The 71,658-nt window shown below is 38.6% G+C and overlaps 4 protein-coding genes across 6 annotated transcripts; 3 read left to right on the forward strand and 1 right to left on the reverse strand.

Moving 5' to 3' along the window:
- Positions 1–21,790: 21,790 nt before the first annotated feature.
- Positions 21,791–27,490, reverse strand: LOC141793227 (alcohol dehydrogenase class-3-like). Its single transcript, XM_074673735.1, has 9 exons — positions 26,368–27,490; positions 26,035–26,136; positions 25,365–25,515; positions 25,183–25,270; positions 24,863–25,082; positions 23,695–23,955; positions 23,437–23,569; positions 23,134–23,272; positions 21,791–22,144 (listed from the first exon to the last, which is right to left on the reverse strand). The coding sequence occupies exons 1-9, from the start codon at positions 26,383–26,385 to the stop codon at positions 22,120–22,122; spliced, it is 1,137 nt and encodes a 378-aa protein (XP_074529836.1). The 5' UTR covers positions 26,386–27,490; the 3' UTR covers positions 21,791–22,119.
- A 53-nt stretch (positions 27,491–27,543) lies between these two features.
- Positions 27,544–30,665, forward strand: gar1 (GAR1 homolog, ribonucleoprotein). 3 transcript variants are annotated; one of them, XM_074673739.1, is made up of 7 exons: positions 27,544–27,720; positions 28,017–28,240; positions 29,192–29,346; positions 29,494–29,553; positions 29,653–29,767; positions 29,857–29,991; positions 30,074–30,665. In XM_074673739.1, the coding sequence occupies exons 2-7, from the start codon at positions 28,033–28,035 to the stop codon at positions 30,082–30,084; spliced, it is 684 nt and encodes a 227-aa protein (XP_074529840.1). In that variant the 5' UTR covers positions 27,544–27,720; positions 28,017–28,032; the 3' UTR covers positions 30,085–30,665. The 3 variants fall into 3 exon arrangements, with proteins under 3 accessions (XP_074529840.1, XP_074529838.1, XP_074529841.1); XM_074673737.1 differs by having other exon boundaries at positions 27,545–27,707; XM_074673740.1 differs by lacking the exon at positions 27,544–27,720 and adding an exon at positions 27,798–27,875.
- Positions 30,666–31,169: 504 nt separating this feature from the next.
- LOC141793228 (alcohol dehydrogenase class-3) lies at positions 31,170–37,386 on the forward strand. Its single transcript, XM_074673736.1, has 9 exons — positions 31,170–31,227; positions 31,764–31,865; positions 32,551–32,692; positions 32,794–32,881; positions 33,119–33,338; positions 34,041–34,301; positions 34,535–34,670; positions 36,939–37,077; positions 37,172–37,386. The coding sequence occupies exons 1-9, from the start codon at positions 31,210–31,212 to the stop codon at positions 37,194–37,196; spliced, it is 1,131 nt and encodes a 376-aa protein (XP_074529837.1). The 5' UTR covers positions 31,170–31,209; the 3' UTR covers positions 37,197–37,386.
- A 1,039-nt stretch (positions 37,387–38,425) lies between these two features.
- LOC141793812 (eukaryotic translation initiation factor 4E-1A-like) lies at positions 38,426–43,042 on the forward strand. The gene is made up of 7 exons (XM_074674684.1): positions 38,426–38,523; positions 39,411–39,514; positions 39,858–39,953; positions 40,231–40,294; positions 41,785–41,898; positions 42,201–42,340; positions 42,821–43,042. Exons 1-7 carry the CDS (start codon positions 38,506–38,508, stop codon positions 42,933–42,935), a joined length of 651 nt encoding a protein of 216 aa, XP_074530785.1. The 5' UTR covers positions 38,426–38,505; the 3' UTR covers positions 42,936–43,042.
- Positions 43,043–71,658: the final 28,616 nt, after the last annotated feature.

The following is a 71,658-nucleotide window of genomic DNA, read 5'->3' on the forward strand; positions in this document are numbered from 1 at the left end:
ATTGATTTGCAAGAACAAGACATTGTAAAAATTTGTGTGCATCCAAATCTATCTGTGGAGTAACTGAAGTGAGAGTGGCTCAGTGCAGAAAGGAAGATGTGTTCGTAGAGATTAGTGTGCCTGTGAAAATTGGTGTGTGTATTTTAAGTGTATATTTGACAAATTGAGTGATCAAGATGAGTGTGTCATTCTTGGAAAATAGGTCTGTGTACCTTGGGAAACAAGCATTAAAATCTTCAAAAGAGTTAAAGTTTAATGTTGAAAAAGAGTTGATACTAAATGATGAAGAAATGTTAGCATCATCAGGTTTAGTCAAGGTCAAAAAGGTGCAAAATTAAGGAAGCAAATTAGTGTATATGTGCAGAAGTTCGGTGCATATCTAAAAAGTAGTGATACTGAGTTAGAGAAAGAAAATGAGAGTGAGTAGAGTGTGTATGTGCGTAGGTAACTGGAATGTGCGTTTGTTTATCCTTCTCCTGGTTGCCAACATACCACATCCACCCCCCATCGCCCCATCCTCCGTCCATGCTGCATCTCACGAGTGGCAACCGAACGACGAACCCCACCTGGCATACTGGTGACTGCGCCATCTGGTCGCGGCCGCGGCTCGCCATCGGGCCCGCAGTCAGTACCCACACTGCCAGAGTGCTGTTGTTTAATGAGCGCATATGAGCAAACATTTGACTGCCAGGTGGCGTTGCCGCCACGCCACGCCGACCAGGCAGGGTTCTGCCATTGCTGTTCAAACCCGGGGGCATCAAAGGGGGGCCTTGGATTTCCAAAGTAACTAAGCCATAATCCACCCCCTTATTGGTCCCATTCATATTGAAATACATGATCAGAGGAGCTGAGGAGGCCTTAATCTTGCCAATGAGCAGTCCGGCACAGCTGCAGGGATAAAGTCAGAGTATGAGACCACCAGTATATTAGAAAAACTCAGGCCTTGCTGATTGGATTAGGCGAGACAGAAAGGAGGGGGTGGCCTCGGGGTGAGGAAATGTCATCTTGCAGCGTTGTGTGTGGCGTGGTGGTCTTGGTGTTAGTGTCCGAGGATCAGGAGGTGGGGCAGACACACTTTGTCCCTGGGTTTGGTGACCCCGCAAAAAAGAAATTGGAGGGGATGAGATGAAGAATGGAGGCAACAAAATGGAAAGCAAAAGCCCCAGAGTGTGAAGTCAGGCCTCGATAGAAGCTCTCAGCCGCTCAGCAGGAGCTCGACTTGTATTAAGTTGTAGCATGGCAGTTTTTGGGAGAAAAGAGAGAGAGTGAGAGAGGGGGAGAGAGACGACTAAACCGGGCATTAGCTGTCGACTTAAAGGTTTGTGCTGGTTCCTCTGGTAGGAAGAGCCGCCCCGTTTAAGTGTGATTGAGCGTGGCTTAGATGGGGATCAATGGTTATCCTCTCGACTGTTTTGTTTTGAGGTTTCTTTTCTGTATTTACTGTGAGGAGAAGAAGAAGCCATTTTGTCTCACAAAGCAGGAGCCAAATATTTCCATAGTTGTGTGTCTGGCTGTTACAAAAGGATTTACACATTTAAAGCAACAAGTACTATTTATTACGAAAACACCTGTGATTCCTAGTCAAGTTTCTTTATAACCAACCACTGTAAAAACACACGTTTAGAGTTCTGTTACATCTGACAGAATCCCTCCTGGTATGATGAATAAATACATGTGCACTATAAAACAATGACATGCTAATGCTGAATAGCTAACCTGAGTGGAAATAAACAGATGTTATTTTTCTTATTTTTTTTCCTAATTTCATGTTAACGTCTGTGTTTTATATAGTGATTGTTCTTCTAATTATATCTCTGTAAATACATAAATTTACCAGTATTAACAATAAAATGCAGTCTATTGTGTGTGAAAAGCTTTTCCTGTGGTGCCAATACAGTTATCAGTTAGACAATGAGACATTTAAATGTTAAAGCAGTGAAATTTAATACCACTGTGATGATTTTTATTTTAACAATCATGAAAAAGAAATTAAAGAAAATTGCTCAGTCTTCCATTTTAAGTTTGTTTCCACTTTGCAGCAAAACCAGAGAACTTTATTTTGCCAATTTATGAAAATTAAATCAATAAAATTGGAATTAAATCTGTAATATCATGTAGCACAAATGTAATGGATACATGTGAAAAACATGAGTGTGATGTAAAATTTCAAACCCCAATTTAGGGGAGGATAAAGCGCCTTGCTTAATGTGTCATATATGAAATAAAACGTACCAAACCTTTATTCACATAAACATATCACAGAACAATATAAAAACAAAACAAAGAAACAAATGAAGTGTACTAATGAATGATTGTCATGCTTTAAGACAACATGGACTTGTTTTCCGTGTGCATTTTTAGCTCTGTTCGTTATTCCTCCTCCATTTCTCCTCCAGACTCTTCAGTGGAGCAGCAGCACAGATCCAAACAGCCTCGGCTGAGCTGGCGATGGATTTTTGGCTCTTGGTACACCTGCCCAAGATGTTTACTCTGGATTGACACTTAGCCTGCTGTTAGGATGCAGTCCTAGACGCAGACGTGAGTCTATTCCACATATCCTCAGTGTAACAGCCTGCTCTCATAGCTACTGAGCTACAACACAACACGTTAATTATATTAATAGCCTTAGTTTGTGTTTATCAATTTCATGTTAATTATGGCCAATTCATTTAGGATATAACTACAAATGTTAGATTAATACTATTTCTTTATATACTTATAAGGATCATGTGCCTATCTCCAAAGTCTCTTCAAAGTCACCATGTGCACATACACCTCTTTACACACAGAAACACACACCCACACACAGGTGGGATTTCTCCTCTCAGACCTCCTTTGAGTTTGTAGACGGCAGACTTTCATAGAATCCATCTTCAAATTCATCTTGCAGCAAAGTAAAAACTCCTCCATCCTTGCATTTGACTGCTCTGCCAAGCCCAGTTCTCTGTAATGTGTTGAAGGTAAACTCTAAATCCAGAAAAACAACACTTAAATCTGACAGTCTCTGTACAAATAGAAACTTTAATTCCAGACGAATATTTATACATTGTATAGGATTCAGCTGAAACTATTGCAGGATCAAAATAAACAAAGATGGAACTTTCATCCTCAAAGGTAAGATTAATTAATGGTTGTATTAACTGACCTTAACCTCTGCCATCAGTTGAAGATGACGGTTACAGGACAAACAAGGACTAAATTTACAACAATTCTCTTTGGGGACAAAATGCATTCATAGAAAAATGTAAATACAAAAAAATAAATGAAAGTTTAATGCAACTATGTTTGCATGTAAATAACTTTAATACATATAGAAATTCTTGTCTCACGACACAGTGCACAACAAAAATTTAAGGACAAATTTGTACTACCAGAAGGCAATATGAAGCTGTTTTTTGTGCACATTCATACAAAATAATCTCCTAAATATAGTGTGTAAGACTTTAATTATGTGGGCTAAGACTTAAACTGGTGCTACTAAAATACTAGTATGAAACCATTTTTTTTTTTTTTTTTTTTTTTTTTTACCCAGACGATGATAGTGACACTGCTGCCATAGTTTTGTCTCTAACGTGCCATCATGACCTTCCGTGCAGGCGGCACTACTGCATACTGCACACAACAGGGTGCACTTTATATTTCCCCCCCAATGCAAAATACCAGTTTATGGGATAATGCATGCTTAATACCTAATAACTACTGTCCCAGAGCTGCACAGCTGCACTGATGCTGCACATTTCGGAATACACTGAATACAGTGGGAATCATCTCACAGGAACACAGTTTAAAACTTTTTTTCTCTCCTGGAATTCCCAAAGAACAGACTGTGTCTTGTGTCCAAGTGCACCTCTCCCTGATTCCTGAATTTTGGGGAAACAAAAGAAATATTAATTTAGTATGAAATGGTTTTGGTAGTGAACAATATCGCAGCCTCACTCACTTAAATGTTTACACCAAAATAATTATGTACTGTCCTTGAAAATGACATCTTTAAAAGGATACACACCTGTAAAATCCATCATGTCACACTACCTCTCCAAGTGTGCAGAGGGGGTCACTTCAGTCCAAAACAAATGTCAGCTCTGGTCCCTGAGGGCTAACAGAGCTAGCTCAACAATGCTATTGTCCCTCAGAGGGATCTACAGTTGATTAAGTGGCCTGTTGAGAGAATGGAGCAGTTGCCAAACAAATACTGAAAAGTCCAGAGGAACAATGGTTGGTGAAGTGCCAGAGCTCATTATCTGCAGTGCATTGCTTTTACAATCTGAAAAATTAGAACTCAGAGAGGGAATGTTAATAGCTAGCAGGATGGTGGCCAGGCTGCTGGAGGTTCAAGAAGCGCATGATACAGGCAAGAGCTGGTCCATTTTGACAAACATCAGATTTAACAATCAATTATTTGGCTGAATATTTAAGCATTGTTTTAAAAATTGGTATTTAATTGAGATTTTGAGGTTTCTCCTTCACAGAAGTTCAAATATGATTTTTTTTTCTTGCAAACACACAATAAACCCATCTATATTATCTGTCACTGAGAAAATAAATGCGTGCTTATCAGTAGATACATGTATATGAGGAAACCTTTCATGTAAAATAACTGAATTGCTCTTGCCCAAGGCACTTAGGCCTCTCATGACATAAATTTGGCTAGGCATAGAGCGCCCCTCAAGATTAATCCTCATAGCTAACAGTGTGAAGAACATGTTGATAGGCATTACTTTCCAAGGATGAAATTATTCTAGCCACACATATTTCCCATCTCAGCATTGCAGAGGTTTTGGTCCGTGTCTGTTCTACCTCACAGCTTGTGCCAACATAGCCAACTGTGCAAGCCCCAGAGCGCCCTGGGAGATGAGTGTCAGCTGATCCATTTACCTTTCGTCAAGGAGCAGGGACCATCATTCTTACTCTTACCTCTTACACTGAGAAGGAAGATGGGTTTGTTTTTGGTCTCCAGACTTGTACCACAAGCTCCTCACTGGGTGACATTCCTCAGTAACGCTGAGGAGCCCCACAGCTATTTATCTCCATCTCTGCACCTTTTGGAACTGGCAACATCCCATTTGGCTGGTGATCCCTCAATCAACAGCTGAGTGCCCAGCTCTCTGGCTGTGGCTGTGACATTTGTATATTCTTACATGCTGAAATAGCAGTGAGGGGAGTGAGTAGGTGAGGGAGTGAGTGTTGAATTTGTCAGGGTACCACCATGTTTAGTCAGTGGTGAGGCCTTAAGGGTTACAAAATGGCAAGCAGAAGTGTTATACCGCAGATGCCTCAGGTTTCTTAACCAACAACTGATCATATGAAAGTAGATGCCCACAAATTTAACTCACTGTGAGCTTTATGTCAAGACAACTTAAAGATCTGATAAGTATATTCAAATAAACTGCCAAAGTATAAAATATCAGTACCTGTATGAAAATTAACAATAACAACGTGATGGATTTCCCGCAGTAGCCAGTGGAAGCAAGTTATCTCTTCTCTTCTTATAACCCCTAGCAGCTAGGTCCAAAAAGCTAACATAAACATTCAGCCAACAACCAGCAATCATTATATCTAGCATATATCGTGTTAGAAAGATAAAACCACATTAAGCTAAGAATGTATGCATTAAAGTTTTATACTTTGTATCAGTGTCATACTTAAGTCAACGTAAAAGTGAGCTGTTAAAGATGCTATGAGGAGGATCTGTTTTAATTGCACTCCCTCGCCACCTTGTGGCCTGAAGTCTCTTCACACTGTTGTAAATTACTTTTAGTGAGGCGTGTTTGTTTTGGAATTAAATGGAGATTGGATTGAAATAAATTTTCTTTGTTCAAGACAAAGTTTTACTGGATACAATACACTGATAAGGTATATCTATTAGTTCAGTTACCTAGCACTATGGTTCGAAACATGACATAAAAAAAATATAGCAGCCAGCTATACATAGCTAAAGGCTAATTAGCCTTCAGCTTGGGCTGTATCACTCTTCCTTTTATCTTTCTTCTGCTTTTCTGTCCTTTTTCTGTCAGACAGTTAGGCTCCTGTGTCCACCAACACTACAAAATTAGTCACAGAAATCCTTTTTAGCAGAGAAAAACACAGATCTTTGTGTTTTATCTCTTCTCACTACTAAACTTTGTCTGCCAGTTGGTGTTGTCATAGAGACCTAGACTTGCCGTAAATCAATCCAGCCCTGGTTGACCCAAACTGGCAGCTAAGAAGTAGCAATTTAAAATAACCTGTAACCAGCAATATTGGCACTGATAACCTCATTTTCAAGTGTGGATTATGATCAGGCATATATCTAGAAAGGAGCCTTTTTCAAGATTACTTTCAAACTCCTTACAGCTCCTTTAAAGAAATGTACCATAGACCAACCTTGGCGGAGTCAGAAGAGCTAGTTTTCAACTGGTACTTAGCTTTGTAAAATTTAGCCAACATTGCTGTTTGCCTAACATCCCTAAACCTTACCTTGTTATATGATGTCACGGAGTTGCATATAAATGACAATGTAGAAAGGATTAGTTGAAGATTCTAGCTAATACCATACTGAATATATTGTTTTACCACAATAGATGGGCCCACACCCTTCTAGCTCTGTGCTATCAATTTAGTTTTAGAATGTTGATTGACTAAAATATGAATTAAAGAATAATCAGTAACATATGCTATGTTTCTGAAAATCAAAATATGAAATACTGCAGTAGGGGATTATTATCTGTAATGCACACTGCAAAACGGCCGCTACGGTTGAATACATGACTGTCTTATCATATGCACTGTAATATTGAAGTGTGCACAAAATGTTGAAGTATTGCTGACAAAGGGTTTGTTGTGCTATCTTAGTTCATCATGTGATCAAGTGTTTACCTAGCTCACACAACAATTAAAACCACCCCTTGTTTTATGAGATGATAATGGTTTAAAATGTTATCAGTTTAGTCATCTTAAGGTCTATTAAACTTCCATTTTGCACTCTTAAAAACAGAATGTCTTGTTTTGTTTCAAGTTAAACAAACACATGAGAAAATACTCATGAAACATGGGGAAAAAGTCTAATTGCTTGAAATTGCTTTGTAACTGGTGATCATCTGTGGACTGAGAAACCATTTCTGTATCACATCTTAAACACTAAAAAGTCCCAAATTTAACCCTAACCCCTCAGATTATCATACTTATACACAATTACAGACTGATTCATTTGAAGGTAAGTCCTCTCTTACCTTCCATGTTACCACATGCACTGGTGAAGGATCACTGGAAACCCCCTGGAATAGTGACAACAAGAGTATAATGTGCAGTACAGTAAACATGACAACCCTCGCTAACATGAATGCTGTGAAGTTCCCTTCCTCTGTCTCTACGTGTTCATTACAAAGACAGGCAAAGGGGTATTAAAATCTGGGTAGTGAAACTGAGTTTTGGGCGAAGTCTTGATATTTTGAGCATTCAGCGCACAATACAATGAGCACAATTCCTTTAAAACCAACTAAATAAAGATTTGTGTATATTTTGTTTATCCAAGATCTGTTCAGATTTGTCACCTGCCGGCTTGTTGTTGCTTGCTGAGGACTCAGAAATTTTCAGCTCAGTGCTTATGTGATTTTGCCGGCAATTTTTTCAGGCCTGTCTTGTAAATGAGAAAGACAATAAGGTAATCTCTCAGGGTTTACCTGAAGTAAAGTTGAAACATGCACGCACACTCTTGAATATGTGAGCTCCTCACTGCTGCAAATGAGGCTTCAGTCTCCTGATTCCAGACTCTGCAGGATCTGAAGTGACACACATAAATGTTCATGGCTTCAACTCAGAATAATAAAGAATTACTTAACAAATATTTTACCGTAGATAACCTGACATGTTTACAGTGTTTTCACACACCTGCTGAGAGGTCAGAGACCTTTATCCAGACCTCCTCCACCTGACTGAGAACCATGTGGTGAGCGAATGGTTCCTGAGGAGGAGAGCAGAGAGATTTATGATGCCCTCCTTGTACTCTTGCCTTGATGTCATAAAATTTTATGATGTGTTTTCCACTGACTACTTTTTAAGCACATATTTACCATACAGCACAGCCATTCATCACTTGTGGTCGTAATTTAGGCACGACAGATCTTCAAGCTCGGTATAAACCTGCTTTGAGTTAAAGCAAGCACATGTACAAAAGCATGAATTTCGTTCTGTGAAGTGTTTTAAGGTTAAATCTGGTGTTAAACTAGATTAAGTCAGCTGCAAAAGTGTCAAGTTTACATCTTTTAGCTTCCTCTTGGTATATATGACATACACTGTCTTGGTCAGTCAATATGGAGTCTGTTTATTGTTCAGAGTTACATGTCTGCTGCATTAGTGTAACATGGGAGTTGCACATAATGTCTTTACATGTTTCAATCATCTATAGACTGTGATGACAAATGTAATTTTTAGTATAGTTCAGGTGTAGCGGGTGGTGACCTGAACTTCCTTGAAATTTGTCTGGCCACCCCAATATCCAAAACCATAATTGGTTAGGAGCTGTGACAGAGGTGGGAAAGTCAATAATTTTGGCAGAACAAGCTGCTATGAGCTTTCTATGCACATCTTTGTTGGTGCTATAAACTTTTATTTTTGGAAAAAAAAAGATCCAGAAAAGTCCATTCTCAGCATTACCACTAAGTGTCACACTGTAATTCTACAGTACATTATAATACTGTGACTTTGAAATAGGATATTATTACTCTTGCTCCAAGAGACTTGTAAAGCACATTTTGCTAACTACAGCAGCAGGACACTTTGTGTTTTTGTTTATGTTATCTAGAATCTTGAAAAAGATGATTTTTTCTGGACCTGTCACATGTACTTACATGAAAAAACACATAACTAAGGAGATATTTTCATACATTTTCTGAGTCCTTAAAATTCTAAGCTTTAAATATTTTCTCTTTCTTTTTTAAATTTAAGTTAAAACTATACACCAAGAAATATAGAACATGAGATAAATAATTGCTTGGACACACCCTTGGTTAGGCCCTATATTTGCAGTGTTGGCTTTTAGTGTTGTAATGTATGATAATGATATTTTAATCAGCTCAGTTGTTAGAGTATATCATTTCTAGTCTTAGAACTTAAATACATCAAAAAGTGCAGGTAATTCTTTCCCACTACTGGTTTATTTGTTGTCATTTTCTGGACTTTCAATATTGTGCAGTTCTAAAAGTCACAAATAGAACTTTCTGTCTAACTGTAACTTATCGTAACAGAAATTATAACATAATTCTGACAAAGGCATTTGAACAATGACTGAATGAATCATAGACGTTCCGCAAAAACTGTACTACAACACTGAAATTATTTTGTGACCCTACCTCTTGAACTACTGTCCATTAAATCACATTTTTATTATAGTCTCAACACTGTTTTAGAGACAGCCTGAAATGAAACTGATTTGAAGCTAAAATAGTAACTTTCTGTATGAATACTGGCCAATTTAAAAAAAAAAAAAAAAAGATTGAATATTGGCTCAACTCTCAGATTAAACTTTCATACAGTAAAAAAAGCTGAAACTGTTGATCAAAGCCTTATGCATATAAAAAAAAGTGTAGCAGTGTTAAAACCTTGTAACAATAGGAAAACACCCTGACCAGTCCTTTTATTCCCAAATCACAGAGCTCACACCTTTGATGCAGACACACATATTTATGCAGCATTTAGCTTTCTAAAAAAATGTTGCCATCAGGATTTTGGCAGTGAGGGTGTTTTCATTAGTCTTTTATGTTTTGGTTCCCAGTTTGAACATACTCGTTTTTATTTGGATCTGAGCTGATAGGGTTCGAACTTGTCCTCTGAGTGATTCAAGGACACCAAATCCTCGTTCTGTTAATTAACGCTCAAAGAAATGAAATGGATGAGAAGAAAATTTCTTGGCAAAAAGCATCCCTGAGTGATGCTCTTGGGAAATTATTGTTTTTAAGTTAATAAGTTGTTTTACTCTTAGCAGAGTGAAGGGGGATTTTAGGGATTCAAATCAAAACAAACAAAATGTCCAAATGAACTTTGGAGCGAGGGAAGAATCTTTGAAAGGAAATCAATTTCACGCATGGCATGAATAAAACAAAGCCAGCTCAAACTCGGCTTCAACAGTGTTTGTGCACATCTTTTAACTTTCACACACACATACAAACACATGAGAGCCTGTAAAAGATAAAACACCATGAAGGAGCCGACAGTCTCTCCACGTTGATCGAGATAAATGACATCCACTGTAAATACTTCAACAGACGCCATAAAATGTTACTTTAATTTTCATATCTTATCTGAACATTAAAACAAATGATGAACATGGAAGTTTGGATATTATTTAAAGGCTTGGCTGTGGACACATGATTAATGTGGTCATAGTCTGCAGATAAGAATAAGGCTAATGGATTTGAGGGGATGATGCCTCTGTGGCACAGTCAAGTAACAGTGTTTTGATTTTTTTTTATATCTATTTTATGTATTTATTTATTTTTTTGAATCATGTTTTATTCATTTTTTTTTCATTATTTTGTTATCATATAGACAGTATCTAAAAAATACATGAAAAAATCAGTACTGATAGACACTTGCACAAAAACAGGGAAATTCATCGTCTTTCGAAAACTTTTTAAACTTAATCAAATAAAGGGATATGGATTTGTTATTTATCTTTATTTCTTTTCTTTTTTTTTTCTTTTTTTTTTTACATTTAATTTGACTAAGAAACATCAAACTTTAGAAGTCACAAAAAATACCCTTGATAAAGTTTAAATTTCTTTTAATTATTAAGTTAGCAGTTTTGGTTGTGAATATTTGGCACAAAGTTAAATATATAAAACATATTTATAACACTTTTTTGGGTATGTAATGTATTTCCTTTGTGTTGAGGTATTCTATTGGAAGAAGATGGGCATAGCATATTGTGCACATAATAAGGGGGACCAGTTTTCCCTTTATACTGATGGTTGTCTACATTACAACCATCAGTAATGCTACAGACTAAGCTTTACTACCATACAGGAAGCTTGCAGCACAGCACAACTGCTGGTGCGTGGTTACACATCTGCATAGAAACTGCACGTTGCTGAACACAATGATACCAAACTGGCTGTACCTTAAATACCTGTTCAACTATATACTGGGATACTGTTACTGTTAATCAGTGCTTGAATGCAAGGTGAAGTTTTTTTTTTTTAATATTTGGTTTGACCATTCACAGTGCAAAAAACAAGTCGGTACATCTAACACAAGGTGAGAACCGAGTAAGACAAAACATCTACCAAAAACCTCATCATGATTTTAATATTGATTCATACCTTGTTTTTACCTTTGTCTTACCTCTTGTTACTTTGACATATATGTACTGATGCAAACTGGTCTTATATTTTATTTTCAACTCTATATTCTTTATTTTTCATAGTACTCACATTTGTATCATTCTGTTTAATGATGAAACTTATTTCCACTTTTACTTTTCCTGTGGTGAAGAGAAAACAAGAAAAAAAAAAATAAAATAAATAAATCTTGAAATATGCAGATTTACATCATGGCAAGAACTGACAATCAAATATTAAAATGTTTTTCTTTTCTCTTTGTATGACAAACTTTTCAGAATTACTTGGTTCTTTGTCTCAGACACTGCATTTCACAGATTTTGTGCAACACTACTCCCCCTTGTGGAGCTGCACCACCCCTGCAATTACATCAAAACTAAATCATCCTATTTTATGTCAAAATAAATACTGAAATTTTTGCAAATTATTTGTTGTTTCATAATATGCCCCCTTTTTAAATTTGTGTTTTGACAACTCTGCAAAATGTGGTAGATTTGATCTAGGGCAACAAAAGCGCTGTCTCTGTGTCTCCACAGTACAAACTGTGTTATAACTGATCATTAAGCAACATTTTCCAGTTCGAGCTCTCCTTGAAAACAACCCAATTAGCGGTTAGAGAGCTGATCCCTGCGCAGCCGAACTCCACAGCTGTCAAACCTGCTTTCTTAATGAGCCGAGAGGGGAAAAAAATCAATCGGCTCCCCGTTTCTTCATTCAGATTAATGTTTCATTGCCTGATAGCAAGATGTTTTGCTACATAACATCTGTGAATACAAATGTTTGCAGTCACATGCGTTTTTGTTCAGAGATTCCAAATACAACACATGCTTAAATCTGTTGCTTGGCATGCACCATATTTATAAAAATGACAAAAACCTCAAACTTTTTTTTTTCTCTTAATTTTAATAGTTGAAAGCTTTATTCAAGTACTTCAACTCACAGTTTATTTTGAAGTACCTTTAGTTTTTCTTCATCATTGTGAAGAATTTCTTTTTCAAAGCTTTATGGAATTTTTTTTAAGACTTCATTCCACTAAATTTAACTATTGAAAAAGACTGTAAATTGTAAATACATGATTAACCCCAAATTGTGAAATATAACTAATTTAATATCCTTGATGTGTAAAATAAATGTGAACAAAAAACCCTCCCCTTTTCCCTCATGTGAATAACAATGATGCAGAAATTAGTTACTGAGCACAAACTGTGAATATTAAGTGTTTTGCTTAGTTCAGTAAATGTGTACTTTTTACAGTTATCGGTGAGATTACAGATCATAATTTAGAAAAGCAAACACATTATCTGCTTCTTGTTATCGATTTTATGGCCTGTTTATAGATTAAATGACCTGACTAAATTAAATAGTTTCAAAATAATTCCAGTTTTTCTGAAACCAATGACAGTGATCCAAAAGTATGAATTGTATGAAATGTTTTATCATGGTACTCATAAATCTCAAAATATATTATGTAGGCAGTATCTGTAGTTTTCACAAATGTTTCTAGATTGGGGATTTGCTATTTACTTGCACTCTTGCAGATGTATAGTTTAAAGCTCATTCAAGTGGACATTTCTGTTTTGCTGTGTCATTGTTTCATATCCTCTTTGTGAAATTATTCAAACTCTTTATATTTGAGCTAACTGCCCCAAAGTGAACATCAACTAGCTGCTGAAGATGTGGGTGTTCTATGGGCCCTGCAGTACGCTAACTTGTCAGGGCAGGATGGAGCTCTGGGGTGGGTAAATCTGCCTCCAGTGCCCCGGGGATGAGGGATTACCCTGGGCTGTTTGGCTGCTTCCAAACAGGTGAGGAGCCAGGTTAGACATGACAGACTTTGTTGGGGTGTCCGGGGCTTAAATGATATTAGTTTAAAAGCAGCACAGTGGGTGTTCCCGGGGCACTCCGCTCTGTCTTCTCCTTGTTGTTTGTTTGTCAGTCATTAGAGATCAGACATTTTGTGTGGGGAGTCAATCTAAATCCAAATGGAGGTGATTATAGGGTCGCTCAAAGGAAGCTAATTGTGTGCACTGTGGGGTTAATAACACTCACGTGATCAGCAGGATTTTAAATGATGAAGTCATATTGAATGCAAAGCTTTTGTAGGTCCTTTCTCATCTATAAGAAACAACATAAGGCTATCAATGACACTTCATTTTACTGTGAAGAATAACCTTTATTTTGACAGTGCTGGTGATAAAAGTACTCAACTGGCATCTTTACTCCTCCAACGTGAAGCTCATATAGGCCGGGGGACTTTGTGTGCCTTAATAAAATCCTAATCACTGGAAAGCATTGTTTATTTTCTGTTGCACCAGCTCCGGGGCCACACAAATTTAAACCCTCTGGCACTGCAGCTTTCCCTCAAAGCCTCACATATCCGCTAAATACCATCACAGATCCTTCACCGTCCCATTCAACCCATGTTTGTGTTGATGACCTGACTCAGCCTCTCTTGCACCCTTTTGATTCAGACTGACTCAGATGTGCTTTCACTGTGCAAAATGACAGCATTCATTCTACAGGTGCAGGAGCTCTCTGCTACCTGTATTCAAGATGGTGTGGCTCTTTATTGTACTCTTTATTTTGGATTTGTGGCTTGTTTTGCTAGTGCAGACTACTCGCAGAAATTTAAGGCTGAGAAATACAAGAGGAATATCTCCGAAATGTCAATGTAAAGCTAGAATTCTGTCAAAATACAGAGCACATAAGCACTTGAATAATAGACAAAGTATAGTTTTGATTAACGAGCAGAATTCAAGCAAACACAGCAATCTGCTCTTTTTTGTTGCGCTAACTCTTTAAAAAGTCCTGTGTATTTGCAGTGACAAACAAAAGTTTTAAAAAGATTTGATAGTATAAGCTTGGAGTATTTATTATGTGGATGTGTGGATCTTGGTCATTGTGGATATTACACCACCACCTAGTGGATTGTATTGTTCTTACATCCACTGCAGACGTGTCTGCCCCAAATAAAGAGAGGCCAAAAGGTTTCTTGGATGGAAGTGGATTTTAAACATTTTTAGAATGAGTTTAAAGCCATGTTTGTCACCTCATAGGGTGTTAATGCATTGGACATCTTAATAATGAGCAAAAACAACTCGTCTTAATTATCATTGGCTGTCACTGATATTCATATCAAGGCCAGATTTTCCTCGTTTGCTCAGGGAACATCCCATTCAAGCAAATGTGTTTGCTCATACTCTCAAGACATGTGGGCTGAGGAATGAAATATCAAACAGGACAACTGTTAAATGGGATGCATGCACACACACACTGCCAAACACGCACACACACAGACACACACACTCACATACACACATTTATCGATGCATTCAAATACTCGTCACATTTTTTAAACATCAGCTAGTGAATCTGTGAGCACACACTCCACACCTCAGTCCCATAAATGATAATTAGACGTCTGTCGTACCTGCTGAATGATCAATGACAGCACTGTGGGTTTAACATTAATAATTTGTGGCGGGGAGAGAGTGACAAAGAGAGTGAGAGAAGCGGTAGATGTGTCCTGTTGTGTTCAGGGACAGGGGGAAGGCTAGATTACCCATGTGCCAGGGGAATCTAATGCAATTACGAATGTTTGCTTACACCATGTGTCCCCTTCCGTCTGCGCAGCGGCATCGGGACTACAGCCGCCGCCACCCTCCCATTCAGCTCTCTTGTTTGTTTTCAGTATTTACGCCACCCCAAATCCCCCGTCCTTCTCTTCCTCACCACCACCACCCCTCTTCATTTGCCCCTTCCTTCAATATCACTAATTAAAGTAAACCAATAAGGTTGGGGGAGGGACCAGATTGAACTCAAAAGTCAAAGAGACATCGAGGGGGAGTATTGTGTTGTGCTGTGTTGTGTATGTGTGTGTGTGTGTGTGTGTATGCTGAGGTGTTGGGCTTGCTGGCAAAATATACATTATTTATAATGCAAGAAAGAAGGCCACATAGGGAGAGAGAAGGTTTGTTCAAGAGATTAGTGTTGGCCTGCTTATTAGCTTTAGCTCTCATTCCGAGTCATTTGCCTATTCTTCAAGACTCACACGCTGTACAAAGAGAAGTAGTGGTATTATTGATTAAAATCCATTTTGACTTTTTTTCTTCAAACTTTAATCCTATTAGCCTTCTATATAAAGGCATGTGTCATCAGCATAGAGGGTTAGCCGCAAAAAGAAGTCGTCGGATGAACTGAAAGAAAGATAGCATAACTTCAAACATCAATATGTAATTATTTTTGGATTGAAATGACGCCCTTTTCTCTTTTTCTAACAGGGCAGCACTGGTTTGACTCTCTTATTTTGATTTTTATACCCAGGGACACAGATGACATTTCATTTCTGTGTATTTAGTGCCAGCAATGATATTAAGCTAATCTGCCCATGCTCCTGTTTGCTCTCAGGGATTTGGGAAGTAAAGGCAAACACGCAGCACACAGAGAGACTCCAGCTAAGATGAGGGGTGACAGAGAGCGACGTAGCCGAGGTGGTGGCAGCAAACTGTTGGCTCTCTCAGTGTGAGGTTGAGGGAATATTGTCCGAGTCCAAACCTCCCTGGTTGGGATTACATATTTCATGTTAAATCCATCTCAAAAGTTTAAATCTGTGTGTTTTTCAGGGAGATAAGTTGACCTTCTTAAAAACTGAACTCCCAAAGGCATTCAGGTTTCCTGCAGCACGGCTTATAAACGTAAATATTGGTGTAATGGGTTATACTTTTGGGAAGCATTTGGATTAGGAATTGACGACTAACAGATTAAAGCGGCTGGGGGGAATTTTTAACTGGTTATGAAACAGGCTCAAGTTTGCAGGAATGCCTTTTGTGACCTACAAACTCAACTGGGCTGATTGTTTATTGCTACTACAAACCACTTCAAGGTGTAGGTGTCAGGCCAGATGATTTACAGCATGATGAATAATATATATACATATATGTACAGCTGAAATGTTTTCACCAGAAAACAATGTACTGAACAAGAGCATTGAAAAGTCTTTTTCTTTTCAAACCAAACACCTGCATATATGCATAAGTTGTCCTTGAATGCATTTACATATTGAACACTAACACGAGAGCCTGCGGCCTAATCATTGCAGATGTTTGCTCTCAGTCTGATTTCTGTGCTGTTATACCATGTAGGCAACATCTTTTGCTGTCCTTTGCTGTAGTTAGTTCATTCTAGTGGGAAATAAGCTGTAGGTAATGTTGCTTAGTGTTGCCCTTAAAGCTCCTCTAAGTAACTTTTGGTTTGTGTTGAGTTTGGCACGCATGTGAATAAATTGTTACATCTCATTCTTTTTCCGATTTTGTCCAGTTTGCGTGCAGGTTATGAATTCCATTCAGAAAACAATCACTGTGCTTTCTTTCAATAGCCCATCCCTTCAATCATGGCGTTTCATGCTTTGTAGAAAAGGTGTTTTTTTTCCACTGTGCTCACTTTGTCTGACACCTACCACCTGGCAGTGATATTCAAATACTAATCATAATACGTTTTTGTGCTGGTTGTAGGGATTGTTTCTTTTGCTCATAAAAGGGCAGCCAATTCCAGTCATTTTCAAGACCAACTAATATCTTCTTACAGTAGCTTTAATGAAAAGATATATAAAAAAATGTTTTGAAAATTTTAAAGTTCAGATTATCATACCTTTAAAAAAGGAAGCAGTGGGAGAAAACAAACAAAAAAAAATCTGAACATCACTGGGGCTTGGATCTTGAAAAGGTAAGTACAGTACTTTGTGCCAGGTTTGTAAAGGCTGGCGTGAGGTTAAGCTAAAGAAGCAGAGAAACAATCTATAAATCTTTGTCACTTTGTGTACTTTTCTTTGGCCCATTAATCCAGCAATAATACACAAAAATACTTCAATGTAAATTAAACATTACTCGCTGCAATCCTGCCTCCAAATATATAATTGAAAACTGTGGGATGCCGGGGAATGAGTAATGGATCCAAGCACCGATGATGGATCATTCCAGGTTTCTTTTCTTTTTTACCACAATTACCAGCCAAAAAGAAGTGTTTCAACCGTGTTCAGCATGCAGTGTATTTTTTTAGGATTGGCTCAATCCTTTTGTGGCCTGGCAGCGAGCCAATGAACAGTGATTTGGGAGCCTCATCTTTGGACAACAGTGAGCTGTCGGGAGGAGAGGGAGAAAAACAGAATGATGCACTTTGCCGTGGCCGTGTAACTCGGTAAATATGACTCACTATATTCCCCCATTTCTTTTTTTTTTAAGTCCAACCACAACCTTGAGACTCATTTGAAGCAACACTGTGAGATATATTTCACTGGTGGTTACGTGCCAGAGACTTTTCAGGGCCAAGCACAACAAGTGCAAAATGATTCTTTTTCCTGGTGCAAGAGATTTACTATCAATCATTATTATGAGTAAGAAATCATTGCATTTACAGAAATTTCATCCGAAGCAGTTTCAGATAAGCTGCCTGTGCAATGTGTTTTTTTTTATGATTTTAAATGATGGTTAATTGTATCATTAAAGTATCCAAAAAGCGACCTGCTTTCATGTCATGGTTATTGTCATTTTAATGTTCACAGCACTAAGCACAAAGGGACAAATAAACTGATATTGATCATACATATATAAAAAGGCAGATAATTGGATAAAAACTGTAGATAAAACATAATTCTGTTTTCTTTAGACATTTATAACTTAAATCAAAGTCGGATTTTCACTTTCCAGACTGACCTAAATTAGAAGGAGGTAATATTTCTGTCCTGAAAAGTTTATAAGGACTGATTGATTGATTGATTGAAGTTGTCCAATAAAAAAGATTACTTTTGAGTTATAAAGTTGTGATTTGGTGGCATTTTTTCTGCTGCAGTGTCACATTACCATTCATAATCTGCAAATTCTAAAATCTGGTCAATTGTTTCGAGTATGTAAAGTTTAAGTACTATACAAATCCTGACACTAATGTTGAGGAGTGACTTGAAATAGAGAACAGAAGACATTGACATTTTATAAACGCATACCTTTTACATATTCCACATCTTATTGCATTGTGACCGTTATAAAAAGTCTTAATTGAACCACAGCCCATACTTTTCTTGGCAGTGATACATTTATTTTGGCACCATACACCAAAAAAAAGATAATAATACAAAAAATACAAAAAAATTAAGGAAAAAAAAAGAAAGAAAGAAAGAAAGAAAAATCCCCAAGCCATCCATAAACATTCCCAGGAATTACCTGAGCCCCTTGTGTCTGTGGAGAACATGGGAGCAGTAAACTGAGCAGGTTTAGGGGGAAGCTGGGGGAAATCTTCCTGTACTTTCCTCACACTTGTGAACTTCTTCCCAGGGATTTAAAGGTAAACACAAAAGATCTGGGAGAACTGACTCCCCTACCTTGAGCCCAAAACCACATGAAGTGACTGTATTGACTGGGTGTGTTGGATTGGTGCAAAAAGCATTGGGAGATGGGAAAGACCGGGTATACGTTTCCCAATGACAAGTTCAGTAAAGACCTCTATGTCAAATTCCCCAGTAATTAATAATTCGATCATTTCAGGGTTGCACCATCATTGAATTTCATTTAAATTAAAGTGTGTGAGGTATTGACCCAGTTCTATGTACGTACAATAAGATTCTGCTACTCGTTGTGTGCCCCTGCACACTCTTTGCTATGGATACCATGCTGGACAACAACAAAAGGTTTAAAAAAATCCAAATTACGGTAAACTACACTAACTACCTCACTGTATGACTCATTCCCACGCATCCAAGTAATTTTCTGTGTGACCGATAACTGAGACGCCAAACAAAGGAGCGCCATGATAGCACCTTAGAGCTAATCTCTCAATTACTACCTTTCTGCTGCTGTCAGACCAAACACAACAAAAGCTTAAAGCTGTCATGCATGTAACCCTTTATATATGTGTGTCCTTATTTGTGTGTCTCTTCAATGACATCCATGTGTGGTCTTATTGTGTTGAATTTCCTCTGTATTTCAAAGATAAAATCTGACAGTGTGATTAACAGAAAAATACAGAACATAATGGACTACAGTTGGAAGAGTGATACAGTCAATTTCCAGAACAGTGTTAATGTGATAAGATCTGTGAGGTGTCTGGCTATTGACTCTAAAGAGTGCCATAAAAAGAGATTTTGTCATAATTACTTAATCAAATGACAAAATAATAAAATAATTAATTCAGTTTAGTTTAATTTCGGCATGGCAGCTGAAAAACAATTATTTGCAAGTCATGTATTTATTGCACACCTGAGTTAAATACTTAATTCTCATGAGTCTAAACCATATCTGCTGACCGTGTTGGAATCTAATTGCATAACCATTGGCTCCTTATACAGTGTTCTTTATTTTCTATAACACTGATTTTATTAATTTACTTTTACCAAAGGAGCTTGAAAAATTGTCTTATAAAATATATCAATTCACAGTTTTAAACCTTAAAATCCCTTCAAGGCCCTTTGTAATTTTGTCATAAAAAAAGCTAAGAGAGAAAAACAGGCAGTTAATAAAGTTTTAATATTATGACCGTTTTGGGGATGAAAGTGCCAGATTTGTTACAGTACTGTTCACTTTTATGCAGCTGAATGCAACTTACTCATCCAAAACGCTTAGTCTACGGTATTATGCTGTCCCCAGGTGAAGCTGGGTATATTCCACTGCCACAGGAGCTAAAGCTAACGGTGTCACAGAAAGACCAGGGATGTCACAGCCAATGCCTGGCATTAGTCGTATAATGGCCTGGATTTGCTGATAAAACAGGGGCCTCACACTGGCAGTCTTTACTGACTTAAGTGGGCCGTTCTTCCATAGCCGCTGGGGTTAGACTGTATATCCATTGCTCTGTGTCTCTGTGTGTCTGACTATGTCTCTTTCAGACATGTTTTCCCTTCAAGTTTATTCTCATCTACGTTAAAGCAGTCTTTTATGAATGATATACATCAGTTTAGGTTTAAGGATGTTAATAGTTTAGAGACCATCACACCAGCAAGTGCAGAAAAGTTTGTGACAGCATCATTTAGCCATTGTACAAAATAATAAAAGTTCTTGTCGGTATGCATTTGATGCATTTATAATGTGACATAAATATTGTTTACTGTATGGAAAGGGGTACGGGGAATTATTTCCTGTGTTGTCTTCACAATGCAGTCACGTTCTGTTCAAGCAGGGTTTTTCCCACTCGCTCTTTAATGTTCTCATCATATTCAATGTGCCGTCATCTGTCAGTCACACAGGGATACAGCTTAATAAATAAGTGGAAATCTCTAAATCCCAATCCAAATATTGTGAAAGGCGAGGCAGCACTTTATGACATTTTTTTTCTCCACCGCATGCTTTTTATTTGTATGATGGCATTTACCTCATCTGGCATTTCTTTTGTTTGTCAATTATCTTTATGGAGACTCAGGTCTGAGCGAGTAGTTAGGATGACATAAACGCAAAAGAGGTAAAGACAAAAACAACACTGAAATAGAAAGGGTAATGTTATTTGCAAATGTTTTTTTCTTCCTTTTTTATCACTGTTCAGCTTTGGGAAAGTTGAAGCTTCCAGCAGAGTTGTATGTGAAAAATGACAGAATGGACAGGAAAGACTTCCAAAAATGTGAACAATGCACTGGTTGTAATTCAGATCTTATGTATCAGTTGCACAATGATGTGACGATTCCAGAGGTTCTGAAGTTCAAAGACAAACAGAGAAACTTAGGAGACTTATGGTCGTCTCTCTGATTAGTTTTTCCCGTAGACAGGGCAGACATTCAGACACATGTCCCCAAGAAAGCCTTATAAATCTGTGAACACGTCTAACATTTATAGATGAGGGTGCACAGCCACATAACCACCTGTCAGGACTTGTCTCCCTCTTTCTTTTGATCTTCCTCTCCATTTTCTGCATTATTGTGTTTTCTATGTCTCCAAAAGTCTCTTTACTTTAGGGTTCTCTGGGAGGGGGAGGGAATCTAGGCTGTATTAGTTGTAACTGATAGCACACAGGCAAAGGAAGGCTGGCAATTTATTTTCCATTTTAAACAAAGATGGAAAAGCAGACGACCCTGCTGAGCGTATTCATTTGATCTGATGGAACTTCAGGAAAACAAATTCCTCCAGCAGCTATTTCAGCTCTTAACCGAGAAGCATCCCCCCCACAATCTTTTGTCTTCTACCCTGACAGCCCACAACTGTCATGTTAGCCCTCCTTGTCAGGTCCCTGTATATTAAATCAATATATAATATTACCAAGGACGAAATTTGGTAAGCCTGACCACATGAAGCAGATACTTCTCTGGAGCTGTTGACAGATTTAACCGTTTGTTTCCTGTGTCCCTGTGCTGTCTCTCGTACAAGAATTTTCAGTTCAACATACATCTGTACAATGATCTAAGGACCAAAATGACAGGTAATGTTACAAATCATTTATATGGAGAGGCATTGTCTCTCATTTTTCCACCTTACGAAACTACAAAAACATCTTATGCAGTTTTTCCCTTTAGATCAAATTTTATTACAAGAAAAAAAAATACTAATCTTGAATCTGATTACAAGAGCAAAAATATTTGCAGATAAATGTCAAAATCGGATCATAATACTTTTAAAGTTTGGTGGCATGCACTACAAAAAAGCAAAGATTGTTTTACATGACATAAGACTGCCACCTAGTGGCCATTTTGCTCATCAGCTACAAAGTTAAATGCAGATAACCAGGTTGTATAATCAAAACAAAACAAACATTTGAAAAAATATATTGCTGCGTTGCTTATAAAATATAACTACGAAGAAAGATCTTAGTAGGTAGTCATTGGGTGTAGAGCCTTCATCTATCACAGGTTGATCACAGTCCGGATCCTGAAAATAATAACAATGGGGGGAAAAGGTTAAGAGCTTATAAAAATGAAAAATGCTTTCATAACATTGAGACGATTAACTTTAAAGTCTCTTCGCAGAATACTCTTTTTCAAAAATGTTGAAATTTGATTGTCCAAATTGGGCATAACAGTATATTTTGTGACCAAAAAACCAAGTTAAGAATGGATCTTCATATAATTTTCTGGAAAAGTTTAAAATGGGATAAAGAAGAAGTGACTAAATTTTGGAGATGATCCAGATCACCGTCTGGATCCAGGATTTTTTTAAAGGACTTTTAATCATTGTGAGATAGGGCTGTTTTCATTATGTGTATATAACTCCACAATAAATGGTGGGATTGCTTTGCAAAAGAATATAAGACAAGGTCAGGATAAATTCTGACAGATGTAAAAGTACAATCCAGATCCTGGCAACATTCTGGATACTAAGCTCCGGGATATAAAATATGTACTGGGTCATCATAATTTTCAACACTCTCAGGAAACAAATTATCGTACAAATCCTCAACTAACACCAAATTGTAGCCGACAGTCTGCTGAAAGGAAGTATAACATTAAAGTAGGACTAAAGTGTTGCGTGAGAGTCACAACATGCTTGGCGGAGGTCTGCGCTCTCTGAGTGCTTTTCTAGCTGAAAGATTGATCAGTTATTGAAATAGCTGATGCATGCCCTCATAATTAGTACAACAGAGAGAAATGTATCATCTAATATAAAGAGGATTCGATCGATGACTGCCAATGCAGTTTGAACAATAAATTACAGTACTGGCTCAGTATAACCAGGAAATGTTGTTGAGGGAATACTTTTTTGTACAATTAAATAATGATTTATCAAGAGAATGCAACTGTGGATTAATGAAAACAGGTTCAGTCATCACAGAACTCTGATTCTATCACTCATTTAAACACTAACGTAGACTCATTTCATGTAATTTATAATGTATCAGCTATAAATCAATCAAGTCCTACCCGTTTCCACTGCCCAGACAGTCAAAGGCCTGGTTGATTTTAGCCAGTGGGAGGTGATTTGTAATAAACACATCCAGTTTCAGTTTCTTGTTCATGTACTCATCCACCAGTTTAGGAATATCCTGCACGCCTTTCCAACCTTGGAGAGAGGATAATAAAAATTGCAAACATTTATTAATTTACTTTCGTGCTGGGTTTTGGACATTTACCAAAGGTGGTGTAATTCATGTTTCATGTAACCAAATGCAACAGCTGACATGCTTCTGTATGACTTGCATAATAATACACAGAATCTTAAAGCACCTCCGAAATACGTCCCCTTCAAAGTGCGTCCCATCAGGATCTTTTCAACAGCAACATCCATTGTTTCTGTCTCAGTCCCACCAGCAATGACACACAGACCCCATGCCTCTGTTGTAGACTCCAGAGCAGCAGTCTAGGAAAAAAATAAGTTATCAGGTTGTTTAATTGACAGTATTCCTGAAATACATTGAAAAGTCCCAAACTAATATAACACAAAAATGATAAAGCCTCACACTTCAATGAGACACAGTCACACACCATGACAAATGGGCTTCCGACACACTCCACAGCAAAGTCCACTCCTCCGTTTGTCATCTCCAGCACCACCTCCTGGATGGGCTTTTCATGATCTCTGGGGTTGACACATTCAGTTGCTCCAAGCGCTATGGCTTTATCAAACTTCTCAGGGTTGATGTCAATCCCAATGATCCTTCTGGCTCCAGCAACTTTGCAGCCCATGACCGCAGCCAACCCAACAGCACCCAGCCCAAATACAGCACATGTGGAATCTTTTTCAACCTGGATGCAAAAAAAAATTGGGAGTCAGTTAACATGAAGCTTTTAACAGACACCTGATGACAGCAGTTCATTGCCTTAGTGATTATACTGTTTAGTCTTTTTGAGCAATTTTAGTTTTTCATTCCATTTTCATGACTGTTCGCAAGTGTAGAATTGTTGTTTTCAACAGCTACTGAGCTTCTAGCTGCTTATTAGACAGATTGAAATTAATTTTGATTGATCTTTACATCTTACAAAAGTAAATCAAACTATGAACATAAATATTAATTACTTGACAAAGTTCAAGAACTGGTTATTACTTGAATCTACAGAGGATCAGAGCAAGAGAAGCCCTTTTTTACATGTTCCACTGCAAAGTTCAACATGACTTTGGCTACTGCAATCAAAAGCAGGGAAGGATATCCTACATCCTATCCTCCTAAGATGCTTCTAAACATTTATTTAAAAAAACTGTGGTGCCAAAATAAACAAAACTGACAGTTCTTTGCTGTGTAGTGCTTAAATCCAAACTTGAAAAAATAATAAGGCTCTTTCTTAATGTCCCCCAATGAAGGTATTTCACAGACATTGAGTCTTTTCCGACAAAACCTTCCTTATTTTGCTTTTGAATTTTGTTCAGCAAAAGTAGATACGAGAAACAGAAGGGGTTGGAGGTTTTTTTTTTTAACTATCATGCTCACTTCCATAGCCTTAAAACCATCTGCTTCCATCTAGTGGAAAAAATAAATAACTGCAGCATTTGTTCCAGCATATTTGGCTGACTTTTGAGGCTGCATTTTCCTCTGGGTTTACAATTATTATTGGGCTAAAAAATGTAGCAGAGGTCATGTTTCCAAATGCACCCATGTAAATTTGTATCATACACCTTTTTAATGTCAGCCAGGACAGAGCTGCTTATGTCTCTTACCTTGCCTGTTTTAACAGCAGCACCATAACCAGTAGATACACCACAGCCCAGCAAAAACACTTTGTCCAGCGGGGCATCAGACCTTATCTTTGTGAGAGAGGTATCAGGAACCACAGTGTACTGAGAGAAAGAACTGACACCTAGGAACTGGTAAAGCTGCTGACCCTGGAAACTTATCCTGCTTGTACCATCAGCCATTACACCACCTTGCATATTTGCCCTACAAGCCACAGAAATGACAGAATGAAATTACAGCATTAAATTAGTAAAAGCAGTGTGAAAATGACAGTAAATGTGTGTTAACATAGTTATGAAATCACCAGTTCTTCCTGCAGTGATTTGTTTTTGGACTCCGACATCGTTCACACTCCTGACATTCTGGCAGGAAAAGGGGAATAACCTGATCACCTGTGAAATCAGAGAGGAAAAAAACACAGAAAAGCCTCTTTAAACAGGATATTAGTTTGAACTGAGTCCTGTTTCTTGGGGTTTTTAAAATCACCTGGTGAGAACTTGGTCACTCCTGGACCAACACTCTCAACTATTCCAGCTGCTTCGTGGCCGAGAACTAACGGGAATGGTCTGAACTTCATTCCTTTGTTATTCTCATAAAGGTATTCCCAATCTGTGTGGCACACACCTGTGGCGACAACCTGTTCAAACAAGAAAGGCACCGATACATTAGGTGGTTTCAGATAATGATACATCTGATTAGCAATATTTCTAGCAAGCACAGGATGTTAGAGCTGGAGAGTACTTAAAATGACCATTACCTTCAACAAATCTGAACGACAAAGTACTAATGAGACAGAAATGATCAGTAGTAGGCCGGAAATATTTAAGCCAAGATTATTATTATTTTTTTTTTGGTAATAACTATGCTTTTTGTTGTGTCTCAACTTCTTCTTCTTCTTCTTTTTTTACTTTATACATCTTTACTTGTTGTGAATTATATATTTTGGATTTTGGCTTGAAGGACCGTTTGTATGACCAATGTGTAATTTTTAAGAGGACTATGTGAGGGGCACAAAACAGGAAACTAATAGAGGAAGCTGCATATTTTCGATAAGTACTAAGGTTCCAGAAGTAACTCAACACTTAAAACTTTTTTGCATCACTGACTTGGTTAACTCTGCTTTATGTACATACCACCCAAACAGTATGCAACTGACCTTGATTCTGACTTCATGGGCCTTAGGGGGAGCCACCTCGACATCCTCGATGGACAGGGGCTTCCCAGGCTCCCATGCAACAGCTGCCTTGCACTTGATCGCCTAGGGACGAGGAAATAAAATGTTTGTTTATCTGTGTGGGAGTGAGTGAAAGATAGTTTTTTTTTTTTTTTTCTTTTTTTTACTTCATGGGGGTGGTACGTGTGATGGACATAATTTAAACACAGTTTTACAACGGGTTTACTTGAAACGACAGCTTAATTCCAGATACTTAATTCAAAATGCAATATCACATTTGAGATAGAGTATTAAGTTGATCAATACACTTCATACCTGGCCGGCTGTTGACATTGTTGTGCAGGATTTCCGGTAAGACTTCCTTAAATTGTTGTGTAAAAGTTATTATCTCACTGTAAATGTCTAGCATACATTTCGTCGCTCTGAATTATTCGAAACTGAAAACTGTCAAATCACACTGACTAATCTATTTTTTTTCTGAGTATCTAACTACGCGTCTGTCCCTTTAAATATCATGGACACACGTGACCCCAAAACGCTCAACTTAAGTCTGAGCTGCCCTCAGAGGAATTTTCAGACCCGTCTTTCTAACGCGTAGCGTTTCAAACCCGTTACGTCGATATGAGGGCAGATGATGGAGGAGACAAATCGAAGAGGCGATAAGATAAGAGAGCAGCCTCCGGAAGTCTTTTCACTGACAGACACACCCCAGTATTGAATATCACTCAGCGATTGGGCGCTGCAGCTGCTCGAAATGATCTGAAACCTAAAACAAGGGGAAAGGACTAACATGACAACCACAGATAAGAGCCACTAAGAGGTGTCATAAAACAGAATAAATACACAAAACATATTACCCCAGCTTTCACCATTTAACGAAACAATCAGGCTATAACTCTTTACAAACAGTAAAGGGGTCTATGCATGCATAAATTCAGGCTCCAATGCAATGAATAATTCAGTCCCAGTTTGAGGAGTCTAAGTGCTGTGGTTCTGGACCTGGACCAGGTTTTATGTGGTCTAGATGAGCCAAAAATCAGTGGAATGTGCCTTTTTTGCATTTTCACAAATAGAATATAGGTTTCACAAATAAGGGAATTTATGACTGCTTCGGCTCTGATTGAATCAATCCAGATTTGAAGTCTTTTTATTATGTGATTTTATATTAGGAGTTGTTCTTATGTGGTGTTGATCAGAAAAAGACACAGAAATACACAGGAAAACGACTGAATACTGCCATCTTCAGGCGATTTGACATTTTTAAGGTGGACCGGAAAATTCTTATCTGGTGCCAGTTTATTGGATGCCAACTTCAGCCTCGTTGGTGCTCCTCTCATCTTTCCTGATGATTCTCTTCTTTTTATCTTCATGTACATCCAATGTTTCTCGAAACAGATTTCATCCTCTATCCTTTCTCTTATTTCCTGATATCTCTTTATGCATTTCATGTGGGCGGGACTAAAACGCAAAAGAACGTATCAAGTGGACTCCACAGACTCCACCCAATGGCGGCAGGGCTTCGAATTTTGCGACACTTTCCGCCACTGAGTGTGTCTTTGCGACTGTCTACTGCCACACGTGTTGCCATCGCATGGAAGTTGCTTGGAGTAAATAGCCGCATCTATCTGAAAATAACTGTGAGGGATTTATCCTGTGTGAGTAGAGAAGGTGTTACAAGCTTTACACAGTCGTTATATGAATTGAAATCCGTTTATTTTATGTTTGTGTTAAACTTTAAGTAACTGGTGCAGTTTGAATGACCGAAATTAAGTTAGCATGTTAGCTTTAACTGTGCAATGCTTCATAACCCACAGCGTTAACGCGTAATTGCCTTATTTTGATGCAATGACTTAACTTCAGAAAAGTCAAATCCCTCTCATCAGTTCCAACGGGCATTGCCTTTGTTGTTGTTTTTTCTGATGCCCCCCCCCCCCTGTTCTTTTCTTTGTCGGGTTGTTTTACAGAAAAACTTGAAGCAAAATGTCGTTCAGAGGAGGAGGTGGACGAGGAGGAGGCGGTGGAAGAGGTGGAGGATTTAATCGAGGAGGAGGAGGTCGAGGAGGTGGTGGGGGATATGGAGGAGGAAGAGGTGGTGGAGGATTTGGACGAGGTGGAGGATTTGGACGAGGTGGAGGCAGAGGTGGTTTTAACAGGCAGCAAGACTTTGGCCCTCCTGAATATGTTGTTGGTAAGATCATACAGTCACAGACCAACAGGGAATAAACGATGATGCAGACGCTTATCATGGCACCATTACTACATACAGTATGATGCTCTGTAAAGAAGCTGCTGTAAAACATGTGCTCAAAGGAGTAGAATTTGGAATTAAACAAGTATAAGGATGAGCAGTATTGTTGTATTTAATTCCTCAAACTAATACATCTACAAAATCATGCGTGTGCCATCCCACAAGTGAATTCCCTTTGCACATTATATAATCAGACTTTGCACTGTTCATCCATTTTCAAATATAGCCAATGTTATTGCTATTATTGATGGTTTTCAACTCCATATCATTTGTAATACAAGTAATATTTCATAAATTTAGAGGGAGCCTCCTATATGTAGAATTCCACAACTGGTGTAACTGGATTTCCAGTAAACATTTAGAATTTTCCACTGATTATAAATAAGGCCCATTTTAGGTCCAACAATACAGGAGGTGCCTAGGCGTAACACAGTCAAGAAGTATGAAGAGATTAATTTAGTTTCTCTTAATGATGCCATAGGATATGAAAACAGTGTATTCACCGAAATTGCTGCATAATGAACATGTACAGAAGCAGTTTACTTGGAAGATACCATAATCAATACAGCCTAAATGTATATGTTAAATATAGCTTTGGGAGGTAACCAAGGTGATACACAATCGGAGCATAAAACATAAAGAAACTGCTCATAAAAACAATATTATGCATCAGATATTATACATTTTAGATTTTCCTCAGCTTGAAAATTTTCAAACTCCTTTCCTTCTTTTAATGTCTCAGAGTTTGACACCACAGTTTTAATGCCCCAATTGCATAACTTCATGGTTAAATCTGTTGCAGGGTGTACCCTGGAATTCATCATTCCTCCTGATGGGAGTACTACGTTTTAAACAGCTAACTCTTTGGTTTGCTTCATTTCTCCTCCACAGCACTGGGCGAGTTCATGCACCCATGTGAAGATGACATTGTGTGCAAGTGTACAACAGAGGAAAACAAAGTTCCCTACTTCAATGCTCCAGTTTATTTGGAAAACAAGGAGCAGATTGGGAAGGTGGATGAAATATTTGGCCAGCTCAGAGACTTTGTATCCTTTCTTACTTTATTTTGTCCATCTCCAGACTCTCCAAAAATAACCTATGGTTAATACCAAACCCCTAGAGGTGAACTCATTGTGAACTAATACCTATGTGACTGCTAAAAATCCTGTTGATCCCTTAACCTGTCCTTGCAGTACTTTTCAGTTAAACTTTCTGAAAATATGAAGGCATCTTCATTTAAAAAACTGCAAAAGGTATTGTTTATAGTCCAAAATTTCCTTGTCATTTTTCACTATTAAAAGTGTAGAGAGCCTTTGTGTTGCTTTCTGTAACAGTTTCTTTTTTTTTCATAGTTTTACATAGATCCAATGAAGCTCCTCCCACTGCAGAGATTCCTCCCGAGGCCTCCAGGAGAGAAAGGCCCACCAAGAGGAGGCCGGGGTGGAGGAAGAGGTGGTGGTCGGGGTGGTAAGGATGGGACAATGCGGTGGTTCTATTCTCTCCACTCATAGCACAGCTTTGAAAATTGGATTAAATGTTCTTTGTTTTTGTATCAGGTGGTTTTCGGGGTGGCAGGGGTGGTGGTGGACGTGGAGGATTTGGAGGTGGACGAGGTGGAGGATTTGGAGGTGGTCGAGGTGGAGGTGGACGCGGCGGAGGAGGCTTCCGAGGAGGTGGACGTGGATTTAGAGGTGGGTCCTTTTACAAAATTACATCCATTTTCTTTCCTCAGATTAAGTTACTCAATCTTTTTCTACTTATGTTTATTTATAGGTGGAAGATAACCTGACGCCACTGGTCATGTGTGATGGTCTCATCCTCGTCCTCTTTTCTACAAGTGAAAGGCCCAAGCCTGGCCTGTTGGGCTCATAATATGGACTGTGCCTCTTTTTGTAGGACTTGAATGGACTTTTATTTTTGTACCACCTTGAAATGCACGTTTGAGCTTCATGGTTTTTATTTAAAGGTTCAGATGTAAGACTGCGACCTGTGAGGGGGTCATTGTAAACAGGCATGTCATTATCAGTTGTTATTTTTTTTCTTCTAGATGTGTTTAATTTTAGACCACAGCAGACCAAAATTTCTAGTGACACATTCATACACTGTCATGGGTTAAGTTCCTCAGATTAAGTGATGTAATGGAAATTATACTCTGTGTGCTGTGATTTAAAAACATTTTAATATCCATACTTTGTAAAATCTTATGAAGAGAATTGTACATTTTTGAGTTGAAAGCCTTGATTAAAAGGTACTTTGTAACTCTGTCTCTTTTTTCTCTTGTTTCCTTTGGAAATTTGGAACCATTTTTGTGACTTCTGTGGATGTGTTTTTAATTTATGCCTCTGTCTTTTTTGATGAATAATTACCCCCCCCCAAAAAAAAAAAAATAAAAAAAAATAAAAAAATGACAAACTTGAAAACTTAAATTTACCATCCAATGACGTGTCGCCATAATTCTGAGTTCAAAGGCTGACTGTTGTTTGCCATCACAAAGATCACTAGTGTATAAACAGTCGTGTTCTGGTAGATAGTTGCAGTTGAACATGTAAACTGAGCAACATGATACCTACAGTGTAGTCAAGGATAGACTTAATAGACACTAATGATTTATCTAGTTTCCAGTAGTTTTACTGGTTGCCTTATTTCTTGCAATGTGGATTGATGTTGAAATAAGCCTTTTGACGAGAAAAGAAAAATACAGTTTTCTGGCAATAATATTATTAAGAAGACAAAGAGCTGACAGTTATTAAAATGTGTTCAATGTAGTATGCCGTGCTGTGTTTTAAAAGACAGAAAACCTCGACGTGCCTGCGTCACGCGTAGCCTGTAACTCCTCGTTTCTGATTGGTCCAAATCTTGACTCCTTTACGGCCGCGCACCGCCCCCCATCTCGTGCCGAAGAAACGAACATGGAGACAGCTGGGAAAGTAAGTTCTGTTCTCATGAAATATGCTTAAAATACAAAACATGCATTAAAGTATGAGGTGAGTCAAACGGGGTTCGCATTAAATTCACTAGTTGCATAATAACGCTGTTTCAACAAACGTGCACATATTGAGGTCGCTGAATAAACAAGTACAAAGACCCACTTGTCGATGACTTAACGGGAATCTTTGGTCAGTGGTCAGATTTAACTGGTATGCAAGTTGCTGCAAAGCGTGTCCATGGAATTGTTTATCAATATGACGTCAGAAACACTTGAAGTTGTAAATCATAGTGTGGATGTTGCCCCGTTATATTAATTCATTTAGTAAAAGAAGTGGCGATTAAGCGAGGTATGATTCCAATAGTAAATCAGAGAAATCTCTGATTCTTTCGTTATCTTGGATACAGTTCAAAGGGCAAGCCCATGGTGCAACTATTGTCTCACTACTCACTGAAAGTCTCATATTAACCTATCCCTGCAGTGAGTTAACTTCACACGCTTTGTTTGATTAAAACACCATCTGTACTTTGTCCCCAGGTCATCAAGTGCAGGGCAGCTGTTGCCTGGGAAGCAGGGAAGCCTCTATCCATTGAGGAGGTGGAAGTAGCACCACCAAAGGCCCACGAAGTCCGTATCAAGGTAAACCAATCCAAGACATACTACCTTAATTGCAAAAACACTTTGCAAACTCCATGCACATGATAGGACTCTTGCTTGTAACACAGATAATATGGGAAAGTCTTTCTTGATTGCTGTCTTTTCGTAGCATGAGAATCAGGAAAGTAAGGGTATAACTGCAAGAAGTTTAAGCTTTTAAGTTAGATTGGGATGGGCGAGTACCGATACCAGGTATTGGTATCGGGCCAATATAAGGTACAGTTCTCGTGAAGGCTGCCGATACCAGCAGCTAGTACTCAAGTCCTCCTCCCCAGTAGTTGGCGCTACATTGCAGTGGTTTGACACCACGGCAAATGTGCATCAAGTCCTGTTCACACTATATGAATGATTGTTTTATTTTGCTCTTCAGTGCATTTTAAGCTCTGACTGTTGTTCATTTTTTGACCCTTGTTAATTTATTAGAGAAAAAAATGTTGTAAACTCAGAGTTGTTTGTGTTTTATTTTAGACTAAACCGCAGAGTGACTGTGCTGCCTATGTTCAATATGATCCGTCTCTAATAATCAAAACTTTATGTATTAAAACTACTAGTGGTATCAGTCCTTGTATCCGTCAGTACTCAATCAGTGCGTATGATCAGTCAAATCTTTCTCTTGCAATTCTTCCTTCACATTTACCATGAACTTTTAATGACACTGTGCTTTTAGATCTTTGCCACTGGGGTGTGCCATACTGATGCCTACACCCTGAGTGGAAGTGACCCTGAGGGACTTTTCCCTGTTATCCTGGGTCATGAAGGAGCGGGAACAGTTGAGAGTGTTGGTGAGGGTGTCACCAAATTTAAGCCAGGTACAAAGCTTTCAGATAAAATACTGATATTTTCTAATTTTAATGCTGTTGAAAATATGTATGACTAATTTGGTTTGAAATATTATTTTTTCTTCACCAAGGTGATACTGTTGTCCCGTTATATGTGCCACAATGTGGGGAATGCAAATTCTGCAGAAATCCCAAGACCAACCTCTGCCAGAAAATCAGGTAACACCTCCAGACAAAAATGCAACCTTGAGTTAGTGAAGTGTTTTTCTTTGTGTCAGAACTCGCATCCTGGCACTGTTGAACTTGTAGCCTTATATGCCTGAAGGCAAATGAACCAAAGCTGAGTCATCATAAGTTTGAGTTTCCCTCTCTGCCCTGAATTGAAACACTCAGCAACTGAGCTTTACCTCTATCTACATACTTAAAAAGAGGACATCTTTTTATCTCCACCTTCAGGGTAACTCAGGGCCGCGGCCTGCTCCCTGACAACACCTCACGCTTCACATGCAAGGGAAAGCAAGTGTTTCACTTTATGGGGACCAGCACCTTCTCCGAGTACACTGTAGTGGCTGACATCTCTTTGGCCAAAGTGAATGACAAGGCTCCTCTGGATAAAGTTTGCCTTCTTGGATGTGGCATTTCTACTGGTTATGGAGCTGCTCTGAACACTGCCAAGGTGGGTAAAAAAACTTGGGACATGCTTAAGAACAAGGAGCTGCGTAGGAAAAAAAGATAGAGTCCTTTCTTGCTAATAGCCTGAAATCTGAAATCGAGATAAGTTTATTTTTCCCCCAAGCAAACCCAGGCTGGGCTGGTGAAAAATGAAAGTAACATTGAGGAAAGCAACAGAGGAGGTATTCCTCTCTTATGCATGAGTTTCTTTCCCAAGTGAGATTACAGCCATCGGAAAATAGTGACACTATTTGTTGTTTAAAGCTTGTTATGCAGAACAAGTTCACCCAAAGGACACAAAGACGAGGGAGGAATTTTTTTGCCATTGTTTGCAGGTTTCACCCTGAAGTGGGTCACACTTATTAATCATGCAGATTTGATTTGAATGTACAAGTGTTGCCGAGAGGTCTGCCTATAATTGCTGTTATTGTTATTTTCTTAGAGACATTATTTGGGCCAGAAATCACATTTTTACATGTAATTAGTTAGAACTAATTTGAAAATTTACAAAAAAATACATTTTCATGCCATGGCCTACCACTGTTCTGTCTGTTCAGTACATTCTGTATTCCAAGACTCTTGTGGGATATCACTGAGTAATTCTTTGGTGTATGGATTAATTACATAAGAAGTTAATATTTGCTTTTGCTTAAACTATTTCACTATTTTAGCTTAGTCATTGCTCTTCTGATTCTTTCACCATCAGGTCGAGCCTGGCTCCACTTGTGCCGTGTTTGGCCTTGGAGCTGTTGGTTTGGCTGTTATTATGGGCTGCAAGGTTGCTGGGGCAACAAGGATCATTGGTGTAGACATCAACCCTGCAAAGTTTGAGAAAGCGAAGGAATTTGGTGCCACTGAGTTTGTGAACCCGAAGGATCATAGCAAGCCTATCCAGGAGGTGCTGGTGGAGATGACAGATGGAGGAGTGGACTATTCCTTTGAGTGCATTGGAAACGTGCAAATCATGGTGAGATATACTGGCTTTATGAGTATGACTTTATTATGTAATATAAAGAAAAAAACATCAAAAAATGGTAATAGTGGTAGCTGCCTTATTAAATCAATGTATCACCCTGATAGAGTGGTGCATATGCAAAGCAGAGTAATTAACTCTTCCAATAGTACACACTATTTATGATATTCATTCTTAAGATTCAGCTTTTTAAAAACACCCCTTAAAAATGACATTTATTTTTCCAGAGGGCTGCTCTGGAGGCATGCCACAAAGGATGGGGTGAGAGTGTCATCATCGGCGTGGCTGGGGCTGGACAGGAGATCTCCACCAGACCGTTCCAGCTGGTGACAGGCCGAGTGTGGCGAGGCACTGCCTTTGGAGGTGACTTACTGTGTTGGGGAAAAACAAACATTAAGAGCTTGATGTTGTGTGGCAGCTGTTCAAGCTTGCTGCTATTTTATATTTTAATTATGGGTTATTTGGACTGATTAGCATCTATTTAAGAGTTAAGATTAAGCTAGCGCTTCATTAAAAGTGAGCTTCTTTTAAGAGAAAGAAGACTTAGGAGCTGCAGACAGGGCTTGAAGACCTCCGGCATAGTGCCGGAAATCCGGCGTAGACAAACCTGCCAGATTGTGAAATCCTGCAGGTCGGTCTGGCTGCCCTCCGTTGATTTCACTCGATCGAGTTCCGACTGAACCAGTCAGGAAAGAGAGGCGGGAGCTGCAGAGAGCAGCTCCCGCCTCTCTTTCACAAACAAGCAGCAGCGGCCCAAATCCGCTACGTCATACCGTGGCTTGATGCGTATTGGTCTATGATGAGTGTGACTGGCAGAACGATCGTCCAATATGGCACTGTCCGTCTAATTTGTCAGATAAATGTGCTTCGTGAAGAGAGTAATTAATGACGGAGGCGGAGAGCAGAAGCGGAGTAGCAACCCCTTATAATGAATCAGTGATATTGAGAGATGTTTTTGGACAACAAAGAAGATTGGCTTCAGAGAGCAAGTTTACCACGCTACCCGCTCGAAAACTGCGCCGCCGGCGAGTCTGTAATCACGCAATCGGGCGCGCATGGATGTATTTTTCATCCATGCGAATTTCAGTAAAACCGTCACTCCTACTAGCGACTTCGGCGGGTTGAATTATTTAATTGTAGTTTTCTGAAACGGCATCTGAAATACTAAACCCATTGCAGTATGAGACTACGACACCACAACTCCCACGAGCACTGCCTGCACACAGTGTTTGCTCATTGGTCCCTTCGCAAAGTCTTCTACTGAGAGGCGCCCCAGACGCGCTGGTCTTCAGCCTTCGTCTCGGACACTGTGACAGCTCCCGGTGTTTAGCGCCTGATAACGTGTTTTAAAACTTCACTCGCGTCTTATTTGCTCTCTATGGTAAACGGATTCCGGGATTTAAGTCACAATCTAGCGCCAAATATTCCGTAACTTGTTAAAAGTGAGGACATTTATCAGATGGAGCTCATTTAAGCTCACATTGCACCGTTCTTACCAGTAACACTCACCTAGAGCAGGGGAGGAGGAGAAGACAGGAGCACACGTAGAGAAGTGAAACTGATCATAGATATGAGAAGCCGTAGGAACAGTATTTAAACCTCCTAATAAACAAACATTTAAAAAGTTATATGTAAAAAGTTCACTCTGGAAATAGTGTAAACAAACCAAATCATTCTAAATAAATGAAACTTATGGTCCAGTGTGACTTATGTAGGCCTACGTTATTTTCGTCTTCATGACGCATTTTTTTGACTGATACGACCTCAAAAAATGTATGATAGTACTACGAAGTGACTTGTAGTCCAGAAAGTATGGTACTAGTTTATTAGTGAAAAATTACTGTTGTAAATAAATATTAAAGTAGACAGTGTTTCTAGAAAGCTTTTTCAGTTTAGTTTTTATTTTTTCAATTAATCTTCAACCTTCACAACTTTCATTGAATGCAATATTATGCTCCTCCTTTAATTACTTTGTTTCAATAGTCTGCATATTTTTATATTTAAGGAGCACAACCATTTCAGAGCTGAATACCTGATTTAGGTAGTCTTTATTTGAGTGTGCACAGGGGTCATTTATATTTAAAAAGGTTTTAAATCTATTTCAGGTAAACTTTAGCATTTCATCATCGGTCTTGATCATATCAAACATAATTATCCAACAACAAAATTGTGGACCCTACCAGAAGCGATGGCCACAGGTACTTATGCTGTATCGCTGACTGACCGTTTGTGTGAACAAAAAATTAGTGTTACTGTGTTAAATGTTGTTTTTATTATTATTATTATTAATAAAAACAATATTAAACGCAGTAACCCCCCCCCCCCCCCCCCCCCCCCCCCCGCTTTCAGGCACAGGATTTTTTCCTGCTTCAAGCCCTGTGCAGATAGCAATAGGCTTTTTGATAAATAAATACATAAAAAAGGCTTCATGGTGTTAACAGTTACACCATGTCCACTTTTAGCTGATCAAACGTCATCCTTAAAAGACATAACCTGTTATATTCAGGATATAAAAAACTATGTTTACTGGTTGCTTTTAGATGTCCGTCATCTTTTTATTTTCATCAGTTGAGTTTTTCCAAATTTACACTTACAGTTGTCTATCTTGTCTCTATGTTCCTCGAACATTAGGGTGGAAAAGTGTGGAGAGTGTTCCTAAGCTGGTGGAGGACTACATGAATAAGAAACTCAAAGTGGATGAATTTGTGACCCACACTCTGCCTTTTGAGCAGATCAATGAAGGATTTGACCTCATGCATGCCGGAAAGAGGTGGGAAGTCCAATTTTGCAGCACATGCATTACATAAAGTGCCTCACTTCTTAATTTATGAAAGCACATAACCTCTGTTTTTCTCTCATTGCAGTATTCGTGCAGTGCTGACCTTCTGAAGTGCCTGAAACACTGACATCCCTCACATTCAGCCTTTAAACAATCGTCCTTTAAAGTTCCAGCAATTAACACATTTCACTGCACTTGTTTTGATGACGTAGCTGTCAGTTTAGAAACATTATTTTTAAAAGCACAGTATTTGTTGTGGGACTAAAACAGTGTAATTAAAAGTTTTGGGATTGGCATTTAGTCTTTGTTATTCCTTTTTGTGTCTCACTGACTATCTGGTATGAATGAAACTGCACATTTGTTCTTTGAGGCTTTTGGCTGCTGGGCATATAAACATTCAGGCATGAGTAGTTTGAGCACTTTTTAGTCCCCTCTTTATGATTTAATCACATAAAAACTTTAATAACTCAATTACATAAGAATTCCATATTCATGTTATGATTTTATATTATGTAACTCAATATCTGAGAAAAAACAAGCTGTAGGATTTTAAGTTAATCACACTCAGATCACAGAGACAGGAGCAAAAGCAGCATAGAATGAAAATTAATGTTTTGTTAGTTTATTTAATATTCATGTGTTGTCCTTGGGATAAAGTTATCACCCAGATAAGCAAACTTTATGAGTGGAAATGATTAAATAAGCTTTCTAGTCAACATTACAAGCACTACTAGCAGGTCTCCACATATGCAACCCAACCAATGCAAACTTTGTCAAACTGGTGTGCTTCATACATTTGATCTTAATAAAACAGAAGCTGCCTGTTACAGTGATCACGTTAGCTGCTATAAAGGATTTTTTTCTCAATTGTGTGTCTCCTTATGGCTGACTTTGATTTACTCCTGCCTTTGTGTCACATTACTTCTGTGACTCACCAAGCCACTCAGATAATGTAATGTACTGACATCACTATCTGTATGATTAACAAAAGACTGGGATGACTGAGACTTCCAATAGTGCATATGCTCTTCAACAACAACTCTAAAACAGATAGAAACATCTGTCAGACTCACTCAAATTTATTTTCAAAACACGAATGTTCAATTGTTGCCTTACATAGTTATCAAACACATTATAGCAGAAAAATATGAGTGATGGTCACAAGTATGAATAAAAAGTATGAACACCCCGGCATGAATTTTGCACAATGAAAACAAAAGCACCCAAAATACAAATTGTATTACTTGTGGGAAAAGTATGTATCATGAATGTAAGACATAGAAAGGACACAATGTCCCACTCAGATTCAGGACCAAAATGTACTTTTGTCAATCATCCTGCGCATGCGTTACAGAGAACACCAGATGGTCCAATCAGCTATTTCAACACACGCCAAAAACTGGAAGTGATTTCCAGAAGATGGCGACTGCTCTGGTGGTGAGTGTACTCAATATTCAGTTTTCCATAAACTAATACAACCAGCATTGACTGTAACACACAAGGAATGCATCCAACACACAGAAAAAGTCTGCTGAAACCACCGGGTTCAAAATTGACGTCAACTTGTCACCTGTGGTAGGTAACTGAAGTCACTGTGCAAAAGTTAGCAGCACTCTACACGTACGGACGTAAGGTGATATAAATGCAGTATCACATCGAAATCCAACGACTGTTTGGTCAATACTCATCACAGAGACTGCGGGCAAAATGCGGGGAACAAGGAGGTAATGATGCCCGGTGTGCACGTAGTGTTGTCGGAGGGGAAAGCTCAGTGAGTCCGTACCCTAACGTGAACTCTTGAGTGAAGCACGCGCTCCTAACTTAATGTTTACCTATCAACCATTTGACTTTTTCCAACCCAGCGTTTGATTCTGTTGTTATTTACCAAAAACTACGAAGAAATGCTATTATTTTACCATTAGGTCATTTATTCCATCTGTTGTGACAAGAGACAGAGAGGGGAGTGTTTCATCTCACACTCAGTTTGACTTTGAATGAATGTTAATGCGTACCAGACGTCTACCAGGCGAAGTACGCCATAATGGTTGACGTTCGTTTTAAGTCGACGTTATTTTACTTTGGTAAAATATTACTTTACTTTGAGAATGTGAGCACATTTTTGTTAAAATACAAGTCTTGTTTAACTTGGTGGGTGGCCACATTCGGATAAATGGCTTTCAATCTTATTTTGACGTTAACTTGTTGCCTCTCCAAGCCCCTTTAAAGAGAAAACAGGCACAAGGATCAATTTTCAAGTGTCATTGGAAAGAGTCAAAGCTAACTAGTGCGTTTCCTTTTCATTTATCATTTCTCTGTTTTTCTAGGTGTCAACTTCAGTTCCTACAAATCCTGAAAAGGAAACCTGTGCCAAAACCATTCCAAAAGTTGTGAGTCCCGAGGCATACATCAAACATCCTTTGCAAAACAAGTAAGCCAATATCTCGCTTCCTTTTTATTCCTGTTTTTTCCCAACACGAAAGTCAAGGAGTTACAGCAGAAAACTTTCTAAACAAGTGCTTGAGTACACCTCAAATCTTGTCAACTGGAATCAATAAAGAGTGAAATTTTGTCAATTAGTGCTCACTAGCCATATGGCATTTCTGTAATTATCTCATCACCCTTAAAAGTGGGTAGGATGTGTGTAGATGTGTTAAGATTCAGTAGCTTCAAATATGTCCTAAAAAATCCATCGAAACTAGTTATAATGAGCAGCATGATCAAAAGACTGTTGGCATACAGTTGGTCTGTTGTAATTGTGCTTTGATTATCAGGTGGGCTCTTTGGTTTTTCAAGAATGACAAAAGCAAAACATGGCAAGCTAATCTGCGACTCATCTCCAAGTTTGACACAGTGGAGGACTTTTGGGCGTAAGTATATTCCAGCTATGTATGCGACAGCATCAAACCTTTATTTAAACTCAATTACATTTCATATTTTGAATATTGACTTCTTCTTTTTTTAATGCAGTGTTCTTGTAGTTACAATCACTTTTTAAATGTTGAATTGTGGTGGAATTTTATTGCTCTTTTAGTTTCTCCCATTTTAGTTACTAAAACAGGCTGCCAGTTGATGAAGCTGTTTCCATCTGCAGAAATGTTTTCTGTTTGAATCTGTGGCACCTAAAGACTCCCTGATCTCTTGCAGGTTATACAATCACATCCAGCTATCAAGTAACTTGATGTCAGGCTGTGACTACTCCCTGTTTAAGGTGAGTCCTGCCATGTCAGCTATGTATTAAAGTTAAAGTGCTCTGCACAGGGTCACAGTATCAATCTTGAAGGCCTGTATTCATTTTGAAAAGAAAAAAACAACAAGTTTCCATTAGTGCACTTGTATATCAATACACTGAGGACACACTATCACCTCACAAAGAAACCAAGGGGAGACAATCCAAAGACATATGGTCTGATCAGTGACTCAATGATTCAAGCATAGGTGACCTGTGACCCTCCATTACCAGTGACACATGTTCCTTTGAGTCAGGTGGAATTGAAGACACATTTTTCAGTGGTAAGTTTACAACATTTCACTGCACCTTACTTAATCTTTGGTGGCCACAAAGGACTTGTGAAAAAGATAAGTAATGTGGATCAGTCAAGACTGAGATTAAAGCTCATCAGTCATAAATGTTGTACAGTTAAAAATAGAATAGAAGTTTCAAATATGTCGAAGTAAAGTGAGGTGTATGATTGCCAATCAATTAGGGGAGCCAGCTCCTTATTTTAGCTTTATGAGAATAGGATTTGCTGCACTGCAGTGAAGAAAAGTCAATTTATTTACATGCTGAAAAGGTTACTGAATGCATATCTTACGAGTCAGAATGGTTTCTGATTGTTGCCAGATGAATTATTCAATGAATGAATCACTAGTTAGTAAGTGAGGCAATGCATTGATAACACTCATTACAGAAATGAATGCATTGATAACACTCATTAAAGAAATTAAAAGGGGAAGGTGTTTATCTTGGATAGGTCATAGGACAAGTGTAATTTATACAAATTTGATCACTCAGGGTATGTGGTTAAGTTTCAGAATTGTCCAAAGAAAGTTCCAGATTCAGTTGAGCTGACCTTTTCTTGTGGTTTGAGTGTTGCGTCCATGGTATTAAAGCTCACCAAGCAAATTTAGTGTGAACACACTTAGGTGTTCATACACCCTCTGCCAACACATCTGAATCAAAAGAGGTAAAGCTTGTTAGTGGTTAATTTTATTTTGGTACCTTTTTAAAGTGAAAAATAGATGGTTGCCTTTCTGTAAGTTTTACTAAAAAATCAATCAAAAGAATTGACTTTTCTTGTTCCTAAAGCTAACTCTGTAGCACATATCTTCATCAGAATTCAGCTGGCAAACCTTAAAAGCACTATCTTTATTTAAAGCATAATCCACTTTAATCTGGTATCTATTTTCATTTCACTGAAAACATCCTGGTGAGGGACTTGTACAGATTTCTGGGAAACGTATCAATCTAAAACATTTTGCTGTGGTTATGTAAAAAAATAAACATTTAAAGTCAGAATGATTCCGTTCAGAGGACCACCAATGTAACCGCAGGGTTAATTTTTGGTTGCATTTGATTGTTGTTATGTTCAGTTTTCATCTCTTGGAATCTGATCCATGCAGATGCACGTCTTCGTCTGATCATTTCTGATGCCTTTATATATTTATAGCCGTGTGACTTAAAGCTTTATTTGCATACAGGATGGGATTGAGCCCATGTGGGAGGATGAAAGGAATCGACGAGGTGGACGCTGGCTGATCACTCTGTCTAAGCAGCAGCGAAAGGCAGACCTGGATCGGTTCTGGTTGGAGACAGTATGTTCAGTCCTGATGATATCGTTTCATTTTATTGCACCATTAAACCCACAAAGCACAGGTTGCAAATGAAAACAATGATCTGTTTTGTTGTAACGGCTGTGGTATTTAATGTGCTGTCTCACTGTCAAACCCAACTAACCCAACTGTGACTCTTTGATAGAACTGACTGGGCCATCGTTAAAGCTATGAGCAACACCTGTGCTTCTCCTCCTGTGAAAAGTCAGAATGTCTGTTCTGAAAAAGCCCCATTAGCTCCTAACTGCTCCCTCAATAATGATGCACTTATTTTTTCCCCGCAGCTCTTGTGCCTTGTTGGTGAAGCTTTTGATGACTTTAGCGATGACGTGTGTGGTGCTGTCATTAACGTCCGAGCCAAAGGAGATAAAATAGCAATATGGACCACAGACTACGAGAACAGAGAGGCCATCACACACATTGGGTAATCTGACAGTGTTTCAAACAAACAGTAACTGGAGTAGTAGAGAATGAAATATTTTTACAAATGAGTAACACTTGTCAGAACATATCGTGTTATCGTGAACATCACCCTGCTAATTCAAGTGAGCAAGCTGTTTGTGAATCTTTTTCCAAAAGTACCAAGATCCACGAAGTTGACATGAGCTATCCTCTTCACAAGTTAGGTGTAAGATCCTGAATAGCATTACAGGTAGTGTCAAAAGTTCGTGTGTCATGTTTCAGATTTTCAGACCTGTGTAAAAAGACTCTTCTGGGGCAAAGTATGCCAGAGATGGAGCTTCAGCGGGCAGCTTCTTTCAACTACCTTTCTATAGCAGTTGATAGTAGGAATAGGGAAGGGTTTGATGTTAGAAACCAGCTTTTATGACTTTCAAACATGATTTAGTTCCTCAAATTAATAAATGTTTACTCACTGATATGCAGCATTTGTCTCCACCTTTAGGCGTGTGTATAAGGAGAGGTTGGGCGTTCCACCGAAAGTGATCATCGGGTATCAGTCTCATGCAGACACGGCCACAAAGAGCAGTTCCACCACCAAGAACAAGTTTGTTGCCTGAAGACCAGCAACCATCATTTTTTTCTGTTGTCAGAGTAAAATTTCTGTCGATTCTTCATGAATGTAACTGACATGTTTGTCTAAAAAGAAAGAAACAGTTGCACCAGAGATGAAACTTCTTCCTTTTCATTTGTTTCTGTGTTCTTACCAAAGCTTTTGTTTACCATGATAATCAGTGCACTATTGTTTGAAAACAGTTTTCTGTTGCGTGGGCTGAAGATGAGTGAAAGATGTTTACATGCCCAGATTTGATTTTCAGTACACTTGAATATTTGTGAAGGATTTTTATTTCATTCAGCCCTCTCTTTGAAACACTTAATTTTGAAATGGGAAGTATTGACTGAGTTTAAAGATCGCTTATCTCAGTAGCAGTTGTAGCATTTGGTCACTCAACAATTTATGTTAAGAGCATTGCATTTAGTAACACAACAGTTTGTAACTAAGGGTTGTAGGAAATAACCTCACCAAAACTTATTGGCAACTTTGATGCAAACATCTGATTTTTCTCTAGATTTAGAATATATTGAACAAAATAAAAATCATATAATTAAATGTTATCTATTGCAGAAGTTACAAACAAGTCTACGCTTAAAGTTGTGAACTGTGATGCAGGTTGTGCAGTATGTGATGAGTCAAACCATTTTGGGGTTGACTACATATTTAAAGCTACTGCTGGAGCCTCTGTTCATGTCATAGGATTTTGGCACTGACTTTGTGCTACGAAGCAAGTTAGATTTTGCACTTGAAGGAAATCTGCCTATAAAACTTGCCTATAAAACTACAGAGCTGACTGACTTTGTAAACTTTTGTTTAGAAATCCGTTTGAAAACCTAAATTTCACCAAGTTTTGTAACATATATTAGGATTTGTTTTTTTGTGGTGAGTACACAAGCTTTACTATGTTGCAGTGTTTTGTTAAAAGGTGTTAAGTGCACACATTTTGTTTATCTTCAGTTTAAAAAGACTATTTCCACTCACTTAAGCTTAATAGGTGGCTTAAAAAAACAGTACTGTTTACAGGGATTAAACCGTGCCTTTAATGTTACACCCTGCCCTGCATTTCTGTTAACAGAACTTTTGTAAATAAAAATGTACAGTGAAGAGTATGTTTAAAAGGATTCAGTTATTGGAAACAGGTTGTTTTTTTGTTGGAAAAAAATCATATAATAAAATATGTGCATTTGTCTTTCAAGAAAATTTCATTTATTAAATTACTTTTTGTGCAAACCCTACTTGTTTGTGAATGAAATACTGCTCACTTTTATCTCTTTACATCCTTAATAGTTCTCCATCACTTAAAACTCCTCTTTCATAAAAGTGGCAGCCTTGTGTTCCTCTGTTTACCTGAGGCTATAACCATATATACCATAAAGTTAAGAGAAAATAAGGGATTTTGCACGTTTGATTTCTATCCAGATTTTTGTTTCTCTCATACAAAGGGACTAATGTAAAAGCTTCACTGACAGAAATAGATGCCTGGAGTCTGTCGTCACCTTTATGAAGCTTCACAAATTGCAGTAAGCCTTTTCGAGGGCTTTGAGTAATCTATGACATTCGTTGACTACTGTTCAAGAGGAAAAGCTATACACAGTCCTCCTGCGCCGTTGATACAAGCACTACTATAATTGATGCAATCAATCAAGACACAATTTCACTAGAGAGACGAATAAGAGGAAGTTGGAGAAGAGGTTGTCTTGAAAGGTTAAAGGTGGTACGGAAATGAAAAGATAATTTCTCTGCTTCTGGAAGAACTTAAAATCACAGTGATAAGACAGCTAAAGAATATTTGAAATCATGTACATATGAATTTTACTTTCTTCTCCTCCTTTGTTCAACAAAAATAATTAAATTCTCAATGCTTGAGATTTTAAACAGCAGGAAACCTTGCCCAGTGGATTTTTGTTGCTCAAATTTTTGGTGCAGGTGTGACCCGAACCCAAATAAATGAGCTGAATACAGGTACAGTCACTGCTTCAGGCCACGGATGTCCTGGCGCAGGTCAGAGAGATTATTTCTCCAGCTATTGTATAAACGTGTGTGTGAGTGTGTGTGTGTGTTATATAAAGCAATTATGTGTCAGATTTATATGTCCCCGTAGATGAGTACATAATGTAATGAAATGTTAATTTAATTAACTGCCAGATAATGTAATAACATCTTCTGATGGATAATTTAATTATCTACCTCTGTGATAGCTGTTACATTAGATATTGTAGCTTTTACTGTGTAGTGGAGCCACTTTTTCTCTTTTCTCTACATTACCTGAAACTCTCATTCACCATTTACAGGCTTGTCTTGTTTGCTTCTACCTGTCATTCCACAATCTAAAATAAGACGATGATGCAGCCTGATCACTGTCCTCTACCAGCAGCTACATTAAAAGTATTGATTTATGTAAAACATGCTTCCCCATCTTGGCTCTCTTGATTAGCACCTCTTAGTGGTAACAGCTGACATCTGACGTGTGTGAATTTGATGCCCCTGATGTCCTGGCAGATGGAAGCACTAATCCAAGTCGACACCTGTAATTGACAGTGGAAAAATAAATGTGTTTCCTCATTACTGGAAAGAAAATGTGAGCAGAGGAAGGAGAAGTGTGTTAATTTAATGTGTCTGCTGTATGATTGCAGCTCTCTCTTTACGCTAGGCATGAAATTAACTTTGAAGAGTTATTAAGATGCTTTCATGTGAAGAATATATAAATATATATGTCCTCAAAGTAAAAGCCAAACCATTTCACTAAGACAGAGAACCATAAGGAAACGTTTACGTTGTAGGTTTGAATGAAAAAAAAAATGTCTTCACTGACTTTGTAAATTATTACTTCATCATTATGTTAAAAGCTTATTAATGTTGCCTCTGGTCTAAGTGGACCTAGGTAGAAAATCCCACTAAATTTAATAATCAGGCCCCAGTGTCCCAAAACCAGGTTTAAGCAGAGTACAGTATAAAAGGATTTGTCACTTTCAACTCAGCATGCTGCTAATTCTGCCTTTAAGTGTTAGTAACTGTGAGCAGCCTTAGGTTCAGCTATTAAAAGAACACTTTGGCTGAATGTGCTTCCAACTGAAGCAGTAACTTACAGTACATGCAATCTAACTATATGTGACTGACTTTCTTTGCATGCACATGTCAAGTGAATGACATTTGCCATTGCAGCTGATGTACATGGTGTGACATGCATGAGCTTGAATGCTCCCACTGCAACACGGATTGCTTTTATATGGGACTTTTCCAAACAATACATTTATAATTCTTTTAAAAATAGTCCACCCCAAACAAGATTCAAACAGGAGGTACGGATATTTTGTTGACTGAGTCTTAAAAAATGTATTTTATATATGTTGGGATTAGTAATCTGCTTGGACAGCCTCAAGTCTTCTTAAGTCAGCTTCCCTAAATCAAATGAACACAGAGATTGTAGAGAAAAAAAAATAACAAAAAGATAGAAAAAAAATGCGGTCAGAGTGATTGATTGAGCTTAGCTAATGACTGATTTTGGCTGAGAAGGTATATGCTTGCAGTCTGCATTTTTACATTAAACTGCTGTACATTCAATTTCTAAAAGATTCAAGAACCTCATTTATCTAATGTGAAAACACACTTTATATGCTTCAAATGAGATGAAGTGTCTTTTGCAGAATAAGTACTATGAAAGTTTTCAGTGTGTGTTTAAAGTAATGTTGATATTTTTTTCCTTCTCACCACTCTCCACAAGGAGGCAGTATTACGTCACTCTTGACTGCAGCCTTCAATCCTCCACAAAGGTTTCTAGTGGGGAAATTGGGATTCCACAGAGCACTTCAGCAGCACACACCAGGGAAAGAAGATATCTGTAAATAGCAGCTGGGTGTCTTATTTATTTATATTCCCACCAATTGGCACTTTAAAAAAAAGAGAAAAAAAAAGGAAAGAAAGAGAGATCCGCATTACAATTCCCCCCCATTGCCGAAGGCAACTGTCAACCTCCTGCTCACCAGCGCCTGTATGGCACACAAAGGGGACAGGGGAAGTCAAGCCGTGCACCCTCCACTTGACTGATGTTTCTGTACCCCCTCCTATGCTGAAGTTCAAGAGTTTTTTAAACCTCGTGACATGACACCACTCTGGACCAGGTGGGAGCATGAGAGGTTGCAGAAAGCTCTTTGCATCTGCAGGAGGTGCTGAGTCCCTCTGTTTCATGACAGACATGTCACTTAACTATTTCTCTTTGGCGGGAGCTCAGCAGCGGCAGACTCTTGAGGACTCTGAGCCTGGCTCAGTAGGTAGGCTATTATCCATGGTGCTGCCAACCGTATTGTACAGTCAATAATAATCTTGTCATCTTTCTGTCTAGACCAGAAGAGAACTGGAGGAATACACTTATTTGCCAAATCGTGGATGGTAGAGTTTCATGCCATGAAGACACGTGAATGGTTGCAAAGACTCACTCACCTAGTTATTAGCACTGGGACCCACACACATGTACATCAAGTGAAAAGCTTTTTGAAGATATTTTTACCTTTTAGTAACAGTACACATTTTAAAAACGTCATTCTGTGAGATTACATTTTCTTGGTTTGAGATGTGACATCAATCAAATTGTAGCAGCCAGCTATATGCAGCGCTTTCGGCAGCCCAGTGACCTAACGTATCTGTGGGCTAACATGATAAGAAGTAAACACTGTGAATTTGTATTTAGTTTAGTAGCTGTTTTTATTTAGTGCAGATGGCAGTCCGGTGCTCTAAGACATGTCGGTAATGTGAAAACGTTAGTAAATCCTGGTTAGCTATGTCCTGCCAGTCATCTATCAAGCTGAGCTAACGAAACCTCGCTCTTCATTTTATTGATAGACTCTCAAGTTTGAACAGACCACTGCAGAATAACTGCTGAATGTGGGCTGACTAAAGGCTTATTAGCCTTTAGCTCGGGCTGTATCACTCTCCCTTGTATCTTTCTTCTGCTCTTCTGTCCTTTTCTGTCTGACCGTTAGGCACCTGTGTCCACAATCACTACAAAATTAGTAATAGAAATAGTTTTTAGCAAAGAAAAACAAAGATCTCTGTGTTTTATCTTTTCTTACCACTAAACTTCATCAGCCCGCATGGGGTTGTCATAGAGACCTGGACTTGCCATAAATCAATCCAGCCCTGGTTGACCGGACCTGAAAGCTAAAAAGTAGCAGTTTAATATAAACTGTAACCAGCAATATTGTTGCTGATAATCTCATTTTGAAGTGTGGATTACAGTCAGGTATATATTTAGAAGAGAGATGTTTACTGCCATCTGCACAAGATAGTAGAGGTAAATTTGACTTTCTTTGATTGAGAGTTAGTTTTTTATAACCATACAATACAAATTTTCACAAGATCATCCCTGGCTTTGAGAGATTTTACAACCTGTTTATTTTACCAAGCTTTTAAATGGCTTCAGGATTTCCTATCAGGCAGGTGCCAAGAAGTTTTGATGGGACTAATTAATTCTAAGTTTTAATGATGACAAGGGTCAATTTTTGCCCTCTTCTTTTGTGACTATCTAAATCAGAAAAATAATCTTCTTTTAATTAATCATTTAGCAAATTTTTATCCAGCTGCCACAACAACTTTATGTTGCATAACAAGCCACAATTTTGTAGTGTTCTTTAAATGTTTTAGTCTGCTCTTAATGATTTTGAGCTTGTTTTTAACACTTAGAAAGACTGGAGCCCGAGGAGAAGATAACCTACAAATTCAAAACCTTAAAGACATAGTACAACCAAACTAAATCAAATTTAATTTTCACTGTGACATACATGTATGACTAACCATGCAATGTTGTGTATAGGAAACTTATAGTTGAAGCCCTTTTTTCTCTGCTTTAGACTACAGAGATGTAAATTACATACCTTTTTTTATCTTCTTATTGCACTCAGAATCTCTGGGAGCCATTTCTGCCGTAAAACATTATTGCACTATTGTATTAATTGTTGCTGCATGTTGTTATTATCCTGTGAGATGGTGTCCATGGAGTATGTAAATATAGGGTTATTATTTTTTCGTCCTATTCTTAAATTCTATGATTGTCTCACAGCAGACGAAGCAAAGCTATTGTGTGAGCACGGGCCTCAAGAGTAGAAATCCTCACTGGCCTGTGGTGTCTCAGGTTCTTGCCAGAGTCCTTCCATTTGGACAGAACATGAGATGGGTGATGTTTGTCTCTGAGGATGCTGTGCACTTTACTCCTGCTGCACTGTGTGAAAAGTGTGTTCATGGAGAGGAGGTCAGAGCCAGTGATTCTCTCTGCAGATTGTGCAGAAGATGGAGATGTGAGCGAGTACCATGAAATCATTACTATTTTCTGTGTTCTTTTTATTATTTTTATTTTTTTTATTAATTTTTAAGCTCATTACTACTACAAAGGTTGCTGGGTCAGCTGTAATATGCCTTGCTGTTATCAGAATAAACTGGGTTTGGAACCAAAAGTGAATATCTATACCTTGTTTAGCTCAAAGCACAAACGAGAGAGGACATAGTTAGACAAACAAGGTACCATCTTGTTAACATAGAATTAAAAAAAAAGAAAGAAAAACAACAACAAAACCAAAAAAACAAAAAAACATACAGTTCAAAAATTCTGTGGTTAGTAATTCATGTACTTTTTTGCAGTGCTTGGCTATTTCTGGTGGTTTGATTATGCACCAGTCTCTTCAATGTCAGTGGTCTCACAACTGGTGATCTTTAACCTGTGAAATCTCCCAGTTCTTTAATTCAGTTTAAAGATATAAATATAACTTTCTGAAAATTTTGAATTTCGGTCCTTGTCATATTTCCTGCATGAGACAGGTTGGCAATAGCAAACAGTACTGTTATGTAAAATAACTCAAAGAACTCAGACAGTTTTTCCTGGAGACCTACATTTTAGTCAAACCCAAAGGAGAGATGGCACAGTGAAAATATTTGGGCTAAGAATAGTTACTGTACCCAAACAGAATTTATGCATAAGTAATAAGATGTGTCTTTGAGATATCACTGTGACTGATCCCAGTATGAAAACAGATCATTTGAAACAGTGTTTAAAAGCCGGAGCTAAATTTTCTGTTTGCTTTTTTACTCTGGTGTTTGTGTCCTGTTTTAACCTGTGATGATTTGCTTTGTTCTGTAAACCACTTTGTCACAAACTTGTTTGACGGAGAAAGCTTTGCAAATAAATTGAACTTTTCTTCCCTCATTGAAAATGGAAAAGGCTGCAGGGCTAAAAGCAGCCAACACTGGGATTTGAAGCTCATATTTACACTCATAATTGCTTCAAACAGAGCCATGTTCAAGTATGCAGAAGGCATTTTACTGCACAAACAAGCTCAATTTCTGCTGCTGCTTTCAGTATTGTCCATGTCTAATGCATTGAAGTGCTTATCAATGTTACACTCATACCACGCCTAGGGGGTTATGTTTTCTGTGCTGTTTATTTGTTTCTTTGTCGGCAGGATTATGGAAAAACTACTGTCCTGATTTTCATGACGCATGGTTGAAGGTTGTGGACCTGAAAACTATTAAAAAAATAAACAAGCAACTTTGTATGACACATCCTAAAAACAAGAAGACAGAGTCAGCTCGTGGTATCACAAAGCTGTTTTTAAATCATGCTGCAAAGTTTATTATGTGAATCCATTAAATAATCTGAGACCATGTGAAGGTTAAACAGCTAATTAAACCCTACATTACATCAAGAGAGACAGTGTGATCCCCAGTTGAGTCACTTGAAATGTGTTAGTTGATCACGTGTATGCTAAAAACACTATGTGATGAATAAGTCATAGAAAATGAGTTGGCATGGCTGATTGGAATTAATTTTTATCTCACCATTTTTTCTGAAACTGACTTCTCAAGTCATGCAACATGATGTTTAAGAATCAGAGCCCTTGAAATCCAGTTTGATTTTTGTTTATTTTTTTTTCTTCCTAGTTCTGATATATATTTGGTAAATATGTTGGCTATATTGCATTACAAAACCCTTTCTTTGGTCATGTTACCATCATTTTCCCAGGAGTCTCATAGTCTCCCATTAGTAGCTCAAATTTACTGTTATCTGTTGACTTAAGCTACCATGGCAAGAAAATATTTAAAAAAAAAAAAAACAGAAATTTTGTCAAACCATTGATTTTTTTTATCTCTGGATTTAAAAACTGTACCTTGAAAACCATCATTGGATGCCATATTTGTTGACAAATTTCATATCAGAAGGCCTGCCTCTTGGATGGTGATCAAGAAGTGAGGCGCCACTGGGGAGGTTTCTGTGCTGAGCATACCGAATGATAAAAACCCCAAGAGTGTAGCTAATTGAAAAAGAAGCTACATAAAAATATAGACACAGCCCTGTTATGTTTTCGTGTTATGGCTCTATCTCCAGTCTTTGCTGGTCACTTCATTAGGCAGGGGAGGGCTCCTTTTCCTTAAATTATCACTGATCACACAGTCTAGGCGTGTAAAGCATTCTGTTAAAAGACTGATGAGTCATTTTGTAGTCAACTGTGCAGTGTATGCCGCTGTTGCTTGTTTTAAAGCTTCTTACATTTACTTTGCCGCTGACATTACTGTTCATTATGATGATTACCTGCTTTTAATGTTTGCCATTGAAGCAAGGTGCTGATCACCCACACAAAAGTCCAAGGTTTTGGTAGGTAAGACTTAGAGATCTTCACTTTCATGGAGTTTAATAGACTGATATTGGCTGAATGAATGAGGTACTGATTGATTCTGATTGTTGTTGAGAAACTATGAACCAGTGCAGAAATAAAAACTCTGTAAATTTCTGATCACAAATGAAACCCTGTTTCAAATCTCAAGAAAACCTGAGGTGTTAAATAGGTTAAGATTTGTCATGGTCCCACGCTCATCTCTTAGCTTCCTCTGTGAACAGACTGCACTAATATGTCAGTAATCCAAAAACTGGCTTCAGTTCTGGTAGGCTGCCTCGACCCTGCACCAAAAAAACAAAACAAACAAAAAAACCTAGAATGTGTGCATCAGTGCTTGCAAAATGCCAGCAGTTGCTGAAATGATCATCCACTGTAAAGTGATTTCTTTCGCAACTCATTGAATTGTTGTGAGAGTACAGTATGTCTGTCCTCGATGGCGGTCCTCTGTGTTCATGTTAATTAAAGCAGGCAGCTGCTTCTGCGTGCACACTGTTGTCACAGATGCAAAGAGCAGCTGCATGCTAGTGTTTGTGTGTCTGTAACTTTAACTGAAAAGCATAAAAATAAAGGATTACTTACAGATTGAATTTAACAAGGAACTGAAAAGCAAGTAAGCACAGTGGGTTGAAATGTTATTATATCCTCAATGCTGTTTGTCATAGTTGTGAAATTCTTTTAGTGAATCTTTTTTTTGTATATAAATATCATTTATGTTTGAAACTCCAGCTGCATTTATGCTAGAGTACTAACTCCCTTTGAAGCACTCGAGCTTCTCAGACAGCTGCATCGATTTAAAAATTTTAGTAGTCCCACTGGTCAAGAAAGGAGCATCATAATCAGCAGACTGCTGATAAACATCATGCTCAGAACCAAGATGACAAAAGGAAAAAAGAAATCTCATAATAGTGAAGTGCAAAGTGAAAAAACAACAACCATGAGTCAGCTTTCATTACGTCAGGAGTGCAGAAGCAGCTCAGGGTCAAGCCTTTATGGATTGAGGCTCAACAAAGCACAGGAAGAGTGTCTTCATCAAGCCCTTCTTCGGGTCCTTTTGTTGTTGTACTCATTCTGATGACAGGTTATGTCGTACCAAGACTTGATCACAATTCATTTAATACTCAAGTTATAAGTCAAAGTCAAAAAAACTAGTTCAACTTGTTAAGTATAAACATAAAGTTACATGAGAGTGGATTCAAACAATGGTCTCTCTAAAAACTGTTTTACTACCCACTCTTTTTTTTAGATGAATAAACAAAATCTTTTAAACTGACTTAAAAATCAGCAACACAGACATCGTAGGCCCAGCAGTTTGAACAAGAAAAGTTTTTTAAGGCAGCTGTCAGGGGACTTTATCCCTGTTTCTACCAAGCATTCCAGTTTGTGAGGCGCCATAGCAGCAAGACACAGTGTATCCTGCTAATAAAACCAATGAAGAAGAAAAACGTGACACTGTAAACAAAGAGCAACAATGGGAGACATCCAGAAATTTGTCTTTTTTGTTTCAGCTTTGTTTCAGAGAAGGCTGTGTGCTGCTAGGGGAAATACAGCAGCTGCTGGCGCACGCAATCAACAGACTGCAGTGTTGTAGCGCCACCTTCTGGAATCAGATCAGTTTAGTCTGGTACCCCAACAGAAGGGTACTGAAAAGTGGGAATGCATGCCATACTGAGATGAACTGAACTGAACCGCTTGTTAGAAATGGGGTGTTGTATTGATTTTGGCGCCTCCTGTAGTGGATTGTCTTGTCTTTTTTCAAACTAACTTTTCAAACTGCTGCTTACATTTATGTGAATAATTTTTCAGAGAACAAATGCCATGAAAAGAGAAAACTGTCTCTTTTGGATTGCCTGCTGTGGAAGGTGTTGTCAGAATCAAACTGGTTGCAGCCGTAAAAGACGGTAAATATACTTTGTTTTTGTTGTTGTTTGCCTTAGACAGCTCCTTACTGTGAACTATGACCAAAAATATTTTTAACTGAAACTTAAAATTGTTTATGACTAAATTTACCCTCAAAATGTGCTCTATGAGTTTGCATCCTGTCTGTATCACAGAGATCAATGATGTGATTTTACAGTTTTTGCTTGCCTGCTTAATAATCAGAGTCACCAGTAATGAGGAGCTGGCCTCCGTACATCTGCCCTTAATTAACAGTAACAAAATGTGAGTAATGTCTGAGGGAAAACAAGCAAAATAGTTGGAAAACAAACAACCTCTGGTCTTCATTGTGCAGGAAAATAAACAGAGATTTTTCCATATTCTGAGCAGCGCTTCCATCCATGCTGATTTGTCCTTCAGCAAGACAGTGACCCTCTGGCAGATTTGTGCTCTGACCCGTCAGGTGAAAAGGCCATGTGGGCAACATGGTGAGTAAGTTGCTTCAAAAAGCACTCATTCCTCTTCATTGGTTGTTGTAAATATGCTGAGTTTGTGCAGGCTTCACTTCCTGTTGCTACAGGAGCAGTCACTGGTGCTGCAGCTTTACAATTCAGTCTGTTGAATAAAAAGCTTTGACCATCATCAGAGCATGCTCCCTTAGACATGATCCTTTAAATCACCAAGTTTAAATCTTCAAAAAAAAAAAAAAAAAAAAAAGGAAATCAGTGACATATTTGCATCAAGTAATATTGGGGTAGAATGAGCTGAAGCAATGTGCCTCTTCTGCAGTCTGATCACGATTCTGAGGTAAATTCATTGTGTGTAAACAGTGTTTCCCTGGTAACTTATTCCATATGAGAAATGCTGATGATCATAGCGGTGTATGTGAAGTGGAGATTTCTTTCAGGGAAATCGTGCACTGGCTGCAAGAGCACATGATGCTGGACTAAAACCTCAGAAATTAGGATGCCGTTGGAACACTGTCATCACTACAACACCCAGTTATAGTTACCTGAGCCCCACCTATATTTCAGTTGGTCAGTTTTGTTTGGCTGATTTCACAGATTAGTTGTGGGGATAGTTTGATTAATTTAATTATCTATTTATTTATTTATTTTAACAGAGCATGCAATGCAGCAAACAATGACTTTGATGATTCGGATTTGTTGATAGTACATTGTTTGTCCAGCAGGGGGCAAGCTGACCCTTTTGCCTCAGCACTATCTTTAGCACAAGTAGCGGCGCTATAGCTCTGTTTGATAAAGGCACAGCTGTAATTCAACATAAAGGGATTATGAATATTCCCAAATCAAGTTATTTCACTAGAAAGCCTTGTGTTTACGGCACAAAGTCTGTTCCAGCACCAAATCAAATAAAGCAAATCTGCAAAAAGTTTTTTTCTTTTTTTCTTTTTAAGTTATGCATAAGCTTTCATGAAGAGTGGACAGTGGATAGAGCAGGAAACCAGCAGAAGAAGGGGAGGCACGCTGCCGGTTGAGACTGAATCTGGGCTGTCAGCTGGAGGACAACAGGCTCTGTATTTGGGGTGCACAACTTACCCACTGAGCTAAACCAGCGTCCCAAGTCTGGAGAACATTACATTATAAAACTGGGCTTGGTATTTCCCACAACCTCATGATATGATACACATAAACATAATACAGCTCCCACAATTGTATCACAGTGGATCATGGGCTACATAAAATTTGTCCAACAGCTCCTCTCTATCTCTTTAGTTTTCAGGATCTTGTGACTTAAAACTTGTGCTTTCAAGCAGTTAAAATGTTTTTATCCAAATAACTACAGCATTTTTAATTAATTGTATTTAAAAACTTTTGTCAAACCATGAGAAGCATTGCAATACAGGTTGGACGTGGAGTTAAAACGTGCGTGAATCTCTCTGTGAGTGTGACTGTTTTAAATCCCTCACATGGGAATAGAGATCAAGGGGAGACACACACCATCGATTGTAGGTGGTTGTTGTTTTCTCAAGTGGATGATAAAACATATAAAATATCCAATGTTTTGCTGTACATGTGCATACAACTATCCTTCTGCAGTGACTGTCATGAACCCCAAGACTGTTTCATGTCTTTCAAAGTAAGTCGTTATGGAAAAAGTAACTCCTGTGTGTTAAGTGTGTGTTCAGGCAGAGAAATAATATCTTCAGAGTAAAACACATTTCAAACCCTGCTGTAAACGTATTTATTTTGGCTGTGAGATGGGCTGTTTTGAAACTAGTCACTCTTAAATGAACACTGGAGGAAGTGCAGTTATAAACCCTTCAGCTTTAGCTACATTTCTCAAAACTGGTGTTTGTGGTGTGTGTTTCAGAACTGCCATCAAACCATTTGCTGCCTTATCGATTCTGTGCATTGATGCACGTGCAGACAAAGACTGCCTTTCAAAAAGATATATTGGTTCCAAAAAGCCAACATCAACGAAGCTCTAACATGTCAAGGTTTTTGCCACAGAGCAGGAAGCAGCGTATAGGTAGTCAAAGAAAAACAGAATCAAACATTTCCTGGCTGCCTCTGATCATTTTATAAAGACAACCAAGATTTATCCTCCTGGACTCCGACAAGTGAAGGGTACAAACCTCTAACCTCTTTTAGTAGAAAAGTCTCTCAGACAATAACCTACCCTGCAGCCAGTGGAACAAATGTCCCAGAAAAATATGTGTTTGCACTGAGCTACAAACTGTCACACCACAGAGAGTCTGTGTTCTGCTCTAAATATTCAGACCACAGCAGGTATTGGTATACCATTACATTTTTTATATGCAGTTGCATTTCGTGATGGATAATAGAGACACACTGTTGTTAGTAAAACAAATAGTGAATCACTCAGTCGTCCTATTTTTCAGGACGGAGGTTAATGCAACAAAATCCTGCATGTTCGACATTTGTATCCATACAAAACTGCCTCTAATCCAAGTCTCCAGTGTGTAGGGGATTGGTTGTGTTTTCTGTATCTATGTGTGTGCATGTGCATCGATTTGTTAGCTGTGTAATCCTCGATTGTGACAATGGTCAGTGAGATTAGGGGGCTAGAGCCACAGAGTCGGCCCTTTTAGCCGGGTAATGGGCAAAAAAGCGTGTTAATTGCCCTTGACTGTTGAAAGTAAATTAATTATTGATCGCTCTCTCGACTCCTCTTCTGTACTTACATACCCTTACAAATCCTTTTATCTTCTGCTCCGAGTAAGAACATTTCCTCTTTTCCCATCATTATGCAGGCTGGCGAGCACGAGGACCACAATCCAACCTCTTCAACCAAAGCCTTCCTCTCTTTTCTTCCTGCTTGTAGCTGTGTAGTGTGCTGGAAAGGTCTGTCAGAGAATCTCACCTCAGAAGAGCTTTATCTCTGTCTGTGATATCTCTTGCTCTCGCTCTCTGACTTCCTTCCTTCCTTCCTTTCCCCATCTCGTTTAATCATGTAATAGTTTCTTCTTCATATCTTTACCTTTCCTTCCTCTTCACATACTAAACAAACATAAACACACACCATGCACGCATATATCCTCTCAACCCTCTACCCTGCAGCTCCCACAAAGACATAGTAGAGCAGCTGAATAAAAAGCAAGCTTGATCTCTAAACGCTGTGTTGTAAATTGATGACAGTGAAAGTAGAAGCATGGAAGCAGTACAGACAACAGCATCATTATTCTACCTATTGATTTTCTTCCCTTGCTGCTAAAAGGAAAAAGCCACCTTGTATTCAAAATGAGGTATAAACAAAGTCCAACATGATACAACAGAATATATATTTTTCTGCAGCTGCAGACGTCAAAACCCTTTAGATGAAAGCTTCGCTATGAGTGAGGCTGGTCTTTATATCTGGCTGTGCACGGTGTATCACAATTACACTGGCAACTTGTATTCTTTGTAGAAAACTACAGGCAAGCTCTGGCTAATGAGATAAAATGTTTGTCCACTCACTGGTTGATCTGGTGTTTGATCCCAGGCCTCTCAAATCAGTATTTCGAAATCACCTTGGGCAAGATACAGAACCGTAAACTGCTCTGTGCAATGTGTATGAAAAATATAGGCTAAAACATGCAGGGTCAGATTCAAGGCAATTTCTTTAAGCAATGGTTTAACATTTTTGATAAACATGTTTATTTTCTTGCTGAGCATTTGATGAGAAGATCCATACCACTTTAATCCAGCTAGTAGGCATTAAACCATAGCCAGGAGGTGGTTTCCCAGACATACTCAAAGTAAGGAAATGCTCCATTTGTGATGAGTTACACTTGTGCAATGACTTCCTGTCTAATTTCCTTTGACCTCTCTTAGCACAGTGCATGTAAATGTGATCTATAATGTTTGTGTATTGTGTGCTGATCTCCACTGGACCAGCAAGGGCTGCACATTCACAACAACTCCAGACATTATCGCAAATAAAATATGATAACCCGGGCATGTCTCCCAGGCAAAACAGTTTAAGTTTATATCTTTTCAAGTCCTTTTTTGTGCAAACCTGTCTTTAAATCCTTCATCAATTTTCTCCAATAAAATGCTGATGTCTCGTTCTGTGGCAGAAATCATACATAAATTACAGGCAGTATTAAGATTACAGACAACCTTTGAAGTTATTGCAAATTACCTGAAGTCTTTAGGCAGTAGTAGTTCTGTCTGAAGGAAAAGGAATCTCTCTTAAGTCTCATTAGCATCTGGTGTGCAACCTAGGGTCATTTCATAATCTGTAATATTTGCAGAGGATGTCTGTGTTTTTAATCCTGCCAAATAGACCATGTCTGTAGTTTATAAAGTAAAGATTGCAGAGCAGATCAACTTCAATTTTTCAGGACATACAGACACTCTCTTCAATGTTGGTCCAGTCTGAAAAAGCATGGTTAAAGGTAAATTTGCTGGATCGTTTTACTTCACATTATGGAGACACACACAGAGAAAGAGCTGAATTAAACCCATCAGAAGACAATCACTCTTCCAGACACTGAAAAAGGATTAAAAGTATAACATGCCTTGCAGCATGTGTAGTGAAACAGTTCCTCTTTGGTTAATTGCTGTCGAAGGGGGGACAGTTTGTGGCAATGACACTTGAAAAATTTGATGTTCACATTGTTACCTTTTTTTGTGTAGAGTTGAAGCGTGAAGTGATGTATTAACTGCTTGGTAGCTGATGAAACTTTTAAGACAAAAAGATAAAACTGTTCCAAAGTTTGTCTTGTGGGAGTTAATCAAATGTGGGCGTCTTATTTTTCTTAAGGTTGATATATAAATAAAATGGAAGAGAAAATGAAAAAAAATGGAACAAGAAATATGTCTTGTATTCTAAGAGGAATTTATTTCTATTTTATTTTATAAAGATCCCAATAAGTCGCAGCACTGAAGCTTCCTGAGAGTGCAGGATAACCCTATATACAACATTTAACACAACAAAAGCTCATTCCATCATACGTTACAATAAAGACAGGTCAAAACTGTGGCATTCAAACAGAAACAGGAAGACAACCTCTGCCAACACTATAGTTTAGCAAAGTATTGTTTATCTACCAAGGCTTTATTAAATGACCTCTGGAGCTTGTAGTGAGTGTCTATTTTTGACTTCTGATGGAGCAGTGTTTACTTTTTATTATCACTCTGATATTAAGAGTATAATAAGAAAAGAAGGAGTGTGTTCCCAGATTCTTCAATGGTGCTTTTTCTGCAGCCTCTTAAGACATCAAAGCCGTGCTCAACTGTCAAGTTAAGCTAAAATTAGGCAGTAATGGCATTAACGTATAAAACAAAACACACATATACATACACATACACACAGTGGTAATTACACCTTTCCTCCACTTAAAGTCACATTTATCTGGAATTACATGTTGTCAGTATATAACTTTAACTAGAGAGAAGATGATGAAGGTTATGCTGTTCTTACAGGAAACAACACTAAAGCAACAAAGCAGCTGTCAATCAAACAGTTCAGGGCCACACCGTCTCTGTACAAGGTCTAATCAAGCCCAATAAATGGAAACACCTGTGTGTGCTGAGGCTTAAAGTGCCATGCATAATTAACATTCCATTAAATAGGTATTAGATATTTCCATCATTTAGCACGTCAGCCTGTAGTGTTACTTGTAATATACCATTTTGGTAGTGGGATCAGAACCCAAATGGAAAGCACATAACACTTTATCATGCTAACAAAGTTAGCCTGAAGGTATTCTCTTCCAGATTTGTTGCCCCACCTTTTAACTATGCTCCTGCTGATTATAAAAGGATTGTTTCCAGAGATATGATGTGACATTAAGATGAACATCTCCTTTTATACAGTTTAATATTTGAATTTTTCACACTGACTTATCTAAACCATACACGACTTGACACTGAAGGAGTTTCTAAACTAACACTGTGATAAACAATGAAGAGCTTCTACTTCCTGAGTGGTAAGTTGAAAGCTCACTTACAGTAAGAAGAACCCATTGTCTGTTACTGCTATACAGGAAATAGCCTAATGTGGTGTAATGTTATATGTTTCAGGAAAACATGCCAAAAAACATTAAAAATGGGGGATAATATATAAAAGATGATGCTATTTGTGTGGTACTCCTACTGACTGAACTCCCACTCTTTGACTTCATCTTTTCTCACGCTGACGTCTTTATCATCCAAGGACCTTGAATCCTCCTGTTGCATCTCTGCTATGATAACTGAGAGAGCGATTTAGACAGATCTCAGGCTTTTCTGTGTCCTCGGCACAGGCTGGGGCACTCATCTCTGTGTGGCTGGGATCTTCACACTGATCTAATCTCTGCATTTAGGCTTTTGGTCAGTTGAATTATATCCTTTCACTTTCTGAACAAGAAAGCAATTTCTTTTAGGCTGAGGTTTATGCACTGAACCATTTCAATGGCCTGCCTTGAAGAAAGTTTGAGGCAGAAAGTGATCCATGTAATGGCCACATTATTTCGTCTTCACTTTTCTTATATCAAGATCATATTAATTTTGATAGCTTTTTAGATACAAAAAAGTTTGATGATGGATAGAATAAAAAGTCTTTGAAAAGTATTTCAAATTCACAAAATTGAAAACAGACCCCTGAAAAAAAGAGGGAAAGCATATTAAGTATAAGTATTAAGTATTAAGTATAAGTATTTTTTTTTTTTTAGGGATGAAGAGTTCTGACATTTATAGCATTTATAATCAGATTTTCTTAATCTAAAAATAGGTGAAAGTTTGCATAAACATTCAAGAAGCTGTATGAAGAGCATATGCACTGTTATAATCTATGCTTTTGGAGATGCCCATCTACACTCTAGGTAACACTCACTCATACAAGCATTCAAGCCATATGCAACTAATGTCCACTAGGAAGGCCACAATCCATTCACAAAACAGTACCAAGTTTTTATTAAAATTTTATTTTGTGTTTTAACATTTGGGTTTTCATCATTTCCAGCCTCTCTTCATATCACTTTATAGTCATTATGTAACCTACTCTGGCATTAAAATAATTGTACTGTTGCTTTATTGTAGTGTAGAGTGTAAAGTGAGAAGCAGATTGAAACCTCAGACCACTTTTGGATCTGAGGCTGGCTGGCTGGAAAGTTACGCATCTGCTGCACGTGGCACAAGAGCTACCCATTAATAATACATCTCTGACTTTGAGTCCTATCCTACTTCTCCTCTCGCCACATTCAGCATCATGTGCTTTTTACCCTCTATAACAAACCAATCTGATTCATAATGCCATGCTACATTCTGTTTGATATGAGTAAAAGTATTGATTACAATATTATCAAACACATTATGAAACAAAATACTAAATGCTCCAATGAATTAAATTCAGGGTTGATGTCATAGCTTCAATGCCAATCACTGATGATGCATATTGACATTGTAAATTACACCATGTTTCCACCAAGCAGTGAAATATGGATCTGTTTTGTCTCTGTCACCTGTGTCTTGTCTGCTCACAGCAGGTGAAGTTCTTTGAAAGTGGCGTTCATGTCTAGTGTTAGCTCTGTTAGCCATGGCTGTGAATAGCATAATGCTACTGTGACTTCTGGTATTTTTTATGTTGTTGGGCTAGCATGGCTAGCTTGTCCATCTTATTGGAGATAGATCTTACGTTCCCAATGACGATGGATAAATGGACAGGTCGATGTTGTCACTTCTTAGCTCACACCTGAGAAACAGCATGTTGTCCTCACCTCGTTCTCCTTACCTTGTAGGAAGACATTAGGCCTTGCACCGGTTAGCATTGACATGCTGAAGGCTGCTAACATCTGATTTCACATGTAAACAATGCAGCCATGGTTGCATGTAGGATCTCCAGACAAACACAGGAGCAAAAATAGTAAAAAATATCGCTGAAGACATAACCAGTTTGGTGTCCATGATCCAAATGAGCCATACAAAGTAATTTAAGAAAGTCTTACTATCTTCAGACATAACGCTATATGACACTGCATTTCTTTACTGTTTCACAGTTGCTTCACACGTCTGCTTCACTGATGAGGACTTTTTTAATCATCCTAACTCTGCCTCAGTTGTTGGGTAACTGGTGCTAATTTTGTGTTACTTTCTTCACCATATCTCTCCATTTTCCCCTGGCATCACAGAGTTGAGTCACAGCTGGCTCCAGTCATGAGAGGAGCACTCATTTTTTACAGATAAGTGGTGCCTTCTGTTGACATTTAATTACACAACCCTACATGTTAGATGATCTCACTTTTTCAGTGAGAGTGCTTTGACGGAAAAATCCTGTCAGAGCTTGACAACAAAAAACATAAATGTTCATTTTAGAGTACTATAAACAAAAAAAATAAAAACAAAAGAGCCTTTGAACAGTGTTGAAGTGTAATGTTGTATTCCTTGTTTTCCTTTTGTACAATAGCACGTGGAGTAGAATAGTTATGCATATGCTGATCTAAGCCTTGCTGGATCAAATGACATCTGTGTTTTTATCCTGTTGTTGTGTGGAAGTTTGTCCCAGTAAAGGTTTTTCTCTGTCATTTATTCCTTCATACTTTTCCATTACATGACCCATTAATGATTCAGGAGCCACTGTGTTTGTTGCAAATAGTCATTCATTTTTCATAGCAGCTTTATCTTGAAAACCCTCTCCTGTCCTCGACCACCCTGCTGTATCACGGCTGGATTTTCATCACTGGTGGATGAAGTGCCATGCAGGCATTTTTTATTTTTTTTTCTGACCTGCCCAGATGCATGAATTCATAAATTGTGGATGTGGACTGATGGACTCCCTTGTTTTCTCTGATGACATTTCCATACATGGCTCACAGTGGAGAATGTCATTGTGGCTCGAGAGCATCACATAGGCCATTGCCTTTTATGGTGAATATGATACTGTTAGTGTGTCTTCATATATTCTCTGTTTTTGCATCTTCCACATCAAGCCCACATGGTCCATTCGCCCCAACCGCAAGGCAAATGCTTTTCAGCAAAGACAAATGCACGGTCTTCACTAATTGACTCTGCGTGGTTACATGCTCTCAGGTGTCTGTTGGGTCAGCCTTATTTGATGCTATATTCAGTGTAGCTGCTTTGGATAAGTAGCTTTTTACTGAATGACAAAATATCAAATGATATAAATGCCTTACGTAACAGCTCTTATGTTAGAAGAGGAGAAAAGGCTGCTAAGTTGATCCTCAGACCCCAGGCTATTAGTCAAGGTATAATACACACACATTTCAACTTTTTACGGCTTATCACAAAATAAACACCATACAGAGTGGAGGCATTTATACTGCAATGTAATTGAATTTTGACCTCAAGAATAGATATAGCACTGCTATGTGGCGGTGACTCATGTAAGAGGTGGGATTGAGTGCAGTGGGGCCATCTGAAATCTCTCTTTTGGGAGAAAAATAAAAGAGAGCCAGTTATGATTCTGCCGGTGTGTGTGATTGTGTCTGAGAGAGCAGTGCTGTATGTATCTGTGTCCCTGGCTGCTGTGATTTCCCACCAGCCTCGAGGGGACACTCATCTCCTTGACTTTTCATTTACCTCCAGCTAGCCACAGACTCCACACCCACCTAAATCTAAAGCTTTGCCAGGTGAGAGTGGCAACCTCATTTAGCTAAATGTTTTTATTTCTACTTTTTCTTCCAGGAGCTATAGCTTGTAAAAAAGAGTTCAGAGAGAAGTTATCTTGTCTCTTCCTCACACTACCCCCCCTCCCCATTCTCAATTCAATTCTCTCTGCTCCTTCCTTTCTCTCTCTTTCTTCCCCTCCATATCTCAAGATTAATAATGCAGCATAACTGATCCCCCCCTCTTTATTTTATCTTCACCAGATAGTGCTCAGCCAGCACAAGCTAATTTTAGAGGATGACACTGCTGAGTGCTTGTGATAAGCAGCTCGCAATGAGCAGGGCACTATTGTCTCTCTCTTTCTCTTTCTCTCAGGTTCCAGTCTTTCCCAGGTTGGAATCGCTGTAAACACAGCCTGCCCTAGATCTTGCAGATTGCAGAAATGTTGGTGCGCATTCTGCATGCTCATGCTGTTTTTCCAAGTTTTTCTAATATCCTATTTTTTAAAGGTGCGGATATGTAAAAGCTGTTTTGTACATAAATAAATTTGATGTATTGATACTAAGCACAGCTGCATGCTTCTCCAAGGAAAACCTCTAATAGTGAGTTGCAGTTGAAAATGTTTGCTCCTAAATGAGACTGACTAAAAAGTTAAGGCTATCTTCGAGAAAATCTCTGACGTTGCCAATTCAAAGCACTTCTGCCTCCTTTTCAAGTGATGACAAGTGCCATAGGAGACATATTTCAGCAATTAACAAAGAGTTTGACTCAAAAACGGCAGGGGGCCCCAGATCCTTGCTTTGCACGGCAACCTAGCTGTTTAGCATTCAACCCTTGCAGCCCACGGTGCAAGTGTTTATCATACAAAATCATATGAAATGTATTATTAATTTCTCAGCCTTCAAAAATATTGACCTCAGTATTTGTCTAACCTAATCATGTTTATTTTATCTTGCCCACAGCGTGTAAATCATGCTAAATCAGCTTAATTATACTGGAGTGGAGTTTGTCTACAGTTGAGGTGGTAGAGATTAGATCCAAGGACAGGATTATTTTATTGCTATCACAGGATTTTTGATGCTCCCTGCTTTTTTATGTGTACTACGCTGACATGTGTGTGAGTCTGATATTATCTGACGAGGGAGATAATTGGAATTTATAGGAGGTAATAGATAACATGGCTGTACAGCCAGCCAAACTGACAACAGCGGGAGCAGCAATATATATCCCATCATGGCTGTTCGTTTTCTACAAGTGGTTTAAAATGAGAAGCCGGTGGCTGCATGACACAGTGTAATCAGTCTGACACAGGCTGAAGCTGCAGCACCTCAGATTTCTTCTTTTTCTGCTAAACCCTAAGAACTGTGGCACTTGTTCTTAACCCAGGGATTCAATGTTATGCAGCAATGTTTTGCTTTATCAAGTTTATAAGGTCTAAGGGGACATTCTGGCAGCTGTTATTCACTCCTTTGTGTCTTAAATTCGTGCCTTTTTAACCTTCTTATACACTCTCACACTATTTCCCCACAGTGTGCGGTTATTCCAAGCAGCACGTCTAACACGCAGAGGCAAAATAATTGAGGAGGAGAATTATAAATGTCTAGGGCCACCAGCAAAATCTTGAAATTCTGCTGTGAAATTAGTTTTTTTTTTTTCTTCCCATGGAATAGCTGTGATGCAAGGATAAGCTTACAGGGGCAGAATAATAAAACATGCAGATTTGTGCTGTTGACCACTGGCAAGAATCTCTCAACAGGGCTAACAAATAGACAAATTAACTCAGTGAGGAATTTATTTTTCTTCATATGACCAATGGGGGACAGCTAACACAGAAGTATTATAAACGTGTTTGAACATTAGTCCCATGACAACGCGATAGAGCTGTTACTATGACTACACAGTGCACTTTTAAGCTAAACAGCTATTTTCCTTGAATCAAAATGATTTAATGAGAATGATTTAAAGAGAACAAGTTGTCATACTGGAAGAAGGGGTTTCAAAACAGCAAATATGAAACGATGCAAGTACAGAAAAGGTATTGCCCAATTTTGTAAAGAAATCAGGATTACTCTTGCAGGCTGCCATAGTTTATCTTCTTGGCTGTAAATGGTCTCCTCATCACCTTAAGCTTCACGTTTTGTATCAGACCTTGCAGATAAGCTAACCTTTGTTCTTTCCTGGTGTGTAAATGACACTTATAAAACAACCCACATTCTGAAAAATGAGGGGCATTACGGAAACTGTTGATTAAAAGCACAATGTAATGATTAAGTGGAAATAGTGTAAAGACAACATATCAAATATTAAAACTGGCAACATTTTGAATCTGATGCCATCACCATTAACCACTGTGTTGCATCAACACTCAGTAAGCATTTGGGGTTAGGGTTGTTTGAGCCTGAAATATAACAACAACCCATTATGTAACAATAATTAAATACATAAAAAAGAGCTAAAATTTAAAATGTAACAAGATTTTACATTTTGTGAAAAAAGTATGGTTTTGGTTTTAATATATATATATATATATATATATATATATATATATATATATATATATATATATATTAAACAAAACACAAACAAACAATACAATAAATAATATGTCACTTCTGTGGTGTTTAACAAGTAACTTGCCAAATGTTTCAGGAAGAATTTCACAAAAGTTTTCGGTTAGCTCACAGCTAAGTTGTATTTTGGGTTGAGGATGAGGCAGCCTTTGAAACTTTTATGACGCAGTTTCATTGGCAAACCATACTGTGCTTAAGCACTCTTCAACCCTAAAGTCTGGATCATATGACTGCAAGTGTGCTGTGCCTAAGCACAATTAACTTCCCTGCTTTGGCACACTATGCTTTAGTGATCGTGTTTTAGTACTGCACCCGCACTTAAACCCATGCATATGACCTTAAAACAACAACAAAAAAAATGACCCAAGGTCCAGACATCAGGGCCTTGGGCCAACACGTGAGCAGAAAAACTCTTTACTCTTTGCCATAGTGTTAAAAGTAGTTATCTGTAGCACTACGAGAGGATAGAGGGACATATGCAGAGATTCTTGTTGCATTCAAATGAATGTTTGACAAATGAGTTTCCCTTGAAGACATATGATACATTATTAGCATTTTATTATAACTAATGATGTGGGTGATCAAGATTATGTAGAGGAGATAAATCATTTGCCTTCCTTTCATTAGAAACTGACAAAGCTTTATGGATCTTTGCAGGACATTAGACTTGGGTCAGGGATTATTTTTGTAGTCAGATGAAGGGGAATATTTTCATCTTGGTGCTTGAATCTATAGTTTTTGCAGTCATGACTACTGGTCATATAATATGTCATCATTTGGTGGATTATCATGGAGGTGGGATGTATCTCTCTGCTAAAAGGGTTAAAGCAATTCCCGACAGCTTTAACTAAAAGGTGATTAAAGCACAATGGAATCCTGCATGTGTGCTTAATTACCTCTACAGCAGTGAGCAGCCATGATGAAAATCCTTTATGCTGCATCTATATTTCATTAACACAATAATGGAAACCCTGCTAGAGGTCCCAGCTCTTTGCTGCTGTGATGTGCTCTCCTCTCAACATCCATACCGCATTAATACAGTAATGATAGCAAAGGTAAAGGTCCCTCACAATGCATCTATCTTGCATTAGTCATGCAGGAGCTGCTGCATCTTATGCCTTTAAAAGATGTGATAAAATGGAGTTGAGGACTTGCAGTATATTACAACTGTGACCTCATATTTCAAACAACGAGGTGCTAAGCTATTCCGTTTGCCCCCTGACAGCTGAAAAGAGACGGCATTTGAATTTTTTCAGCAATTTCTTCTTAGGGCAGGGCAACACTATAAAAGCGGTTATGTGGTGTGGAGTGAAAAATGGTTTGTATGATAGAGAGGGCCTTGGCCAGTTTTATAAGGCTGGCATGGAGGCGGACTAATAAACATACAATAGTAGTAAGAGACAGTGTGAATACAGGGAGCACTCTATCATCCCTAGCTTTCAGCTGCCTGGGTTGTCTTTGGGCTTTAACCTGGGAGTCATATATGCACTAGTAATGGCTTCCAAACTGAGAGACGATTCAGGTTAGGATTTTTGGCTGGGATATACATGGTAGTTCCTGTTTGGGGATTTCAATCTGCATTCTACCTCTCTTTCTCATTCACTTCCTTCTTTCCCCTGGCCACTAAAAGACAGAGGAAGCACATGGACTGGCTTAATTGAAAAAAAAAAAAAATGCATTTGTTTAATTAGCATGCGCTGAAGTGTTTCTTTCCTAAGTGTTTGTCACTTGGTATTCACTGATGAGTTTAACACGACATCCATGAAATGCCTCAACTCTCGAAGCACACAGTGACCACACTCTGGATGATACTCTTAGAGAACGTACAATTGCTTTTTTTTGTTGTTGTCTGGTTTTTTTTTCTAATTATCTCCCTGTGGGAAATTCATCTTTCCTTTCTGATTTTTAATTTGTACACACACACACACTCAGAAACCTTCACATATGCATTCTGATGATATTGCAGATATGAAAAAAAACAGAGCACATCAATAATGGCTGTGAGCGTGCATAATGTGTACTTGCATGTGTGCATTTATCCATGATGAGAAAGTGATGCCCACAGCAAACGTGCTGGAAAAAAAAAAATGCTGCCTTGCTTTTGAAGTACAGCAGACTCAAGCCGTTAAAATCTGTTAACAGCCCAGTGTTTGCTTTTAAACATCCACGGTCAATACAGGATGTTTTTTCTCATTCTGCCTTTGAAGTAGATCCCTCAAACTGCTTCTCATGCAGGTGTTACATTCTGAACAATGCAGCAGAACGAACACCTGCATGGTTTGTTTTATGAATCATGTCATGAGTGAAATTCAGCTCCTTGTATGTCATGCTATGTTGCTCAAATTCCCAGCATGCTATCCTCCTTGTCTGCTGCACACAAAAGCATGTGCTTGCCATGCTGCTTTAATGTATGACTAATAAAGTAATGTGGATTTGAGTGCTGTTTGTGCACACATACTGTTTGTTTTAGGCTTCAGATGTCTACAAGAAGCAGTTGTCCCAATGGATAATGTGTACCTACTTGTGTTATATTTATCTGCAATCTGTGATGTTCTTTATATATATTTGTTATGATAAAAAAATATGGTGTATTTTTTACCTGTTTCATGATGAAAATGCCTGTCTGCTTCTGGGAAGGCTTTTTAAACATTCCAATATTGTTCTTTGAAATGTTTTGTTTCCCATGAGAAGAAAGTAGAGAACTATGTTGTTTTTCAAAACAGAAGTTAAAATCTTGAAAGTGTAATGGTGCGGCCACACCAAATGCGAATTTGCGGCGCGATTACATACAAAGTCAATGCAAAGACGCGTTTAGCCGCCGATTCGCCTCAGGCGGCGCGTTTCGTACATTTGGCGCGGCGCGTTTGGAGTGTTCACGCATTTGGGCGGTAGACGCGAATTCGCTCGAGTTCAAAATATTGGGGGGCAACTGCTGCCTGCTCCGGCTCCAACTCCGCCGGAGGATGGAGGAGAAAACAATCTGTGTGGTGTGTCATCATCCAGAGTTATACGATACGACGTGTGTACTCTACAGAGACCGGATAAAAAGGAGCAGGCTTGGTTGAAAGTCTCTGAGGAGACAGGTTTTGAATGTAAGTTCTGAAAACATTCGTTCCCAGCTGGATTTGCCTGCACGGGCTATCACTGAGTCCGACTGTGTTTTCCTCAGTGGGCCTGATAGAGAGGAGGAAAGTGCGGGGCAGGGGCAGAGCCAGGGAAAAGATGTTAGTTCTCTGCGCTCCTCTCTTTCCTCCACCCCTTCATTGTCCCCAGGGAGACCTCCGGGAACATGGGTCGGGGGTTCGGGTGGTCGGGGGTTCGGAGGTTCGGGGGATCGAGGATGAGATCGCAGGGAACAGCCAAGCAGGGCTGGTGGATTACCAGGGAAAGGCAGCAGGCATTGATTGTAATCTCCAAAGCTTTCACACACTCTCCTGTCATGCTTTGGAAACCACAGCTCATTGTTTTTCAGCTGCTCTTTTGGACTTTCGGTCTTTAAATGAACGAGCTCTCTACTCCGCATGCGCAGAACCGCGCGTTCGCGTGTTCACGCCTCAGCTTGTCAAAAAAGTCCAGCGGCGAGACTCGGGCGTTCACGCGGCGCGTGACAGGCCATTCGCGCGAGTAAATTCGCGTGTTCGCGTTTGGTGTGGCCGCGGCACAAGTTAGCCTTGTGGTTTGAAAGTCAATGGGTTAAGAGAGGTTGACTTTACTGTTTAAGGGAAAAAAAAGGTCCAATCACTTCTAAATCATAGTCACTACCTGAACAAAGCTAGTTTTAGCATGTGCTAGCCTGTAAATGATAAGTACATACTCAGCTGTTGCCAGCCAATTCCAACCTTTGATGGCCACAATAATAGAAGTCTTGAGTCCATGGTCTCCAACACTACCAGGGACCTCCCCTCAGTGGCCACCATCATGCACTGCCAAGTTTCCATGGTAGCGAACAAACAGATAATATGCATTTGTTATTGAGTGAGTAGCTGCACAAAGTGGAGTGGTAGAAATTAGAAGAAGAGATTAAATGTAGTTTCTATTTCTAGAATTATGTATTGATAGACATTTCTGACGGTAAACACTTGACATTGGAGGGTCATGTTAATGTATCACAGGTGCTTCTTAGCCTTGACAGCCAGCTTCCATCTGCTTTCACTTTAAAGGCCCATTTATGCTCAATGGTAAACACGGATCTGGATACGGACGGGGCCTTCTGTCCATGCTCTGCGCTCATTCCATCAGCATTTCTGCATGTATCCTTAAAGGGGACATATCATGCTTATCCCTGATTTAATACTTCCATATAATATAATAAATTTGAAAACAAGACCTTACACCCCCTAAATTTTCAAAAAATGAGATATTGTATTTTTTCTGATATCCTAGAACAAGATTTGATGCCTCTAAAAATAGGTCATTGCCAGTTGGCCGCAAGATTTCGACCTTCATGATGACATGAGGATCCTCTCTTTTTATTGGAGTATTCTGAAAAAGCAGCTCCTCCTCTGTGAAGTCAGTTAGTCACACAACCGCCACTGAGGGGCCACCAAAAGCCGAGTATAAACGTATAAACTATACATGTTACAGTACCAGTTTGACTCACCACACTGAAGCGTCTTGAAATGATCTGTGTCGAAGTGGATTTTCTTCCTCCTGAGCTGCAGAACCGTCCGGGTCTTACTCGGGGTCCAATACAAAAGGACGTATCCTACACTCTGCCATTTTATTAGTGCTATCAATGCCTTACAGTTAAGTTTTGGCAAACAGCAAACCCATTAATATGGCGATTTTGTAAATACTGCCATGCTGCAAAAACCGCCCCCTGGCTCTACCCCCTCCGCCCCTCTGATAGAACTGACCAATCAGAGCACAAAGGGCTGTGACTTTGCGAGGTTACTGGAGGTCATTCTCGAAACAGAGCGTTTCAACGAGATCTTCAGAATGGCCTAAAATGAGGATATTGAGAATGCTATTGTGGGGCAATAAAGGAACTAAATGACTTGTACTGAGGGCAGACATGCTTTATAGGCATCCTAGTCTGGCATAGTGAAAAGGAGAAACAAGCATGATATGTCCCCTTTAAAGCCAAAGGGTACGGGCAAAACAGAGCGGTACCTCCGTTTTTGTCTTTTGCACAAGAGGTACATTAGCAATACCTCCTCCACAGTCACCATGTTTGTTTTTGAGCTTTTCATTATCATAAACTTTTGACTCTAGATGTATTGGTTAACAGCAGTGCCATTGTAAATGACGGATGGAAGTGTGTGAGCAGTAACATCGTTTGAAAAAGACGTATACATTTTGGTATGTAAAGAGATTAAAAATGGGCCTTTAGGCTCCCCCTTCCCTCTGAATGGCCAGCTCTTCTGGGGGCCTATTGCAGGCACAGCTGTGGGCAGACCTTGGTGTTTGAGGCCCAACCCTACAATATGTTATGAGGAAGTTAAGAGATCCTGATGTAATGACCTCATAATTTCAGCAAGTCGTGTGAAAATCTAATTCTAAATACCTCCGCCAAGGAGGTTATGTTTTTTGGGGGAAAGTTTGTCTGCCTGTGAACAACATAACTTAAAAGTAACAAACGAATCTTCATGAAATTTTCAGGAAATGTTCAA

Source organism: Halichoeres trimaculatus, unplaced genomic scaffold (genome assembly GCF_033239565.1).
Source record: "Halichoeres trimaculatus isolate MK-OKI-2021-1 unplaced genomic scaffold, fHalTri1.1 fHalTri1_scaffold_7, whole genome shotgun sequence".
NCBI lineage: Eukaryota > Metazoa > Chordata > Actinopteri > Labriformes > Labridae > Halichoeres > Halichoeres trimaculatus.

What these genes read in the sequence shown, in the direction of transcription:
- LOC141793227 (XM_074673735.1), bottom strand. An exon ending in AGTGACCAAGTTCTCACCAG is followed by an intron (nt 25,271 to 25,364) that starts GTGATTTTAAAA and finishes CTGATTTCACAG; the next exon opens with GTGATCAGGTTATTCCCCTT. An exon ending in GAAGGGGACGTATTTCGGAG is followed by an intron (nt 23,273 to 23,436) that starts GTGCTTTAAGAT and finishes CCTCTCTCCAAG; the next exon opens with GTTGGAAAGGCGTGCAGGAT.
- gar1 (XM_074673739.1), top strand. Translation starts at nt 28,033, where the DNA reads ATGTCGTTCAGAGGAGGAGGTGGACGAGGAGGAGGCGGTGGAAGAGGT. An exon ending in TTGGCCAGCTCAGAGACTTT is followed by an intron (nt 29,347 to 29,493) that starts GTATCCTTTCTT and finishes CTGTCCTTGCAG; the next exon opens with TACTTTTCAGTTAAACTTTC. An exon ending in CATTTAAAAAACTGCAAAAG is followed by an intron (nt 29,554 to 29,652) that starts GTATTGTTTATA and finishes TTTTTTTCATAG; the next exon opens with TTTTACATAGATCCAATGAA.
- LOC141793228 (XM_074673736.1), top strand. An exon ending in CCCACGAAGTCCGTATCAAG is followed by an intron (nt 31,866 to 32,550) that starts GTAAACCAATCC and finishes CTGTGCTTTTAG; the next exon opens with ATCTTTGCCACTGGGGTGTG. An exon ending in GCGAGGCACTGCCTTTGGAG is followed by an intron (nt 34,671 to 36,938) that starts GTGACTTACTGT and finishes CTCGAACATTAG; the next exon opens with GGTGGAAAAGTGTGGAGAGT.
- LOC141793812 (XM_074674684.1), top strand. An exon ending in ACAGTGGAGGACTTTTGGGC is followed by an intron (nt 39,954 to 40,230) that starts GTAAGTATATTC and finishes GATCTCTTGCAG; the next exon opens with GTTATACAATCACATCCAGC. An exon ending in GTGACTACTCCCTGTTTAAG is followed by an intron (nt 40,295 to 41,784) that starts GTGAGTCCTGCC and finishes ATTTGCATACAG; the next exon opens with GATGGGATTGAGCCCATGTG.